At 35.9% G+C, this 72,089-nt stretch overlaps 2 protein-coding genes across 3 annotated transcripts; both read left to right on the forward strand.

Annotated features, from left to right (window-relative positions):
• Positions 1-9,901: 9,901 nt before the first annotated feature.
• Positions 9,902-10,987, forward strand: LOC140862771 (protein FAR1-RELATED SEQUENCE 5-like). The gene has a single exon (XM_073265806.1). It carries the CDS (start codon positions 9,902-9,904, stop codon positions 10,985-10,987), a length of 1,086 nt encoding a protein of 361 aa, XP_073121907.1.
• A 4,321-nt stretch (positions 10,988-15,308) lies between these two features.
• On the forward strand, positions 15,309-39,946 carry LOC140878035 (histone H3-lysine(4) N-trimethyltransferase ATX1-like). Of its 2 annotated transcripts, XM_073281636.1 has the most exons (25): positions 15,309-16,188; positions 16,308-16,359; positions 16,566-16,640; positions 16,735-16,954; positions 19,660-19,783; positions 19,925-20,029; positions 21,208-21,413; positions 21,777-21,869; positions 21,986-22,083; positions 22,735-22,902; positions 23,767-23,904; positions 25,035-25,082; positions 25,981-26,098; positions 26,202-26,267; positions 26,340-26,401; positions 33,113-33,169; positions 33,933-34,001; positions 34,170-34,365; positions 35,102-35,383; positions 36,332-36,393; positions 36,474-36,551; positions 37,929-38,024; positions 38,692-38,795; positions 38,873-39,019; positions 39,643-39,946. In XM_073281636.1, exons 1-24 carry the CDS (start codon positions 15,545-15,547, stop codon positions 39,012-39,014), a joined length of 3,303 nt encoding a protein of 1,100 aa, XP_073137737.1. In that variant the 5' UTR covers positions 15,309-15,544; the 3' UTR covers positions 39,015-39,019; positions 39,643-39,946. The 2 variants fall into 2 exon arrangements, with proteins under 2 accessions (XP_073137737.1, XP_073137741.1); XM_073281640.1 differs by lacking the exon at positions 36,474-36,551.
• Positions 39,947-72,089: the final 32,143 nt, after the last annotated feature.

The following is a 72,089-nucleotide window of genomic DNA, read 5'->3' on the forward strand; positions in this document are numbered from 1 at the left end:
TAAGGATCGCTCGAGATTGAGACTAGCATTTGCGATGCCGAGTACCACGTTTCATTGGTATGGAACATAGAGATGTTCAAAATATGCAAATGGATATTCATATGATGAATGATCGAACTACCCTATCCGGACTTTCCAAGTGGTTATCACTTATCGAGTGGATAAAGTCCGCGGTTTTGGTTGTACACCATTAGCCCTTATTACTTGAAACATCATTGAGACTCTATATGCTAGTACTGTGCTTTGACTCGTTTACCGACTCTATTAGGGTCATCAGGTGTCGGGATTGGGTACAGTTACGACACATATAGGAGTCGATGCTTTGTTGTCAAGGATTCACCGCACACTTGCGAGTGTGGATATCCTATGCAATCTGAGGAGATATTAGTGTGACGAATCTCTGGCCAGAGTACATGATGTGTTTTAGGTTACTTGGTGTTCCTAGTAACACATGCGATGTCACTATTTGATCTCCAAGATGTAATGCATAGTTATCGAATCTCGAACGACTCTCGATTTACCAATGGTTGTTGATTCGATCGGGATATATGGATGAAGGGACCGTACTGTACGCTAACCAAAATCTATTGGTTCTTGCAGGCACTATCAGTGATACCTAGGGAATCATGGGGCGATGTTGCTAGGCGCTCTTACCATGATTCGTTGGGTAAGTCGGAAATTGTTGTTCCGAGTCATAAGGAGTTGTGAGCTCACGGCTAGCTGTATTTCTGAACCATTGAGGGTCACACAAGTAATGAATTTCTAATCCCCGTTGAGATAATTAAATTTAAAGAATTAAATTTATTAAATAAAGAAGTGGGACTTCTTATTTAAGAGTAGAGGGGGTAAGATTTCCTAAAATTACATAATGATGGACATTTTTGGAAATCACTGAATTCGGATTCAGAAAATTTATCTTGACTTTAAAAGATTCAGAAATGGTTTCTGTGCATATTGGTGAAATTGGTTTATCAATCTGAGTCACGATGAATTTTATATTAATTTCTGAACATGCGGGCTTTGCTTGTCAGGATTGAACTTATGACTAATGGGCCCTAAGCTGTTAGCAGTCTACAATATAAATAAGTTATTGCAGTGCAGAAATTACACAACACAAGGTCATAATTTCGAAAACCTAGAGAGCTTTCTCTCAAGTAATTTCGGCCGCCCCCTTTTCTTCTACTATGTTCGAAAATCAGTCTGTGAATTTTTGAATTTGCAGTCTGATTTAACAGATCAAATCTGTTATTTCTCTTCGTAGAAACTTCTGATAGACTTTCTAGTGCAGTCTATCAGAGGGATTAAACTTCTGTTCGTGGACCTGATTGAAGAAACGTTTGTTCATCAGTTCCTGGGATATACAACAAGAGCAGTTTAATCTGTTGGTGTCCATAATCTCGTTTCGAGATTTTAAGGTAAAATTTACATTGTTTAAATTTTATGTTATCAATTTTAATCGTGGGAATTTGATACCCATATGGAATCGTTCCATATAAAAATTTAAAACTTCCGCTGCAACGGGTATCACTTTCTTTTTCGATCCGGAGAACGACCGTGTTCCAACAGTGGTATCAGAGTCAGGTTGTTCTCGGATTTTACGATTAAAATATTGTTCAATTGTACAAGCCTCGATTTTTCAAAAAAATAAAACGAAAAAAAAAAAATTAGGTTTCCAGGGGGCTGCCCGCTGCCCGAAAAGGCAGCGGGCGGCCGCTGCCCTGCGCGCAGAGTGTCTGCGCGCAGCTGGGCCGCGCCCAGCGGTCCAGCGAAGGGCTGGCCCCCGGCCCGATTGTCGGGGACTGCCCGGGATCGTCCTGGGCAGCCCAGAAAAATTAAAATTTTATTTTTTTTTTGAAATTTTGAATTTCAGCCCGTTAATTGTTATCGGGCCCAGTTTTTGGCCCGATTGAAAATTGTTTTAGTTGGTCCACGAGGAAATGGGTCAAAATTGTTTGAGCCCAAAATTTTTAAGAAAAATAATTTTTGGATAAATTTTGAATTTTGGAAATTTATAAATTTAATCCAATAAATTAAATCTTTAATTATTAATTTTGGTATAATTGATAATAAAATATGATTTTATGTATAAAATTGGATTTTATATGTAAAATATGATTTTATGGATAAACTAGATAAAATATGATTTTATATATAAAATAAGATTTTATGTATGAAATATGATTTTATCTATTTAAATTTTATTGCAATTGCATGATATCCAATAAATTAATTTTTGAATTAAATATTATTGGATAAGGATGATCGATTGCCATGACCAATGTTATAGGTGTATGTTAGGTTGTTTACATTTGGTTTTAATTATTGTTGTTGGATTTATTAATGGGCCTGGTTTATGGCCCAATATGAATTGTCATATGTAATAAAAGTGGGTCTGGTTTATGGCCCGTTCCCACCCCTTAAATATGTATCCCCTGCTTGTCATCGAAATTTATTGTAAATTTTAGACTTAGTGGAAGATGAAGATTTGAAGACTAAGGTGGGCCCAGCAGACAATAAAGACCGAAGAAATGTAAATTGGAAGCTCAATGTAATAGGATTGCATTGCATACTTGCATATTACCTAGGATTGGACTTAGACTCGTGATTGGCAACCACGGGTCGATTAGTAATGGAATCGATCATACTAAAATAATATATGATATTATTGTTGTATGCATGTTTAGACTAAATTGTATGAATCCCACAAGCATACAAATTTTAAATGATGAGACAAATTTTTGAAATTAAAATCCCTTATTGTAAGTATGATTTAAAATTGATATCAAGATAAACAAAAGGGCATTTAAATATTGTTTAAATGTTCCTACCTTCCATCAACGATCAATGTATGAGATGCTACCCGCGGATACGGTCCGGCTCATATTATTGGGGGGACCCGTTCGTCGGAAAGTTGTACATTGGATCGACATATGTTGTAAGTTGGATGGAACTCCCATGGGATTGGCTCATATTATTGGGGATCCACATGGCGACCATCCATCACAACTTAATATTGATGGGTCATCTTGACGTGTCACAATAAACAGCGTCATATTATTGGGCCCTTATTGGACATGAGGTAAAAACATGGAGGTTGCTTTGGAAGCAATTGGGCTCTACCATTTGAAAATTATGGTTGGCTGATATTATTCGGGACTATAGTTTGTCAATTGGACTCCATGTTCCCACTAAAGAAAATGTTTTTCGTTTTCACTAGAGGGTAGTGAAATCGTTAAAATAGTGGGAGTGAGATTCATAAAATAAATTTCGTCTTATTTTATGTCTTAGTAAATTAATTAAACAATCACTGATTATTGTCTGTTTATTTTCAGTATTTCATTAAGATGAATTCGCTCAATCCACTATTCTCTATTCTCGAACAAAACAAACTGACTAGCGCAAACTATACGGAATGGTTTCGTAAGTTGAAGATTGTCTTGACCTCGAAGAAGATGTTCTACGTGTTAAAAAAATCTCCTCCGAAGGAAGCACCAGCTGATATAAGTCCGGAAGAGTTGGCCAAACTTGATAAATGGTGGGACCATGATATCAAGGCCAAATGTTATATGCAAGCTTCGATGTCTGATGAACTCCAGAGGCAATTTGAGGATACCGTGAATGCTGCTGACATTCACGCACAACTCAAGGAACTTTTTGGGGCTCAATCGAGAGCTGAAAGGTTCGCTACTGTAAAAGAGTTAATGACGTGTCGCATGCATGAAGGGACTTTGGTCCGTGATCATGGGGTACGCGTGATTTGGCTCATTCAGAAGTTGGTAACGCTTGAATTGGTATTGGAGCATGAACTCAATGTGGACTTATTACTTCTCTCTCTTCCTTCATCGTTTGACGGTTTTGTGGTGAATTTCAATATGAACAAGATAGAGGCCTCTCTTGAAGAGATGGTCAATATTCTTGTAACTTATGAAGCCACTTTAAAGAAGGATAAACCGGTTCTCTTGGTGGGCTCCTCTTCTTCTGCTAAGAAGGGGCCAAGTACAAAGGGTAAGAAACGTTCTGCCCCATCCAAGAAAACCGGACCCGAGAAGAAGAACAAGACAAAGGCTTCAAACGTGGAAAAATTCAAGGATGTTTGCCATCACTGCAAGAAACCCGGTCATTGGAAACGTAACTGCAAGGAATATCTCGAGCAGTTGCGAAATGCGAAGGGTATGTTTTATATTGAAATAAATGTTTCACTTAATACTACTTCTTGGGTATTGGATACCGGATGTGGATCTCACATTTGCAATGATTTGCAGGTGATGACAAGAAGTCGCAAGCTTAGGATGGGTGAGACCCAGCTGAGGCTCGGAAATGGTTCTCGAATTGAAGCCAAAGCTGTGGGAGACATTTGTTTAATTTTGCAGAATGATTTTAAGTTATTTTTGAGAGATGTTTTATATGTGCCAGATTTGGTTAAAAACATTATTTCTATTTCTATGCTTGATAGAGATGGTTTTTCTTGCAATTTTATGAATGGGATTTGCAATATTGACAAGAATGAATGTTTAATTGGATGTGGACAACTTGAAAACGATCTATATAACTTAAAATTAAAAGACATTCCAATTAATTATGTTGATAAACCGGTAACAACAAATAAAAGAAAAATTGATAATCAAAACCCGGCAAACCTTTGGCATGCTAGGCTAGGTCATATTTCCTCAAGGAGAATGAACAAGCTAGTGGGAGAGGGCATGTTTGATATGTCTGATATTAACTCTCTACCTACTTGTGAGTCCTGCCTGAAAGGAAAAATGACTAAATCTCCTTTAAAAGGAAAACCTGAGCGTAGTCAAAATCTATTGGATTTGATCCATACAGATGTTTGCGGACCATTTAGTATTGGTACAAAATTTGGTCACACCTACTTCATTACCTTTACTGATGATTATTCTAGGTATGGGTACTTATATTTTATGAAATATAAATCTGAATCATTTGAAAAGTTCAAAGAATTCAAGGCTGAAGTAGAAAACAAACTAGGTAAGAGTATTAAAGCACTTTCATCTGATCGAGGTGGAGAATACTTAAGTACCGAGTTCTTTGATTATCTAAATAGAATGAGATTCTCTCTCAGTGGACACCTCCTATGACAGCTCAGCTGAATGGTGTTTCGGACCGTCGCAATCGAACCTTGTTGGACATGGTTCGATCTATGATGAGCTTCACTGAGCTCCCACCTTCGTTTTGGGGCTATGCTCTTGAAACAGCGGTATTGTTGTTGAACAACGTCCACACTAAAGCAGTGGACAAAACACCATACGAGTTATGGAATGGCAAAGCTCCTAAGTATTCATACTTGAGGATTTGGGGATGTCCTGCTTACGTGAAGCAGACAGTGGAAGATAAGTTGGATAGTCAATCCACCTTATGTTATTTTGTAGGGTATCCGAAGAATTCAATCGGATATTATTTCTATCATCCTACTGAAACAAAAGTGTTTGTTTCAAGGAATGCCACCTTCTTGGAGAAAGAGTTCTTATTGGATAAGAAAGGCAAGATGATGGAACTCGAAGAAATTCGAGAAGAACCCGAGATACAAAATAACAATCCTATACCTCAAGAATCATCACAAGACACGCCTATTACTAGAAGATCCGAGAGGACTTATAGGCCTCCTATTATTTATGATCTTCTTCTTGAAGGGGATCAAAGTGAACCCGACATTGGATGTGATCCAAGAAACTTCAAGGAAGCAATTTCTGATGCGGATTCGAATTTATGTCTTGAAGCTATGCAGTCGGAAATAGATTCGATGCATACAAACCAAGTTTGGTCTTTAGTAGATCCTCCCGATGGAATTATTCCAATAAGGTGTAAATGGATCTACAAGAGAAAACTTGGGCCTGATGGAAAGGTACTGATCTACAAGGCACGATTGGTGGCAAAAGGTTATACTCAAAGACAATGAGTTGACTATGATGAAACTTTTTCACCAGTCGCAATGTTCAAGTCCATAAGAATCCTTATTGTCATTGCTGCATGGTATGACTATGAGATATGACAAATGGATGTGAAGACTGCATTTCTTAATGGAAACATTAAGGAAGATATCTATATGATGCAGCCTGTGGGATACACATCCATGGGAAGCGAGCATAAGGTATGCAAGCTTCAGAGATCAATTTATGGTCTCAAACAAGCATCAAGAAGTTGGAACCAGAAATTTGATGAAACAATAAAGGATTTTGATTTCATCAAAAACCCGGAGGAACCGTGCGCGTACAAGAAAGTAGTTAAGGATGCTGTGACATTCTTAGTACTTTATGGTGATGACATCTTACTCATTGGGAATGATGTAGGAATGTTGCAGTCAACAAAGATATGGTTGTCAGGTAGATTCTCGATGAAGGATTTGGGTGAGGCGTCCTATATTCTAGGGATACAGATCTATAGAGATAGATCTAAGAGAATGATAGGACTTACTCAAGCTACCTACATCGACACTATATTGAAAAGGTTTTCAATGGATGAGTCCAAGAGAGGACATCTACCTATGTGTCATGGAGTCTCTCTATCCAAGTCTATGTGTCCCAAGACTGACGAAGAGATAGAGAAAATGACACACATACCATATGCGTCAGCCATAGGGAGTATCATGTATGAGATGATATCTACCAGACCGGATGTGGCATTTGCTCTAAGTGTCACGAGCAGATATCAAGCCAATCCCGGTCAAATGCATTGGAAAGCCGTAAAGGATATTCTTAAGTACTTGAGAAGAACTAAGAATGTATTCATGATTTATGGAGGAAGAGAACTGAAATTGGAAGGCTATACCGACTCTAGCTTCCAAAGTGACGTGGATGACTCGAAGTCAACCTCTGGATTTGTGTTCATGCTCAATGGCGGTGCTGTCTCTTGGAAGAGTTCCAAGCAGGACACCACAGCGGATTCCACCACTGAGGCAGAATACATTGCGACATCAGCTGCTGCTAAAGAGGCCGTTTGGATGAGGAATTTCGTCCAAGAGTTGGGCGTTATTCCTGAAGCTATTGGTCCAGTCCCGGTGTACTGTTACAACACGGGTGCCGTTGCTCAGGCAAAGGAACCAATGTCTCATCAAAGATCCAAACACGTACTGAGGAAATACCACATCATCCGGGAGATCGTGGAAAGAGGAGACATCACTGTCGAGAGAGTGGCCTCTGCAGACAATATCGCTGATCCACTTACTAAGCCCTTGTCAGGACCATTATTTGACAAACATCGCGAAGCAATGGGATTACATAGTATGACTAGTTGGCTTTAGGGCAAGTGGGAGATTGAAAGAGTGGGTGCCCGGTGAGCCAACTTGTGGCTAAGGGCTTTTATGACTCTATGTATAAACAATCTTTTGTTTAATATAATTTACACTTTTATAATGGCATTTACTTTATCTTTTATCATATTATTATGTTGTGACATACTATAAGTTGTTTAGATAAAGACCTTGAATATACTATAGTGTATGTAAGATGTGATAGCACATGGGGATGGCTATCATGAAACACATCTTATAGTCACTGTATATTCTAAACAATTCCTAGTCGATTGAGCCGTCCGTTAATAAGGATAAGGATCGCTCGAGATTGAGACTAGCATTTGCGATGTCGAGTACCACGTTTCATTGGTATGGAACATAGAGATGTTCAAAGCATGCAAATGGATATTCATATGATGAATGATCGAACTACCCTATCCGGACTTTCCAAGTGGTTATCACTTATCGAGTGGATAAAGTCCGCGGTTTTGGTTGTACACCATTAGTCCTTATTACTTGAAACATCATTGAGACTCTATATGCTAGTACTGTGCTTTGACTCGTTTACCGACTCTATTAGGGTCATCAGGTGTCGGGATTGGGTACAGTTACGACACATATAGGAGTCGATGCTTTGTTGTCAAGGATTCACCGCACACTTGCGAGTGTGGATATCCTATGCAATTTGAGGAGATATTAGTGTGACGAATCTCTGGCCAGAGTACATGATGTGTTTTAGGTTACTTGGTGTTCCTAGTAACACATGCGATGTCACTATTTGATCTCCAAGATGTAATGCATAGTTATCGAATCTCGAACGACTCTCGATTTACCAATGGTTGTTGATTCGATCGGGATATATGGATGAAAGGACCGTACTGTACGTTAACCTAAATCTATTGGTTCTTGCAGGCACTATCAGTGATACCTAGGGAATCATGGGGCGATGTTGCTAGGCGCTCTTACCATGATTCGTTGGATAAGTCGGAAATTGTTGTTCCGAGTCACAAGGAGTTGTGAGCCCACGGCTAGCTGTATCCCTGAACCATTGAGGGTCACACAAGTAATGAATTTCTAATCCCCGTTGAGATAATTAAATTTAAAGAGTTAAATTTAGTAAATAAAGAAGTGGGACTTCTTATTTAAGAGTAGATGGAGTAAGATTTCCTAAAATGACATAGTGATGGACATTTTTGGAAATCACTGAATTCGGATTCAGAAAATTTATCTTGACTTTAAAAGATGCAGAAATGGTTTCTGTGCACATTGGTGAAATTGGTTTATCAATCTGAGTCACGATGAATTTTATATTAATTTCTGAACATGCGGGTTTTGCTTGTGAGGCTTGAACTTATGACTAATGGGCCCTAAGCTGTTAGCAGCCCACATTATAAATAAGTTATTGCAGTGCAGAAATTACACAATACAAGGTCATAATTTCGAAAACCTATAGAGCTTTCTCTCAAGGAATTTCGGCCGCCCCCTTTTCTTCTACTGTGTTCGAAAATCAGTCTGTGAATTTTTGAATTTGCAGTCTGATTTAACAGATCAAATCTGTTATTTCTCTTCGTAGAAACTTCTGATAGACTTTCTAGTGCAGTCTATCAGAGGGATTAAACTTCTGTTCATGGACCTGATTGAAGAAACGTTCGTTCATCAGTTCCTGGGATATATAACAAGAGCAGTTTAATCTGTTGGTGTCCATAATCTCGTTTCGAGATTTTAAGGTAAAATTTACATTGTTTAAATTTTATGTTATCAATTTTAATCGTAGGAATTTGATACCCATATGGAATCATTCTATATAAAAATTTAAAACTTCCGCTGCAACGGGTATCACTTTCTTTTTCGATCCGGAGAACGACCGTGTTCCAACAGGTACAATCATGAACGATATCGAAGATGCTTATTTATTGTATTGTCAATATGCACATGCCAAAGGTTTTAGTGTGAGAAAGGGTGATCAACGATGTTTTTCTCATACTAATGAACTTCAATCAAAGGAATTTAATTGTTCATGTGAAGGTTCAAAAGATGAAAAAAGTTCTAGTAAAAAAATTCCAGTTTATCAAAAACTGGTCACTAGAACTAAATGTAAAGCCAAACTGAAGATTACGAGGGAGAGAGGGGGTGAATGGCGTGTGAGTAGATTTTTCACAGAACATAACCATGATATGTTTGCACCTGATCAAACTTACTTGTTAAGATCGTCACGTAATATATCATATGCAAAAAAGTCTACTCTAGAGGCTATGGTAAATGCTGGAATATCTGTCTCTAATGTCGTTTCTTTTATGGAAAATAAAGCATGTGGATCTGAAAATTTAGGTTTTATTCGAAAGGATGCATATGACCATATGAGCCGTTTGAAAAAACATACCAAAGTTGAGAACGGAGATGCCACTGCACTTGTTCAATATTTTATAAATAAGGCGAATTAGGAGAATTATTTTTACTGGAATGTGCAGTTGGATGATGATGATAGGGTGATGAATTTTTTCTTCAGAGACTATAGATGTGCAGTTGATTATGAATATTTTGGCGATGTTTTGTCGATTGATACAACATATAGAACAAATAAGTATAATCTGATATGTGCTCCATTTGTTGGACTAAATCACCACATGCAGAATATTTTTTGGCTTGACATTTATGTCTGATGAAACTGAAAGTTCTTTTGAATGGATGTTTAGAACATTTCTTGATTCCATGAATGGAAAACAACCTGAAACTATTTTTTCAGACCAATGTCAAGCTATGATGAATGCTATTAATACAGTTTTTCCACATTCACATCATCGTTTATGTAAATGGCATATCAATCAAAATGTTCTCTCACACTTTGGTAGTTTAAATGGTGATTCAGCTTTTAAAAAATTGTGGCATAAATGTATGACTTATTGTGAATCTAAAGATAAATTTGAGACCACGTGGAAATCTATGATTGATGGATATAATTTGGATGGTCATAAATGGTTGAATGGGATGTACAGAATTAAGGAAAAATGGGCTAATGTTTTTAGCAATGAAAGGTTTAGTGCGGGACTTTTGGCCACTTCAAGGAGTGAGGTGACAAATATGGTTTTGAAAAAGTCAGGTAATAAAATGAGTTCTCTTTATGAATTTGTGATCAATTATGCAAAGATTCAAGATAATTGGCGGGTAAAGGAAAAGCCCGAGGATACTCGTTGTCGTCATGGAAATCCTGCACAAATTTTGAAAAATCATCCATTGTTGGCTTATGCTGCTGAAATTTATACAGTTACTATTTACCAGTTATTTGAAATGGAATTGGTTAATTCTTTGAATTGCAAATTTGTCAAACCGCCGTCTTGTTTTGGTAATGATTGGAATTGGATTGAGATTAAGGTCAAATCTCATGACGAAAACTCCAGAGTTAGGAATGTGGTGTTCAACAAGCAGAATCATGAAATAAAGTGTAGTTGCCATAAGTTTGAGACAATGGGGATTTTGTGTAAGCATGCTTTGATGGTCTATAGCTGCATGAATGTTACTGTTTTACCCGATGGTTATATTTTGAAAAGATGGATGAAGAATGTAAGAAATAGAGTCAACTTTAATATTCAAGAAAGAGATGGTGGTGGTGGTGGTGGTGATGTATCTGAGATCGTGTTTGTCAATCAAATAATGAGATCAGTATATGATCTAACTCAACTGAGCAAACCTCATGATGATGCGAGAAAATTGTTATATAGATTGGTTCACGACAAAAGATGAAATCTCCAAGCTTCTCCCAAATTCGAGTGTAGTCGATGAGACACCGTGTGATGATTTTCGAAGTGAAGAAGTATGCATACGTAATCCACTTACTGCTAAAACAAAAGGTATTACAAATGCAAATATTACACGACATTGGGATGCTAAAAGCAAAAAAGGGAAAGCGAAAGGAAAAGAAAAAACTCAAATTTCAAGTAAGTTTTAATTTATTCAATCTTTATATTCATATACTCATTATATATCTGTTGTAATTCTAATTTTTTAATTTTTTTGGACTTGGTAAATGCAAAAAGAACCAAAAGAAAGGGACAAAGTTCACAAGATGCCACCACCGCACAAAAAATGAACTATATACCATCACAACAACACTCAAATTTCAGATTACCACAATATTCGTTTGCTTCTCCTCAATTTCCATCTTTATTTGAGCACAATCGAATGGTATCTTATTATATTTTTATTTTGAAAATGGAAGATCAATTTGGCACAATCGACATTTATATCTCTTTTGTTTTTTTAATTTTAAACGCAGGAAAGTAATACAAACTTCTATGCAAGTGATCTGATGAATTTATTCCCGTATCAGTTTGGGGGTCCTCATTCCTCACTAGTAAGAAAAAATATTACAGAAACTTATTTATAATGATTTGGTGTACTGCAGGGGTGGGTTTTATTTTATTTTATTTTTTTGTCTCTCTTGATTTACTCATTATTTCTCATGTTGTACTTACGATTCAATCTCTTTGTTTGCTTATTCGTGCTATATCATTTTGCTTTCTTGTTCGTACAGAGTTGTGTGCTAATGCATTATAAATGTTATTGGCCGTTGAACACTATTTTTCAATTGATTTTCAAATTGTTGCACTTGTAAAACATTGCAGTCCTGAATGCCAATCAAGGTTTATTAAATTTGTTATTGTGTAGGGGTATGATCATGATAAGTGAAGGAGGAGCAGCAACTCATTCTTCATCTTCAGCGAAGTCATTGCCGGGTATTCACATTTTGGAGCAGGAGCTACTCTTCTCATCTTCGGCTGCATATGATGCTAGCTTTCGTGGATACACTTATGCATCTTGCTATATTTTAAATTTTTATTTTTCTAGATATTATGGTGCTTGATGTTCTCGTTGGAACAATCATTTTGTGCACTTTCCATCAAGACATGTTTTCTTTCATTCTCTTATGGCAATATTTTTTTTTCGACTTTTTTTTGTGTGCAGCTTTCTGTATTAATTTACTTGTAATGAATGACCTTTTATTTATTTTGTAAATTTAGATTAAATATAGCTTCAATCTACAATTAAAATATTGAATAAGAACTGATTTTACTTGTTAAAAAGATCTGTTCATTTATAATTAGTATACTGTAAAATCTGTAATAGAGGATTGCGTATGCTTGTTTTCAAGTGTAAAAGAAGCATAAAGAAAAAAGGAAAAAGAAAATATTTGCACCATTATGTTTTCTTTCTACTGAAAAGAGGATATGCTTTCCTTGTTTTTTAAAATATATATATATATATATATATATATATATATTTGCACCATTATTGAATCAGATTTCATATTCTTGAACTTTACAAGGCAAAAGAAAGAAAGAAAAATCTTCAGCAAAAGCATATATCGTGATATAAACAATATTATAACCACGAAAATAATTATATATAAACAGTAAACAAATACAAACCACGAAAACAATTATATATAAACAGTAAACAAATACAATAAAGTACAATATATATATATATATATATATTTATACAATAAAGTACAATATATTCATATATATCATACTCCAGTACATCATCACCTAAAGTTTTCAAATAAACTAAATGCACTAATCGGTCTAGCATTATATTTTTTAACTAATACTAACCATTGTCACTCAATCTCATCTTTTGTACATTCTATTTTATCTCATCCATTTTCTCCACAATCTGACACTTCATTTTGTAACTTGGACATTGCATCTTCCAATTCAACTATTTTGAAGCTTTCCAAGATTTTTTTTGTGTGCTTGAACTGGAAGTTGATCACAAACTTTCCTCGTCACCAGCCTTGAATGAAGTATTTGGACATGGCTTCTTCACATATTCATAAAAATCTTCGCTTCCATCCTACTTGAGAATTTCTGGTCTAACGCACTGCGTTTCTACCCAAATCAGTCCAAACACCAGGACTTTCTCCTTTGGAAAGGATAACATAATAACAAAAATAACTTAAGATTGAGTGACGCACTGTATAACTAACTAAGAGTGTTTCCAAAGTATGTTTTCCTGCTCAGAAATATCAACTCCTCTAGGTAGATCACAATTGATCGTTGGTGTTATCATCCTGTACCAGTAAAAGTTGCAAGACAATTTAGTTTTGTTTCACATGTTCTTTTATGCAAATTCATTGGCTGCAACTAAGATTGCAAGAAAAATCGATAGACAAAACTCAAATGAAAAAGCAAAAACACAAAACAAACAGCATTAGAAAATATCAACCTTTTGAATTGACATAAATCGAGGATTGTGTATTGTTAGAGTATTTAATTTCCCATCTTTTCGCTGATAAATGATGGCGAATCCATAAACTTATCGAACATCATTCTGCTGTATAATCGAGGGTTGCATATCAACATTTAAACAATTTGGTTTAACAAATTTAGACGTAAAAACAAAACATGTACACAGAGAAATCATGGGGATTTGAGAAATCGTTGAAGAAATATTTCGACCTAGTGCCGTGCGCGGTATATGGCTGCCCGATCACCGCTGTCGTGAGGAGAAATTTGAGCCTTAAGGTTTTAACAATCGTACTAACAAATTACCCGCCAACAAAAATCCCAGGCCAAGTTACCACTCTAAGTATATGCTGTTTTTTCAATGATTATATATAAACATCAAGCATTGAATAACCAATGTGCATATCAAAACTTTACCTGCAGGGGGAGTCGGGGGCGGAGGAAGGAGTCCAAGTCCATTTGGGTCCAAATCTGCGTTAGAGCAGTGAGAGACGGAGTTGATTTAAATGATACACATATTTTGAATTGAAAAATTAGCACAGTATGTTCTTAATTCATTTTTTTTTGAGTAATTTGAGAATTGGAACTTATGTAAAATTGTTAATTTTCAGAGTTTGAAAACCTAGCTCTAGCTCAAGTATATCATAGATATAAATATAAGAGTGTCAAAATATGCTAAAAGAGTTTGTGCCCTACAAGAAGAAAATCCTGGCTTTTCGATGATGGTTTTGAGATTACCTTTGAGTCAGAGTGACGAGATAGAGGCGAGAGTCAAAGTCGAGAACCCAGATCTGAATCGGAAACGAAATCGGAGACAGGGGCCAAGGTGGAGTCGCAGTCGGAGTGGGGTGGAGATATGGTCGGCCACCGCATTCACTGGAGGACATCTTGACCTTTGAGGAGAAATGGTACAAGTCTGTCAAATTTGAGATTCACGTCTATAAACCAAACCAAACCAAACCAAACCATGGTTAAGAATTAAGATTTCGGACTTTTTTTTTATTTTTATATATTATTAAAGGGTTTTTTTTTTAAAAACTTTATATGCAAATTTGGTGGGACACTTGTCAACCACTCAATGGATTCAGGCAATGCCCTCACCGGTAGGGTCGAACGAACCCCAAAAAGTATTGATCACACTCCACCTTCTATATATAATTTATCATTAGACAAATTTGCTCTTAAACTAACTTTCCTTGTATTTTAAATTTTTTATTTACTTTCAAAAAATACTCAAATACAATATTTTTGTATATCAACAACTAAAATAAAATATTTTTAAAAACTATCAAAAATTTTTAACATACCTAAATAGAATATAAAAACAATATTTTAATCTACAAATGTGATAATAGAAATATTTTATATCAAATTTTAATATGGCACAAAATATTGGTAAACCGTAAAATCATAAAAAAATATAAACTATTGAAATATAAAACATTTTAATTTACCAAAAACTTCTTAAAATTTAAAACCTCGAAAAATACAAATTATGTTACAATTTGTGATAAAAAATAATAATGTATGTGCATTATTTTTTATAATATTCAAAAAATCCTGCACCCTATGGTGCAGGTGATTATTAATATATATATATATATATATAAAGTTTTTTTATGGTGTCCAACACTATATGTCCACTTCATGTCCACTATGTACAAGTCAACTCATCTATTGTATCGATCAACTCATCTATTATACATGGTGGGCATGAAGTGGACATATAGTGTTGGACACTATAAAAGAATTATATATATATATATATATATATATATATGTGTGTGTGTGAACGGGAACCCTTGTTGCCGCATGTTGCCAACGTTGAGACACTGACAGAGAGGACAGACTCACACACACATGTACTATATATATTCGCCATCGCCCAGTGGTGACAAACGGCGGGAAATCTGATTATTTCCCCTCTCAAAAACCCTAATAAAAAATTCCCTTTTAATCTTCCTCACGGCAATCAAAAGAAAGAGGTGCAAGATTTCAAAAATTGAAGCAAATCGTGAATTCATTCAGACTAAAAACTTCCCAATCTCCCATGGTTGCAGCATTCCCGACTTCGAATTTGTCCCCCATCGCTGCTGAGGAGAAGCACGGCGTGAAATTGATTGCTCCGCCGTTGGAAGAGCACGATGAGGATGAGTTCCAGAGGGGTAACGCTCCTCTCAAGTACATGACCCTTTGCGAGGTGTACTCCGCGACCTCGCCTTGTGTCACCGCTTCTGGATTGAAGAAAGTTAAGGCTGCCGCCCGTAAGCCATCACATCAGGAAATGGAAGGCGGTGATCAAGTGCGTATGGTGGTGATTAAACCAGCCGTAACTCGGGTTTACTCACGGCAGAAGAAAAGGAAGGAGATGTCGTATTTAGAAATGGAATCGAGTGAGGGCGGTTTAAGTGGGACACCGGAGGTAGAGGAAGGAGGTGGGAAGAGTGTTTCAAAGCGGAGGAAAGTTGGAAGCAGCACGGAGTTGAGGAAATTGGGGGTTGATTGCGAGGAGTTGGGTAAATTAGACTTTTCTCGTAATGTTGATAAAGTTAAACGTCCAAGTGTTGAGAAATATACTAATCCTGATTCCAGTGTCTTTGATCGGAAGAGTAGAAAGGGGAAAAATGATCCAGATGTTTTTTCCAAGAGCGTTTTGAAGAAATCAGGAGGTGTTAAGACAAAAAAATGGGTTTGGTACTGTAAATTACTTCTTTTTTTTTTTTTTTTATTTTTTTAGATCATTCCCAGGTTTACTATCTGAGAACATTCTGTCAGGTTTGGCATCTAAATTGGGTTTTCCATGTGGTTTGCAGGCTCAGCTTTGAGGGCATTGATCCTAAGAAATTTATAGGGTTACAATGCAAGGTATGGACTTTAATTGAATTGAAAGGGGGCATGGGAATTTTTGTGCATATATGATGTTGTTGCATTAATAAATTTATCCATCATGACCTGTATCCAATTTCTTACTGTGATTGGAGGTCATGGGCTAATCATATCAACAATGGAAAAATTAACAGTTTTTGTGAATTTTACATGCACTCGTGCCCACATGACTTTAAATGGAACAGGTGTACTGGCCACTTGATGCACGTTGGTATTCTGGCTGCGTGCTTGGTTATAATTTGGAGGCTGGGCGACATCATGTATTGTTCTTACACTTTTGATTAATTGAGATACACAATGCTGTGCTTTTTCATACAATGACATGAATCATGGACATTTTGGTGTGTGATGTAGGTGAAATATGAGGACGATGAGGAGGAGAATTTAATTTTGGCAAATGAACGAGTCAAGTTCTATGTCTCCCATGAGGGAATGCGAAGTTTAAAGTTGAGGTTCCTTGAGAATAGTTCAGAAACTGATGCTATTGATGTGAATGAGATGATGGTGTTGGCTGCGAGTTTGGATGATTGCCAGGAGGTTGACTGTGGGGATATAATTTGGGCTAAACTTACTGGTGCGCTTGCGCCCCTTTGATTTTTTTAAAAGTTAAAACATTGCATATCATTTATAGTATATGTTTCTACTGGATTACCCTTCATAATATAATGAATTTTATGTTACTTTGCGATGTTATATTTTTGAAAACAATTGCTATTGGAAGTTGCTTCTTTTTTGCCCATTTCTCATCCTGCCAAAAAGAGCTGCCATATGCCATTAGGTATTGTTCATGAATTCCCTTTGCTAGTAGGATAATAATGCATTTATTGCACCTCTGAGGATTATTGAAGAGATTCCTCTTTTTTGAGTGAGAGAATTTGCCTAAATAACCGGTACTGGTAATTAAGCTGAGTGATACAGATTTTGCTTTAGCGTCTTTTCAGTTAGTGGCTGAGTATGCAGATTTTGGACATTTGGCATTTGGCAATGATTAATGATACAGTAATTTTATGCAAATCAGCATTCATAATGGGGACAATCATTTCAAACATTATGCATAGGGTGCTGCAACAAGATGCATATACTTATTGCTGTTAAATTAATGATATCATCACACCACAATTACCGCAGTGGGAAAGCAAGAAGATGTTGCCATGTTCACAGTTTATCATCTCGTTATAGAAAATTATGATCCATGATAAAGTAAGTTCTTTCGTATGTTAAGTTCATGTTGGAGGCTACAAAATATTCATTTTTATAATATACTGTAGCTATGCTAGTGAAACAAACGGCTCGTGCAGAATGGATTTGTGCACATTGTTTACATTTAAGAACTTAAATTGCAGAAATGATCGATAAAGAAGAATTTTTTTGCTTATTCTTTTTTGATTGAGTACTAAGAAAGTGATCAACAAAATTTAATTTGGGTTAATGAACCATTGATAGTAGATCCTAAAACATTTCCTCGATTTTTTCGTGGCCTTACTTGATGTGCTTAGAAAAAAACTACTAAGAAAATGTTCAACAAAATTTAGTTTGGGTTCAATGAACCTAGGCATTGATGGTAGATCCCAAAACTTGTCCTCAGTTTTTTTTCGTGGCCATACTTGGAGGGGATTTAGTCTATGCAGGAAATTTAATATATAGAAGTCCTTTTCTTTCAATTGTAAAACTGATGTTTTGTAAAATTATATGATGAAATCGATATGCAAGTATTTTGGAGCACTGTTGCTTCAGTATGCATTTAATGCAAAACAAGCCCTTTGATACATGCCATGGAGTGCATAACAACTTTGATTTCTTTCGCTCCACTTGTTGGACATGCATCTATTTCCCCACCTTCATTTCCCAATATCAGATCTGACAATTAGAAATTGCAGTTCTAAATAACACAGATAGAATATAATATAATGAGTTTGGAGTTCATCATTGTATTAAATTATTTCTTCAAAGTTGTATTGGCTTTTTTTTGGTGTGTATACGATCAAGGAGTTTTAAGGTTCTTGTGCGGTGCATAGTCCACGAGTTACGAGCTCATGAAAGTCCATGTGGCCCCCCTTGGCCTTGCTTCATGCTGCAGATGGAACCTCGGTGTCTATTGTCATGATATTTTAATTGGTTCATTTTTTGAAGCTATTGTAATGATGATGAGTTAATGAACTTTCTATGACGAGAATTTTTAGAACGCGTTGGGCACTAGCACGCTTTTGTGGACCACTTGTTCACTGTTTGTATTCTAAATCAATTTACATTATTAATAATATTCTAGTTTCTTATAAAAAAAAAGAATTTTTAGAACGCGTTCTTGATAAACAGTATTGTAGAACAGTTAAATGTATTGATTCTTTGGTAATTACTTATTTTTGTATTGACTAGCGTACATAAAATTCTTAAGTTGCGGACGAGAGAAAAAAAATTAAGTCAGCTGGGTTTTATTTTCCTATTTCTTACCTGGAATGCAGATAGTGAACTATCATACTGGACAACAGTTGTAAAATATGTCACATTTAAATCTAAAACAACATATTGTCGCAATAACTACTTGTTAAGAAAAAGACAAACCCATCAACCAGTCCCTACCATTGAAATCAAACAATTGCATGTTTGATGAAGAATTTAGAAATTTATTTTAAAGGAAAGATTGCCTTCTACCCTCGTCCCATAAGCTTCGGAAACTTGTCTAAACATCTGGATTTTAAATACGTAACTGAGATTAGTTGGAATTAACAGTCTCCATTTAAAACCTGATACCGGTCCTTTGATCATAATTATTTGGTCTCCAGATTTGTTTAATGAGATTCCTAAAATTGATATTAAATGCCCGTTAACTTTCCTTTTTTTTTTTTTTTAATTTTTAATTTTCTCCCATTTATTGTCTGATGCCTGTTGTCTGATTCTTGCTTTTCTTTCTCTCATTTAATTACTCTTGAGAAAGTTCCACTACCATTTTTCAAAATTTAGCCATGATGTATTAAAGTAACATTTACATAAAAAGTGCTATTTGTTGCATAGAGTTTTGTTATTTTGGAAATAACTGGCTATCATTTAGGTTTACATGGTATTTGTTTTGTTGCTTGTAAATTTTGGAGGTTAGTCTGTTCGTTACCTCCTATGTACTAAATTCTTCCGAGTTAATGAACTGGTAGGGCCTCACCCCCCTCCTCATAAATTCAGTGGCTTTACCGAAAAAGGCACTTCTATTTTGACGCACAGAGTTTGACTTTTATCAAACAGTGCAAGAGCTAAAACCCATTTTCAGTTAAGTTATCAAATTTTATGTAGGCCATGCTGTTTGGCCAGCTATTGTTCTAGAAGAATCTCAAGTGCGTGCACGCAAAGGTTTAAACAATACATCTGGGGAAAAATCAGTCCTAGTGCAGTTCTTTGGCACCTATGATTTTGCCAGGTATCCTTTCTTTTAATGTTTTGAAGAAATTTTCCTACCCAAGACTATGAGGCAATTGTCGCAGTGATTATGCAGCTGGAAATCACGAGTATTTTTTTTGGGTAGTCTAATGGATTTTTGATTGCTTCTTATAACATTCAGGGTAACGAAGAAACAGGTCATCTCCTTTCTCAAGGGCCTTCTTTCTTCCTGCCATTTGAAGTGCAAGAAACCAGCTTTTGCTCGAGCATTGGAGGAGGCAAAAATGTGAGTGTTGTCAGTTTAAGTGCTTAAAGCTCATATCTTTGGAATTGTGAATGAACTAGCTTGCATTTGCATAACAGTATTCTGAGGTAAGGAAAAAGTGAGAATGCAGAACCTCATCATGTTTTTCTTGTCTTTTTTTTTTTCCAATCAAGAAATGTGAATTTATTTATCAAAAGAGTTAGGTTATCATACTCAGGGGGCATATCTGAGCGAGTCAACAAATACAAGTGGCAAAGAACACAAACGATACATAGTACATTGGTCGTATCCGGGCAGTCAAGTTAAAAAACTAAGCGGGGTTGACGATTTACATTTAAATTGTGGCAAGTCTTGATTTACTGTGTCGTCAATACCTTTCTCTAGAGTGCATTAAAATTGATCCACTTTTCCACAGTTCTTTTTCTTGAGTAAATAATTCAGGTGAACTTTGTACATATTTATTTATTTTTTGTCAGCTTGCTGTTACCCATTTTGAACATTGTGTTGACTGACACATTCCCTTCTAAAATCCAAATCTGAACATATGGATCATTCTTTTGATTTTTTTTTTCTTTTTACATTGCATGGTTTTTAATTGAAAACAAACTGTTTGACTGTTATTGTTTAATCGACTTTCTCTCATGTATTTCAGTCGTTGGTACAAATGCGATGAGAACCTTTTATAACCTGATCATACCAAATAAAACCATGGCTGGCTGTCCAGAGATGGTGTGAGTTATTGATTTGAATGGCCAAACACCTTTATGTCACGTGTTGATTGTCAAACCCATGTTTATAAATTTTAACTTCCCATGGTTTGAAAGGTTTGTTTTCAACATTTTTGTTGTATAGAATGGCAGTTTCTCTAATTAGGCTAGAAAAAAAGTATCGAGGAATTTTTTTTCTGAGGATTCTCCCATCTCTGAATGGGGAGATAATGCCTCATTGCCTTATCATATGGGTTTGGGATGAATTGCAGACTGACACCTTGGTTTCATGCATATAAGGACAATTAACGTGTTGTGTATTAAATATTTGCTTGTTTTGGGTCATATTAATGAATATGAATCATATGCTAAGCATAGAGGAATTTAAAAATTGTGTTAAAATTTTGTGGAGAAAAAAGTTTAACAAAATGGTGCATCTCTTATGATTGCTAATTCTTAACGATTATTAAGATATTGGATGCATTTTATTAGGTATCTTAGTAAACAGAAGCTCCCGAAAGAAATGCTACAGCTGCGAGATGGTGGTGAGGCTGATAATAATGATATTGGAAGTGGAGAGCAAGAATATACTGATTCAGGTGATGAAGAGTGCCTAAGCCATGAAGAAATATCAAGGAAGCTTGAAGACCTCAAGAGCTGCCAACTTGAATCTGGAGAGTTGCAAGTGATTAAACTTGGTAGGTCTTGATTAGTTAACATCTCTGAACATTCTATTGGTAAAAGGATTCTCTCTAAATGTTATTGGACTTGCTGTTTCTGTTTTGTAGTCTTAGAGTTTTACTTCTCCTATTTTGAGTGTTCCATATTGCCACTGCCTGATATTGCAAATACATAAGAGCCTGCAGTATAATGGGGCTTGATTTTGAAAAGGTGGCCCCAAAGGCTATGGACCTTTAACACTAACTATTACATCTATTTTGCATATTTGTGATAGCATCTATGGCGTCGTGATTCCTCATTTTTACTTTTGAAGGGAGTAGATATTCTCATATAATTCATGAACCAACTCTTAAGCACATTACTTGTGATTGGACATGCAGGAAAGATTGTCAAAGACACTGATAATTTCCAAAATGAGAGATTTATATGGCCTGAGGGGTATACTGCTATGAGGAAGTTTTCTTCAATAGCGGGTGATTTACTGCTGTTGATGTCTGTTTGGGTTGTAACTTAATCATCGATTTTCATGGTATCCTGTGTTATTATTGGCCTTATCCTTGTTCTGTATTTGGTTTTAATCTGTCTTCAGATCCACGTGTGCGCGCCTTATATAAGATGCAAGTACTAAGAGATGTCAACTCGAGGACCAGACCTCTATTTAGAGTTACAACAGATGATGGAGAAGAGGTATCAGGCAGTGATATTATTTATAAGACTATCAGTTTCTCCTTGTTCCATTCTTGTGCATTTACTTTTTATTCATTGTCTTTCTATGCATTCATTTACTTTTCATGTTCATTGTTAATTTTCATGGCCTTTTCACTTTACTTTTATTTTTTTGATGCTATTTCATGTGCCTTTACTATAGTGTTCTCAAGAATTGCCATGCCTGATGTTTAACTTCAGCTCTTGTGCTTTTGGATGTGAATCTAAATCGCTTGCTTCAAATTTGAGTTGTGATTTGTCCTTGTGAATGTAATCTCAACTCAAGTATGTGAATTATGTTATTGAGGCATCCTAGAGACTACTATGAAATGAATTAAAATTATATATATGCAATCTCATTGTGTTTTAATTTTCTTTCATCATTAAAAGTGTCTGTTTCAATTAAATGACAATATCCATGCTGCGGTTTGCATATATTTTTCTTCAACTTAAGCCAATTGATAAGGTTCTTTGTTGCTTTTTTACCTTTTATTATGGGGTTCCCTTACCATCTCTTTGATTTGTTTTGTTCTTGATTGATTCAATGTAAATTTTATTTGAACTTGTTTTACCTAGCTATATACACAATTAATACAGATCTATCTTTTTTTGTTGATTTATTTTTCCTTGCAGTTTAACGGATCAACTCCATCTGCTTCTTGGAATAAAATATATGAAAGGGTTAGGAAGGTGCGAACAAGCTTTTCTGATCACAACGCTGCTGTTGAAACTGAACAGGGTTTTAAATCCGGGTCATTTATGTTTGGTTTTTCACACCCAAAAGTTTCGAAACTCATCCAGGTAGGCATGTACAATCATGCTATCTATTACTTGAAGAATCTAGTCTTCTCTCCTAAGCATTTACCAAGTTAAATTGATCTGCACACTAGTTTTACCCCTAGGAATCGATATTTCATTGACCTTGGCACCTCGCTTTATGTTGTCCACGCATGTACGCGAAATGACCAATTTTTCAATTGGGCAATGCATGTAAAATTACAGTTCAACTACTTTTTGAGTGAGTTTGATTATGTAAAATTTTTAGAATGTAATATCCTGTGTAAGCCTTAAACAACTTCAAATTTCCCTTTTATCAAGATAATTTAGACCATATAGAAATTGAATCGAAATAAGAGCCTGATCCGGTGATCCCAATCAATATTTCATGACATATAAATGTGTTATTTTGACAATTCGGTTGGACCTTCTGCATTTTCCCTCAATAGACTACGTGGGAGAGCTATTTCTTTTTTCCCCACAAGTTAGGATTAGAATATTAGGAAAATATCTTGCTATTTATGTCAACTGTTCCTAAACATAACGGTCACAGTTGCATGTAAATTTCCGTCTTCTGGTGTATCTTATCCAGACTTCTGTATTTTCGTAATCGGCATTTATCTTAAAATCATCCGGAGCGAAATATATCAATGGCATGTGTCATACATACCGGGAAGGATGTGTGTATTCATGTATGTATTTGTTCTATATTTACTGTTACGTTAGGGCTACAGTTTGTTTGTTTTTGCCTTAAACCCTCATTGGTAATTTAGTGATTTCTTTGTTAAAAAAAAAATTTAGTGATTTCTTATTGCAGTGAAAGAATTGTTTGAGCCTGTGTTTCTGATGCCTATCATGGGTCGTAAATTTTCATTCTAATATTTGCAGGAAATGTCAAATTCCAGACAGAAATCAAGATCTTCTCAATCTGCATCTAAAAGAACCAAGGGCAGTTCTTCTGGTTACAGATCTGTTCACGTTGAATGGAGGGACCTTGATAAGTGCAATGTTTGCCATATGGATGAGGTAAATATTATTTTCTAGTTACGGGTTAGCTGTATTAATTAAATTCCGGTTTAACTTTTCCTCTTTTACTTCTGGAGCAAGAAGTTCTTCAGTGTGTTGCTTTCTCATTTTTCTTTGAAAATGACTCAAAGATATTTGTTCACTCTTTATATCATTTCTTTCTTGCTTAGCAAATGAATCACGAAAAGTATGCGGATCATTACTATGTTAGGAGGATGATTGATAAATGACGCTCACTCCTTTTATTACATTTCTTAAAACTTCGTTAAGTCATGTGCCTGGTAATAAGTTGGATTTTTTATCGACAAACCATCCACCATAATTAATGCGATGTTTTTATCAAGAGAGCAAATAGTGTTGAGCATTAAATGGTTGAATTATTTCAATCCTCGTTCTAGTTAACATCTCAAAACACCATTCCAAATTCATCAGCAGCTTTTGCAAATCAATGTCCTCAGACCCTAATGAATGAAATATAAAACAGCAGTCAATATTTCAAGAGTAAAGCAGAAACTATAAATGGTGGGTGCCAGTGGAAAAATTAGGAAAGAATAAGGGGACGCAATGGGGAAGGATTGGAAAGAGGAAAAAATGGCAGCTGGCTCTGTGGTGGTGATGATGGTGATTGGGTTGTCTTGAAGTGGTGGTGGAAGAAGTTGTGAGCTCTGCCGTGGTGTGGAACTGTGTTGGTGTCGAAAGTCAAATGGGACTTAATTTTTGGAAGGAGGCAGGATCTAAAGGGTGGGGATGGTGCTGGTAGCTGAGGAAAAGAGTTGCTGGAAGTGGTTTGGCAGTAGAACAGAACCCTTGACTATACTCCAGATCTGGGTTACCTTGAGCAGCCCTACTGCTTGGACTTTTCAGTGAAAATATGATGCTTTTCAGAAGATGGATCTTCTGTACAGGAAGATCCAGGAATTATAATAATGAGTAAAACATCGTTTTAGAGAATGTAAAAAGGATGGTATAATTGCATTCAAATTTAATCTTACCAGGCAGTTGGTTTAGGCTTTGTTACATTTCAATAATCCCATCACTGTATTTGTCTCTGAAACTATCTTCAGCCTCTCGAGGTATCAATTTTGCAGAGTTCTCACTGTCTCTGCTCATGCACATTTTTTTTACTTCAGGAGTACGAGAGTAATTTATTCCTTCAGTGTGACAAATGCAGAATGATGGTATGTCTGTGTTTTTACCTTTTATGTTTTCCTTTGTCTTTAAATTGAAATCTTCTACTTCTATTTATGCATCTCCTACCGTAGCTTCCTATCTTGGTTGTTTCCTTAAGTTAATGCTTGATACATAGGAATGGAATGAGCATTCCCAAAGCTATTCCAGAACACATGATCAGTATTAGGAATGTCTATTCCCAGATTAATGGGAATAGAATCTGGGAATATTCATTCCCTCCATTTCCTATGGGATTAACCAATCTATTCCTACTATTTATTTCAATTACAATTCATAAGATTGAAATCAAATTTTGAATGGTCATTCCATTCCCTTTTTACTTTTTATTATTATACCAATCATAAAATGGTATATAAATGACATTCATCTTCTATCCGATCCATTCCAAAGCTTTCCATTCCCATCTTATCCCATTCCTGACTACCATAAAGTTATGGCTGCATCCAGAATCCCATGCCGATTAGCTTTATATGTTAATCCTAAAAGTTTTTGCTGTAGCATGCTGCAGTTTATAGGTGACTTTATATGTGTTTTTTTAAAATATCCAGAATAAAGCTGCTGGATGATATTATGATCTGTATCCAGCAGTAAACTATCTGTAGCTGAAAGCAAAATAATTTACTTATTCATTGCTGTCTTATAGCATGAGCTTGTTGGCTGATTTTTTCTAGCACATTCGAAGGCCCCTTGAATTGAATCGGCAATGGCTTCTGCAATCTTTGAAGACTGCGATTTTTTCATTAGCGATTAAAATTTCCTGCTTCCATCTGTCTCACTGGCAATCTTTTTTGGTTATCTTTAAGATGAAATGATTGTCACTTTTCATTTTTATTAAATTTTTGCTTGATCCCTATTACCTGTAACATCAAGTAAATATTCATCCAGGTGCATGCTAGATGCTATGGTGAACTTGAGCCTACTGGTGGCGCTCTTTGGTTGTGCAACTTGTGTCGTCCTGGAGCTCCTGAACTTCCTCCTCCCTGCTGCTTGTGTCCTATTATAGGTTTTTAAAAATCCATCTGTTTATTTTCCTCCGTCAATTTCGTCTGTATGTCTATTTGGCGCATTACTGTTTGTTATAATAATGTGACTATGCCATGATTTAGGAGGTGCCATGAAGCCGACCACAGATGGGCAGTGGGCCCATCTGGCTTGTGCTATATGGATACCAGGTTTGTGTCTTCACTTTTTTTTCCCTTGTGCATAAAAGTATTGAAGTTAATAAATTAATTTGTTGTAACCAGAAACTTGTTTATCTGATATTAAGAAAATGGAGCCAATTGATGGTATTCACAGAATCCATAAGGTATCTTCTCTCCTTCCAGTATCCCTTGTGTTAAGTTCTGGCTTCTTCTCAATAAATATTATCATGATTAGCTACTTTTGAGGTGCTTTAATTCCTTTTTTACGAACTCTGCTGATTTACTCCTTACAAAAAGCTTCAAAATGCTAGGCAGTGTTCTTATTGTTTCAGTTTAGTTTTTTACTGAAAATTATATTACTGAATATTTTTACATTTTTATTTTCTTAATTTTGATAAGAAACACAAATATTATATAATTAAAATAGGAGTTGCGTACAAAAGTGGACCAGTGGTCCACAAATTCCTCTAAACTATTTCGAAAGATTAGCTAATTCAAGACTAAACTCCAATCTCTATACAAATCTGAAATCGCATACGATTGAAATTCTGTTAAATTATTTATCCAAGCTGCTACTGTCAACTTAATCTTATCCCATATCTCTCCAACCGAAGCTTCTTCGTCTTCGAAGATCCTCCTGTTTCTTTCCAGCCATACGATCCAGCAAACACAATGGATTATAGCTGCTTAGAGAATTTTCCCCCTTTTTCCTAGTGAGCACCCCAAATCTGCTGTGAACAAATCCTTGGTGGTCTTTGGTATCACCCACAACAAACCAAACTCCTTAAGCGCTAACCACCATAAGGAGCTTGTGAATGGACAATGAACCAGCATATGATCCTGACTCTCTCCTCCTTTCTTGCACAGCACACACCAATTAGGGTTCAGAAGACATTTCGGAAATCTCTTTTGGATCAGATCACAAGTCGGCACTTTATCCAACACCGCAATCCATGAGAAAGCCTTTACTTTAGAAGGAATCTGAGCTTTCCAGAGTGTATGAAAAAGATCAAATTTTGGAAACAAAGCTTCCGGAAAGAAAGACTCAAAGAAGGATTTCACTGAAAACTCTCCCGAGACATCCCACTCCCAACACCTAACATCCTCTACTCCCTCCACAATACTAACCCTGCCCAAAACCTCCATCAATCTGATTAAATCGCCCAGCTCCTCATCTCTAAGATCACGACAAAAATTAAAATTCCAAAAAAATGAGTCAATCAATGAAGATGAATCTCTAGAAAGAAAATGTGAAATGGGCTTATTATGAACTCTTGAAATCTGAAAAAGAAGAGGGAAAATGATCTTAAAAGAGGATTGCCCTATTCAACAGTCCTCCCAAAATCTAATTCTATCTCCCCCCTTAACCACTAACCTCACTGATTGAATGAAAGCCAAATAAATCCTAGAAATGAACTTCCACGGGCTCCTGAAAGTGTTATGCCTTGCCCATCCCGCGTCCCAACCGTTGTCATACATGCCGTATTTGCTAACTACAATCCTCTTCCACAGTGTGTTCCCCCCTTTGAGAAACGCCACCACCATTTTCTTAACAAAGCTTTATTCCGCAAGCCAATATTGCCAATTCCCAGACCTCCCCTGTTCTTTGGAATGTTAACCTTATCCCAAGCCACCAAGTGGCAGTGTTTATCCCCATTCCGGCCCGTCCCACAAAAAATCCCTCATTAACTTCTCCAGGGACTCAGCTACCCCCCTAGGGATTCTGAATAGCGACAAGTAATACACCGGAATGGCGTTCATGACTGCCGAAATCAGTGTAAGCCTACCTCCTCTAGATAGGAAAGCTTTCTTCCAACTCGCTAGCTTTTTCGACATTTTAAACAAAACCGGTTCCCAAAAAGAGGCCTTGATTGGATTACCTCCCAAAGGAACCCCCAAGTATTGAATTGGCCAAGACTCCACCCCGCACCCAAACTCCCTGGCCATCTCCTCCTCCACTTCAGCCTCATAGTTAATGCTCAACAAAGAACTCTTTTCCATATTGATCTTTAAACCAAACATGCCACTGAAAGAAATCAGAATGTCCTTCAAAAATCTCAATTGTCTTTCATTCTTCACAAAAAATAAAGAATCGTCAGCAAATTGGATATGAAAAACCTCTACCCTTTCTCTTCCTATTTCCCACCCTTGGATAAAGTTCATGACCTTTGCCTTGTCCATCAATCTAGCCAAAACATCAGCCACCAAATTAAAAAGAAAAGGAGATAAAGAATCACCTGCCTTAAGCCTTTTTCTCCTTTTATTTTGCCACAAGGCCTGCCGTTAATAATGATCGAGTAGTTAACGTTGCCTAGGCAACCCTTGATCCATCTTCTCCACCTGTCACCGAAGCCCTTCTTCATTAGTACAAAATCCAAAAATTGGAAGTCCACATTATCGTATGCTTTCTCAAAGTCTGCCTTGAAAACCCATCCTTTCTTCTTCTTCAATCTGAAGTCTTCTACCATCTCGTTGGCTATGAGACAACAGTCGAGGATCTGCCGTCCTTCAATGAAAGCTCTTTGTGAATCCGCAATCGTAGTAGTCATTACCTTCTTCAGACGTGAAGCCAACACTTTTGCCATTATCTTATACAGACTGGTTACCAAACTAATAGGCCTAAAGTCCTTTATGCGCTGTGAATCTTTCTTTTTTGGAATCAAACAAATATAGGTTTCGTTTGTCACTCCATTAACTATTCCTTTCTCATAAAACTCCTCAAAAACCTTCACTAAATCCCCTTTTATTACATGCCAACACTCCTGATAAACTTTTAGTGAAAAGCCATCAGCGCCCGGAGATTTCGATCCATCGCACTTAAACACTGCTTTTTTGATTTCTTGTTCCGAGAACGGAAGCTCAAGCTGTAACATTTCGTCTCGATCGATTGGACTCCATTCTATGCCCTCGATGCCAAAACCCCGGTTTCAAGAATTGCTGAATAACTTTCGATAGAATTCAATCACTTCCTCCTTGATAAGCTCACTGTCTGTGCAGAAATTTCCATCTTCCAGTTCCAATTTCTCAATCTTTGACCTACTCCTCTGCCTAAGCAACGAATGGAAGAATTTCGTGTTACAATCCCCTTCCTTCAGCCATTTAACTTTTGCTTTCTGATGTTCTTTTTGAGCATTTCTACATACTAGCTCCTCTATTTCACTCCTAATGGCTCTTCTCTCTATCACCATACTGTCAACCCATTGTCCCTCCCTCTCCTGTATATCCAACTCCTTAATCTGATTTTCCAGTTCCTTTCTTCTCGCATCAAGGTTCCCAAACTTTTTTGTGTTCCACTTTCTAATGTCCGATTTAATGTCCTTCAATTTTCTCATGAATTTATACTCCTCCCACCCGTGCAAATTTTTGCTTGTCCACCATTTAGAGAACTCATCTCTGAAGTTGTTATGTCTTAGCCACATGTTTTCAAACCTAAAAAGAGTTGGGCCCCACTCCCCCTGTGACGTGTCCAGTATCAAAGGATTATGATCTGATGTTATTCTCGGCAATATCAACTGTCTACTAAACTTGAACATCTCTTTCCATCCACCTGAGAATAAAAATCTATCCAGCCTACAACAAATAGGTGAAGCGTGCATATTGGACCATGTGAATTTTCCATTCAAAAGCGGTGGATCACACAACTCGAGCTCCGTGATCAAGGAATCAAAATTTCTCATGCTGCTGGTCATAGTACTGCTGTTCATCTTCTCACTCAAAGATCTCACCACATTAAAATCTCCTCCTAAACACCAATTAGGGCTACACAGAACCTTCAAACCTGCTAACTTATCCCAGAGATTTTGACGATCCTTTGGATTACATGGACCACATACCGCCGAAAACCACCAATGCAAACTTCTGCCCTTTTCTATCTTTATCGATACTGAGAATTCTCCGATCAAATTATCCGTCACTGATACCGACTTTGAATCCCATTCCAATAAAATTCCCCCCCGATCTGCCCAAAGCTGGCAACTCCAGCCACCCCACAAATCTAGACTTCCACAAACTAGCGATAAATCTCCTCTCCACCCTGACTTGCTTAGTTTCTTGGAATACCACTACATCCGGTTTTTCTCTATGAAGAATCGTCCGTATCAAACTCCTCCTGCTGCTGGACCCTCCCCCTCTAATATTCCAAGAGAATATCTTCATGAAACCACTCCAAGACCCGAAACTTTCTTACTCTCATACGATACTCTAGCTGCTGTAGAATCTCTTAAAGTGTTGGAACTCTTGTGATCCGTGCACACAGTTGCTGCTTTGTCTAAAGTTACTCTGCTAACTTCCAATCTAGCGAGGCTGTGAGGCAATCGTTGATTGCTACTTTCTGCCCCAGCAGATCACTGACCTCCTTTTCCCCTTGAGAAAGTGGAATGTTCCCAGCTCCCAAAACGTCTTTTACAATCTGATCAACCGGCTTTATATTCAACAGTGAGGTTGTACCCTCCCCCTACTGCTTCCTCACCCTCCCCGACAAAAGGAAAAGGAATGGACGAAAGAATATGGAATAGAGATTTGGAAGGAACGCTTACCGAATCCCCCTTTGGTTCAGGATAATCCTCATGGGCCGAAGGTTGAATAGAATACATACCTGCTGGAGATCCGAAGATGCCCCTGATGTCCTCCAAACCTACTTGAGTCTGAGAATTGTTGAGTGATCCCCATTCCTGATTACTATCTGTAACGAACGAATCAGAGACCTCTGAGATGCTATTTCCGCCGTATTCTTTAGCCGAGTCTTCCTCCATCCACTCTGAATCCTTATTGAGTAACCCTGTCATTTCCGGTCCCAGTGACTCTCCTTTCCTGCCTCCCTCCGCTATTACTGAATTACGTTGATCAACCACGATTTGTTTTCTCCTAGCATACACAATGTTGAACCGTGAAGCCGATTGTTCCTCTATTGCTGCGGCTTTGTCTTTGAGAACCAGCCCAATCTTCTCCACTCCTTCCTCCAAAGAAGACTGAATAACACCCTTCCTAAATTCTTCCAACCCCTTAGGGCTATACTTGTTAAGATTTTTGATGTGTTCACCTTTAACTGGTGGTTCAACCCCCTGTTCTCTCAAAACCTGACTGCTCTCCATTACCGGATTTTTGAGGTTGATCAGCCTGCTCTTTGATAGCTATGCTTCCCTTACACTGGAAGATATCGGTTTGTTAATCCACCCCCCCCCCCCCCCCCCCCCCCCCCAAAATCCAACTGTCGCCCTCGGGCCATCAGTCACAACTTGAGCATACGAGCGTTTTTCGAAGATGTCGTACGCTTCAACGTTAACAGAGTTCACTACAATGCGAACCACCAAGGGTCCGCGAATCGTTTCAATTTGCAGGAAGCTATTTATGAAACCTCCCTCCGGACCTACTACCTTGATTTTAGCAGCTGATAAGTCTTTAAGCATAGTGGTATCCGAACTGATATCCAGCAACCCGCCGCATTGCTCACCCACACTTCTAAGCAGCTCCTTAGACCATAAATCCCAAGGAAGACCTAATATGCTCACCCAACTGTTGCATCATGCGAATACTTCCTGTTCCCTGTTAATATCAGGTTTCCACTCTTCGAAGAACAATGTCACTCTTCTTTCGAAGAAACATTTCTTAATCTTCAGATAGAATGATGCTTCTTCATCGTTATTAGGCCACCACGCCGCTTTGTTAGCTTGGAATGGATAAATCTCGATCCTCCTCTTCACAACCTTTCCTAGGGTAGCCCGAACCGAAACCCAAGATATGTTAACCCTCTCCTTAGTAATAATAATTGCTTTCTTCCAATCCTTGACTTGGCACTGATGTAATTCTTCCTTAGCCTCCACTGACCAATTTTCCTTGTTGAGCGAAGCCTTATTTCCGTTCTGTTGAAACACCCGAGATCTTCTGCGGTCAGCAATAGGATCGAATCCTGGAGTCCTCCTGTGTCTTAGGAAGAAAGATATCTGATTGGCAAGACGTTTCCACCCCCACTCCTTGCGCCCACTAGGAATTATAATACGCTGCTTGATGCCTTTCTGAGAAATTTTGCTTACTTCCAGCGAACTACCTCTGCCGTGAACGATTCTATGTATGTAGATAACGTCCTCCTTATCTCTCCATTTGAAGAAAGCCGGGCAAGCTTCAGGCCTCTTAGCATAAACCCATATCTTAGACCATAACCAATGGGCTATGTTAAAGTTTACCTCCAGAAGATAACTAGCCTTCCTTGTTCTCTCTGTCAAGCACAACGAAGCTCCCCTCGAATCCATTCTACTTAGAAACAATTTCTGTTCTATCCTAACTTCTTCCACCATCTTAGAAATCGGCCGCTCATAATAAACCTCTCTGTCATGCCGAAACCCATCCCTCCTAGCCATCCTTGAAACCGATCCGACTCGACGCAGCTAAGAAGACGCCGAGCTGAAGCCCTGATACAAACAAAAACCCAAAGAAGAAAAGAAAAGAAGAAAAGAAAAACTATTGCGAGCGAGGAAAGGGAAAGCAAAGGGTAAAATAGAAACCAGCCTAACAACGACAAGACTGGCGAAGGGAGAAAAGAAAGGAAGAAGAAAATGAAGAGCACCGACGCGAGAGCTAGGCCTGCGCCGGTAGAAGCAAAGAAAAGTAGACGAAAAGAGAAGGCGAAATTTTGAATTTTGAAACCCTAGATCCTTGTAAAAAAATCACTCCCTATGAAGTAATCGGAACCCTAAACGGCCGGAAGTGGCCACCGTCGCCGTCTGCCACCGGAGTAAGCACCGCCGTGGCTGGGTCAGGCGTCGGCTACGCCATACCTAAGGGAGAGAATTGCGTAAAATATATCTTTCGATTTATGCGATAACATCTTTTATGTAAAAGCACAAATGATGGCTTACATTTTTATTTTCTTAATTCTGAAGGGACGCTGGAAGCTATTATGTAGCATTTGTGGTGTTCCGTATGGTGCATGTATTCAGGTAGATTATTCATGGTTCTTTCTGCTCTGTGCCTGGGTTTCACTCTCTTATTTTTCTTATGGTCTTGCCTTCTTTAGAGGTTTTGATGTCCCGTTATCTTTCTTTCTTTCTTTCTTTCTTTCTTTCTTTCAAGGTGTTGCTAGGATGTAGCTGCCATGTCTGTGATTGAAACACTAATGGACAAATTTTCTTCCACATTTAATTTTTTTATACTTCTGCATATTGTTCTTGTGGAAAATTTCTGTTCTCACGATTCATGAATATTTCCGTAACTCGTACGAAATCAACTTCCTTAGAGATTCTACAACTGAGAATAATTTTGATTTCTAATTTATTTCGTTTTGGGGTTTATGCTTAATATGTGTGTGGCGAGTTGCTAGTATTCTCCCAGTCTGTTTAATTTACATTGCCATTACACAATGATCTTCATACCATACCCCTATTATACTTCATGTTTCAGAGAAAATGAACTGGGAAAGATTACTTATCATAATTCTTAGTTTTCACTCCTCTAGTATGCTTTTGTTAGATATTATTCTTCAGGATCATCATAGAATGGACAATGACAGTTTGCGTTTTGTGCTTCACTGGTAAACAGATGGCCGTAGTTACAGGCATGGCCATTGCAATTTGGGCTATGTAACATTTATATTGCTCCAGATTTACATCATGCTATTTCAATTACGATGGCAACTTTCTGATGTAATGTTTGGTTTCTTTAGTTCAGTTTCATTGCGTCATCTTGTTTCCTCCCCTTTTGCAGTGTTCAAACAGTACTTGTCGTGTGGCATATCACCCTCTCTGTGCACGGGTTGCTGGCTTTTGTGTCGAGGTATTAAATGACTGGAGTTTGCCTACACTCGAGTACGGAGGAATAATGTTTATCCTCCGTTTGGAGTAGTGCTTTTTTCCTTCTATTAGTTTATTCACACTTACTGTTATATTGCCAACTGTCTGCTAATAATTCTTACATTCACGTGTACTTTTATATTATATGAAGCCTGAGGATGTTGATCGATTGCATTTCATTCCTTTTGACGAGGATGAGGAGGATCAGTGCATTCAATTATTTTCCTTCTGCAAGAAACATGGACCCTTGTCAAATGATCCTTTGCCCAACGAACGAATTGAACAGCAAGCCTGTGAACGCGGAGACTATACTCCACCTTCAAATCCGTCTGGCTGTGCCCGTACAGGTATGATGATCGATCATTTGCTTGTTTGATTTATTTTTTGCATTTTATACATGACACATTCAGAATCATCAGCGTCATTTGAAAATGCTACTTGTGTGCGTATTCATTTGGTGCTAGGTGATTGAGGAGGGTTGACTGTGAAAATGTGAATTATTGAATCCACTTAGTAACCTTTCAAATCTTTTCCAGGAGAAATAAACTTGCAATCTTTTATGCTCAGTTCTTTGTCTTGGATCTTTTCTCCTCAGTTCGTTGCCATGTTGATTCTCTTACTCAATGTAGAATTTTTACATGAGTGTAGTGGTTTGTCGTGAGGGATATGGATGATTCTTATTTAGAGGATTTTAATTTTAATAGGGTTTCTTTTGGTGGAAGAGCTTCCATTCATGTTCTCTAGTTAGAATTTTTTTTTATCCTTTCTAAGTTTCTTGTTGAGTGGTAGAGAAGAGCTTCTGTTTGTAAATAAGAGCACTTGTCCACGAATCTGTTCTATAACTCAAATCACTTGATGTTGTGAGTTGATGATGCACAACAGCTGATTTTACAAATAAGATTTAGATTGTGTAGTTTACCAAGTTTAAGAATGTTTTGTTATGAATTTTGATTGCCTCTTTCTCTGGAATTCTATTGCATCAAACATTGAGTTGCTAATGGATTGTTTGCTCTCGTTATTGTTCATCTGGATTGTTATATGCATGTAAATTATCATCCCATTATGGATTTTCTTTGCAAGTAGAGCCATACAGTTCTCTCAAAAGACGAGGGAGAAATGAACCTGAAGTTCTTGCCGCTGCTTCATCAAAGCGCTTGTATTTGGAGAACACCCCATACTTGGTCGGTGGATACAGCCCTCATATGCCATTTTGGAACAAATCCTCCAGTGCACTTGATGGCTCTAAATATTCTGTTGACCTTCAGAAGCTACAGATGCATCAACTTGACTCATCTAGCGAGATGCTTTTGGTGTCTGACAAGTACAAGTTCATGAGGGACACCTTCAGAAAGAGACTCGCATTTGGTAAGCTTTTCTGAAGATATTAAGGATAATTTTTCTTTTGCTGCTTGGTGGAGGAAAGGTCTCACTTGGATGCTTGTTATGCTGTCAATATTTTCTTCTGCTCCTTTCATCTCATTTTTCAAATCCTGGGAGTCTCCGGTCTGGCTTGCCTTCAATGAAGTTTAAACATAAACATTTGATTGCTAACGATAGCGCTTGTTTCTCTCCACTAAGTCGACCTTTCTAAATATAAATGCATGAGGTGGTAGAACAACCAGCATTTTTTGCTGCATTATTCATCTGGAACTTGTATCATGTTGTGCTTACGAAAAACATTTCTGGCTGCTAATGTCTCACCTACCACACTACTTGCTTTATCTTTTCATTATCTTTACAGCCTTTTCCTTTTTCATGGAACCATTCAATTCATTGGACTGTTGAACATGACCAGAAGTTCTTGGTTTTGTGTCTCACGGTCTGAGTTTCACATTCATTGGTCAATGTGTTTAATTCAATCACACCTGGATCTTTTCCGTTCGTTACTTCATTAAGCCATACCAGTTTGGGGTTTACGTGTGTTGTTTCTACGTGATTCAATACTTACTATTGGTTACTCATGTATTTCGTGGCATATCTTTCACAACCCTTAATTGAACAAATTTTTGGATAAGAACTGAATTATGTGCATGCAAATGTTTTGAATCATTATGTCCCTAACCTGATCACCAATCATTCTTCATAAATTATGTGTGGTACACAAAACTACTTCTGTGTTCACACACCTTATCGCAATCAGAACTTGAGTAAAGTGATAAATGGAGGAGGATGGATCTATTCAATTCATATTTTTTTCATTTCATTTGATTTGAGTTATTTGTTTGTAATCAATCAAAATTATTATTAACCTTTTTCTGGATTCGTGGAAATTTTAATTTTGATTGTTCACGTCTAAACTATTCTTGGTTTCAGGGAAATCTAGGATACATGGTTTTGGTGTCTTCACTAAATGTCCGCATAGGGCGGGAGACATGGTAAATTGCTTTGATCATCTTATATTGCATATTAATTCTGATAGTTTACATTATAAATATTTTACATTCTTTCATTGTAGATAGTTGAGTATACTGGGGAAATTATTCGACCTTCGGTGGCTGATAAAAGGGAGCTTTCAATTTATAATTCACTAGTTGTAAGTAACTCCATCTGTTTTGATGAAATTGTTTTTTGATATGATCACTGAAACTTAGGCGTTAAGTCGCATGCCAATAAGGTCTATGGATAGACTGGTGCCTAATCCAAAATATTCCATGGGTATGTCGTGGCTGAGACATACTTCAAAGTCCGAGGGATCCATGGTATTTTTCCACAAATAAAACTGGATTTGTGTTTTCTCAAATTGAAGTGAACAAAATGAATTTGTTTCCTTAATTCGCGATTGATTCATAATTTCTGAGATATTTTAGTCAAATAAGATGCAGAAACATGGCTAATCTAGGCATTGTACGGATATATTTAATTGATTATACTTGCTGATAACCTAATCTCGATATGCTGGACATAGTAACTCAGTCAGAATTACAAGTTCATTGTTCTTATTCCTTCTTTTCCCTGATTCACTGCTACATCACTTCTATTCGACTATTGATTTAGTGGATACCTGGTTTGATAACAACACTCACTCCCAATGAGATGAAATGCACGCACTACTCTTTTCCATCTTGATGCAACTGTTTAATGTATTTGCTTGTATACCTGATGTTATAAGATTCACCATCATGTCAAAGTGTGATGCGTCACATTATATCTTCTGCTTAAGTTATTATTAATTTTTTCTAAGTCAAACAAGTTGCTTTCTTCAAGTCAATTTCCTAAAGAGTGCTCCATCAGCCACTTAATATACCTCTAAAAAACTCCCATATGTGTTGATAGAAGGAAGAGATAATAGTGCTGCCTTCTAACAGACTGTCCTGGAAATGCACATTTATATGGCATATCTCATTTAGGGACATCAATCTGTATTTTCTGGTTTCGTTGGTTATAGAGCAATTCATTCTTTTAAAATTGATTTGTATTTCCAATTTTGTCTGTAGATCTCTCTTCTGTCCCTCCCCCCTCCTCTCTGCATGTGCTCCAGCTCATCTTATACAAAATGTTATTATTTAAATTATTTAATTAGTTCCATCATCCGCTGCCTGTGTATCACATTCCAACAGCAATTGACTCTTCCAGATGCATTTTCTGTTGAAATCGTGAACTCTTGTTTGATGTGTGCATTTGTTTTTGTCAGATGCATGCACATTACTGTCTTCAACACTTACATGTGTTAGAATGTCTAACAATTCAATTAAATGTGTAATAGACATTTATTACATTGTTTGGTTATTTGAATGACTATTTGAGTATTTGTTCACCAAGCTTAGTATTATGTGTAATGTGTATATCATCCTGGGTTTGTGTGTATCCATAATTTTTCACAGTGAGAAGATGAAATATATTTGCATCTGGAGTAAAAGTAGCTCACTAGATAGCATCTACTGCTTTTGAATCTTTAAACTCTTTCATGCAGGGTGCTGGGACTTACATGTTTCGTGTTGATGATGAACGGGTCGTGGATGCCACAAGGGCTGGAAGCATAGCACATTTGATTAATCACTCATGTGAAGTATGTATGGAGCTTATAACCACTGTTTGTTTTTTGAAGCAATGTTCTCTTTATTGTAGAAAGATCAAAGTGACGCTAAGACTAAGTTCTCTGGTTTGAATGGATTTTTGGGTTCTTAAAATCCTAATTTAAAATTTCCTAGGAAGTTTATGGTGCTTTATATGAAAATGTATCTCCTCCAACTTGTTTCAGTTGTGAAATATGCTTGTTTCAAAAAGATGCAATTTACCTGTTACTGGAGACACAAATTGCTGTTTGATTTTGTTGGATGCTATTATGAAGATCAATTGAATGTCTATTGGTTGTGTTCTATCTCCAATCCAAGCCTAAAGGTCTGGGAGATTGGTTAAATTGTTCTTCTCATGATTCATTTGTGCTGGTGGAAAATAAATCTCCATCTGGACTTGAAGTTGGGGACGTGATATTACCTACATTGTTTCATGCCTGCGAAGTTATGATTAGGTGTGCGGTAGTGCTGACTTTTGGTAATCTTGTGAAGTTATCGCCATAGCTATAAACTTGATTTGTGTTTTTGTGTTTTTTGTTGGAGGATTTTGCTCCCTCGTGGAGAAATAACTAAATGTTCAACAGCAATTGCTGTCACATCAGTCATCCTTTGGATTTTGTTCTAGTAATTTTGTCCTCAAAAGTTCGGTTTTTGTTTCAGCCGAATTGCTATTCAAGGACTATTAGTATCAATGGCAATGACCACATCATTATATTTGCCAAACGAGATATAAAACAGTGGGAAGAATTGACATATGATTACAGGTAATTCACCTTGTCATATAACTGTATTTTGTGTTTATTTCCAAAACATCAGTTAATGGGTTTCCTCCGATCTTCAGGTTTGCGTCAAAAGACCAACGGCTAGCTTGTTATTGCGGATTTCCTAGGTGCCGGGGTGTTGTGAATGATGCTGAATCCGTGGAACGAGAAAAAGGGATATATGTACCCCGTAGTGAACTGAAAGACTGGGAAGGTGAATGAAACAGGTCAGTCAGTCAGCCCACGATTCCCTCTAGTTTCTTTAATATTTATTTACTTTTTTATTCTTAAGTCATTACAATTATGAATATAGCCCATCAGTTTCTCTATCTCACCCTCTTGACCTTGCTCATTTCCTTTATTGAACTTGAAACATGATATGCAGTCAAGCACGTCAAACATGACCTTAAATTATTGTACCCTTTCTTTCTATAAAACCTGTAACTTGAGAGCATACTTCGACAATTTTAAGTTCTATTATTAGTGAAGCCTAGAAGGCCTTTGCTATACAGTCCAACATAGACAGGAGTCCTTGGATTTATAGATGCTATCGAGTTTTTGTAGAATTTAGAAGTGTCTATGCAAATCATTTGTTTCTGATATTGTTAGTTGGAGAGATACAAATGGTGCACACATTCTGTAGGACTAAATCATCCTTGCTATAGAGTCGAACTCGGATGTATCTTCTATATCAAAGATTAAATATGGATGCTGGAAATGAAAGGAACAAGAAAAGATGTAGGACCTTAAATATGTGCGCGTTAGACTAGGACTAGGAAATTAATTGTCAGGACTGTTATTATGTTTTCATCCACGAGATATTAATGACATTTTTATGTACTGTGTGCAGGACCTGTAGCGTATTTGGTACATGGGATAAGATCAAATTGTTTTTTGGAGCCTCCGTCTTCCGGCAACCTTGTTGGAGCCGGCATTTGATTGCAGAGAGAGCTCAACTATGTTTTTCTTTCTGCTCAACTCAACATTCTTAACATTATTATCAAGCAAATAAGGTTTGACTCAGTTCTTATGATATATAGGTGAAACTTTGGAACTATTTTTCTTTTTAAATTCGAAGTCTGTTGACATGCTGAATGTTCTGTAAATTGGTTTTCTGAGGTATTAAAAAAAGAAAGAAAAAAAAGAGAACCACAGTTTGGTAAAAGCTTCGTTGTGCTTTATTTTAATGGCGTAAATGTGGGATAATTTGATAGGATCGTGAATGTGTATAGAGGGGGATTTCAATTGAACCACTGTGCTTCCTTGGCTGTCGATGTTCAATCAAGAAGGTTTACACTAAAAGATTTTGATAATTACAAACACTTGTAACACCACGATTCAGTTAGGACTTATACATTGTCTCAATTGAAACTCTTGGTCGACCGGTCTATTACAATGCAACTGAATATATAAAAACGAGTTTACAACTCAAATATATTGTAACGTCCTCGACGCTATCAACATGCTCATTAATATAATAAAGGCGAAAAATAATTGATGCCGAAAATTTCTTCTATTTAAAAAAAAAAAAAAAAAACATGCGACAACTTGAATAATAAAATGACATGCGATCAAGTTCAAAACCTCAACCTTCAAAAGGTTCCAAAATTTCTAACATGCCAAAACGAAACTTTGGAATGTACTGAAACCAATTGTAACTCTTCATAACTCAAAAGACTATTTGAACGTATAAAGATGCAAAACTTCAAGTTCAATGCTAAAAAGAGGTTCTTGGATAGCTTGTGTAGTGACCCGCTTTGAATCACCTGCTAAACAGAGACTTGAGCATGCAATAAAAGATTAAACAGAAAACTATAATCAAAGTTACCGTGAAAATTCAAATCAGATACTAACTCGACAGAATACAACCGGAACAATTAACTGGAACCCAAATAAGATCAATATACAATCCTATCGAAATACAAATACCGTACACAAGCTTAATCTGGGAACCTCTGGTGACCCTTGCTACCAAACCCTGGTCACCAAAAACTATTGATCTCGCTCCTGGTCCACCTACAAACTTGTCCCGTTGAATGGGGTGTACGAGATAAAAGTAGGGATGTGAGCGCTAACGCCTCGTACGAAAAAATACGAGTATACAAACCTATAAATGCATGCACATGATGTGAACTTGATCAATCAAGGAAACTCATGCTCGGGATAGACGCCAATGAGTGTATAGTACCTCGCGGAAATACCTCTCTAGGCCCCTACTACATTCACAACTGGACGTGGATCTAAATGTCCCTGTAACACCGAAGACCGCTCGACCCATCGACCAACATGTTCTTTTGGTGTTCAACCGTCCATAAACAAAAGGCAGAGCGACCCCAGTAAAATGGCTATCTCGAAGGAGACACGACTCAACATGATATATGATCATGTGACATATGAACAGAATATACATGCATATCATGGCAGGTAAAATACAACACATAAGAATGCACACTCAACTGAATATCTCAGTCAGTACTTACGTACCTCAACTACTTGTCTAGCTGTACAATTATCTACAGTCCAAGCCCACAAGTCAAGTGAATGCCATATCAATATAACGTATCTAAAAGCCTTTACTAGCTACTCTCAATAGCTACTAAGAGTCTAGACTTATATCTACGTCCGTCATCAGCCCGCTGATGTCAAAGGCCCTGACCCAAGCACAGCTCCGCTACAGGTGTAGTGACCCGCCCGGATCACCTACTAACTAGCAGTCTTAAACATGCAATTAGCTTAATATATATATAAAATAGTGATTATTCAAAATTAACAGAGTTTATTGTGGAAACTAAAAAACCTATTAAATACAAGATAAACCAGCGGAATACAACCTGCATAAAAAACCCAAGTGCTTTTTACCCAAAATATATACAAATGAAACGGACTGTAGCAAGTAACTACTGGCGTCTCCAGAACCTACAACTAACCCTGTCTTGATCCACCCGCTCCATCCAGCCCGAAACCTACCCCGTAGAATGGGGTGTCCAAGATAATACCAAGGACATGAGCGACTAACGCCCAGTACATAAATATGAGTATACAAAACTTAATATGATGCATGCTGCATGTGAGACCTTGATTCTAATCATCTATTCTCGAATAAAACAATCGATAAGCATACAAGAACCAAGATGAAGCGCAATAATTTTTTTTTTTTAAAAAAAGGGTCCTAGCTCAATCGATAATTCCTTACCGATCGAGCGAGAAAAGTGCTACCTCGCAGGGTGAGGACTCCTCAATCGATCGGTAACTTTTCACCGATCGAGCGAGCCCAATTATGAACAAAACACCAGAACTTGCTCTTACTCAATCCTCTAACTCAAATTCAACCATACATCAAGAAGTATAAAAATACATGCTACAACATCATACAAACCTCATACACAATATTCGATACATCCAGATTCAACAAAGCTCGAGTTCTAGACGTGCTTTCAATACAAAAAAAGTTCGACATGCTAATATTTCCTAAAACGAAGTCCCACTTCTATCCCTCGATTTCGATGCTAACCAAGTCTCCTCTGACTCGATCCTGCCCCACCTGTTACCAAGTACACATACAAAACAAAACAACAGCCGGATAACTTCGGTGAGAATGATATTCTCAGTAAAATCAACATAACATGCAATAACAAATAATATATCAATAACATGATATAAAGACAACATATTCAATGTTAATACGAATGAAATGAATGTCTTTAAATCCGGGATATCAACTCTGATAATCGAAGGAATTTTTGCTATTCTTTTTGGGATCCCGAGGATGAGATCACGTAACGACTCACCGACTCTCCCGATCGAGGTGGTGTCACGTATCTCCATCCTTTAGACTTTGGTGCGACTATAAGGAGTATGCTGACTGTGACGTCCCGTATTTTAAAACATTTAATAAAAGAGTTGATGAAAAAGAGTGATAAAATTTTTTTTTACTTCAAATAATACAGGGAGTGCATCACACTAACACCAAAGGAGTTTAAAATATAAATTTATAATAATAAAACTCGTGACTGAACGTTCACGAAGTCAAATAAATACCGATGCAACCCTACAACAAATACCTTCTAAAATACGACACGTCAAAACCTAATACTAATATTTAAATGGGATAAGGTAATGTGAGTTACTATAAACAAACTACTACATCAAATACATTTAAAATAATCGAGAAACTTCCATAACAAATATCAAACTAAAATGAACATTTAAAAGACAAAACACTTGAAATCCTCAAAACTCATCTTTAAAAGACTGACAATGAAAATAATAAAATCATTACTTTTAAACATCGTACATAAAATATTGTAACAACATAACATAAATAAACATATGTAAATATTTTTTTTAAAAATACATCAGAGCTTTTGAACTATTGTGTCATGCAATGTCTTCGCCTCTTGGACTCTTCAGTCGTGCTACCAAAGCTTTTTAAATTAAAACTGCTAAATCATCTGCACCATTCAAGTATAGTGAGTCTAAATGACTCAACAAGATTAAAATATTCATGTCAATATCATTATAGCTTCAAAATAATTTAAACTTAATGACTTGAACATACGTAACATGATACCTTGAACTTGAAGAACTTTAACGTAAACATCTTGGAACTTTGAGCTTAAAATCTTGAACATGAACTTCAAAACTCATATAAGATGCAAGGAACTTAAACATGGATATCAACTTACTTAACTTTAAATCTTGAAAGTATACTTCATGCATTTCCTCAAAACTTTACAATTTCATTCTTAAATAAACATTTGCAGAAACATCTAATGAAAATCATGCAACTTGGACAAACATCAAACTGCAAACATAAACCGTGAACATAACATAGAAACATATCATTTTGAGGTGATGAATTATGTGAAATTGTGGCAACCTTCATAATGGACACATTCGTAGTTCCTGTTGACCAACAAACATTTCTTTCTTTTCGGAGGCCTCTCCGGAGCTCATCCCGGAGTACCTAACCCGTACATTGAGCCATATGGCATTATGTCTCATAACATTCGTTCATTCATTTTCGGAGGCCCCTCCGGAGTTCATCCCGGAGTACCTAAACTTTCATTCATGAACATAAAACTTTACTCAATAACTTCATGCATGTCATAGATGATAAAAATCATACTTTAATATTGAACATATGTTTCATGAATGAAACTTAGACATGTACATGCATCAGATAACGTAATCGATCCACGTAAGTCGTTCTTGGCTTAAAACTTGAAACTTTTTGCATAGAAACTCTTAAATATATCTTAGAAGCCTTAAAAGATCATAACCATGAATTTAGGACCCTAAAATAACATAAACAAATCATGAATTTCGAAGGCAAGGCGCGGCCGCTCCACTTCTAAGCGCGGGCACGCATGACCTGCGCAAATGGGTCTTCTTGCTCGCTCTGAAACTCTATTGTACATTCGGAATTTGGAAACGTGGTAAACATGAAAGATTTAGCCCTTGATCTGGTCTTGCTAATGCCGAAAACCTCACCTTAAATGTATATTTCAGTAAAACGTTATGCTTATTCTCCCGAGATATGTCAATGCCGGAAATTCAAACCACTCGACACACTTTGGGGTAATTTTGGCCAATCATTCAAAATGATTTTGACAAAACTCAAAACACAAAAGTTGTAGATAAATAAGTTATTTTTCAAATAGAATTGGCCTCATATCATTTGGATCACTACACTAATTTTTATCCTCAAAATCATAACAAGTATCGGTAATCTGGTGCCACCAAATACAACTTCAACACTTCAAACTTCAAACATAAACTTATTTTACCCAAAATCCTAACTACACAAATCATCAAAACTCATTTTCTTGTAATTGAACAAGGGTTAATTAGCTTCAAACACTAAGATTTTAAATGATTTTGCTTCAGAATCTTTAAACCGTAACTAACATCAAAATTGTTCAACTTCTTCAAAATCTCAAAAATTCATTATCTCTCAATTAAACATCAATTTCTCATCTTTAAAACTTTCAATAACATCATAATCTTCAAAAGAATCATTATTTTCTACACATCTATCAAAAACTTGTCAAGAACGACCACGCTTCACAATTTCAACAATTCATAACTTGATACTCATAATTTCATGCTTCTTCAAAATCATAAACCATTAAAACATGCACATCAACATACATTTTCATATTAAAATAATTATAATCTTGAATGGGTTTCAAAACCTTAAAATACTTGTTGAAAAACTTTCCTTAACCAAAGATTGAGTTGATCCGGAGTCTTGGCAACGAGCTAACCAAGAAAAGGAATGAGATTGGAAGTCAACTCACCTTAGACGTAAGAACCAATGGAACCACAAAGAAGAAAAGAGGAGGAAAAGAATAATAAAAACAAAGAAGAAGAAAATGAAAGAAGAAAGGGAAAGGAATTAACGTGAAAGAGGGGAGGGAACAAATGGATTAAGAATGGGGTAGAGAGTAGATAGGTGGGGTGAAGAGGAATTTATACCACGCGGGTGTTGTCTACATAAAACGTAGTCAGTCCAACACACCTCAAACTAGACTAATGAGATTTTCTCCTCCCGATGATTAAAATAAAATTATAGCAATATTATACTCAAAACACTCGTAGAATTATTTTCTACGATATTGTTCGTAGGCTAGACTTGTATTTGTAGTCTAGAATCAATTCTAATAAAATTATTTAATACAACAAATAAACACATATTTTAATACATGAAACATCAACTTTTAAATCATTTACACAACACATAAAATTATTTAATTGAGAGTAAACTTTAAATATTAAATAATAAATACAATAACATAAAATTCATTTAAAATTCCTTTAATAAATCATGAATGGATTTATGAATTTACTGGGTATTACAATCTATCCTGTTTAAAAAGAATTTCGTCCTCGAAATTTGATTGATCAATCTCTAAAATCATAATTTTCCTTAATTTAATCCATACAATCCCACGTTTACATGTCTAATTCCAATATCACTGCCTCATAAATCAACAATCTGCTGCGCACTCTGATAAACAAAATATTATATCGTCTTTATTTGCAATTCTAATCTTATCGGATCAAAACATATCTCTTCGAATCGACTACAAATCTGCTTTACGACATAATTCTGATCACCAAAATCTACAATATCCTCAGACACGTGATTCCTACTCAAACGCTAACTAAAGATCAAAGAAAACGTTAACAAAACGAATTTTTTTCTTCTCCTTTAACCTTATAAATACGATCACTCAAACTTATTTTTAATCACACTCAACTTATTCTTTCTCTCCCAAGTTATTTCTCCAAGATCTCGAAGAAGAAGAAGATGACATTTTTAATGTTATTCATTGAAACCATCTTGATTATCCTTCTCATATACCTTGTATTTACCGGTGAATATCCACCCAACGTTTTTTCTCTATTCTTACATATGCTTGTACTCATTGTTCTTCCATTATTTTGTATTGTCATAATAATAGAGCTTACTTAAACCCAATTAAATTCTCAAATTCATCCGTTAAAACTTAGCATTGAAAGTATTAATTTCGGAAATAAGCTTGTTCCAACAAACTTAACATTGCAATTTTCAAAAATAATTTCACATGTCAACAAATTTTCGTGTCACAGCTTAATCCTAAAGCATTTCTCTTATAGTCTAAAGAGACAATCACCAGGAACATTATTTGTCATCGAACATATTGTATAACACAAGAGTATTCCAACAATAAATTTATCATCATCTTACAATTCTCATGGTGAAAGTATAACATTCTCATAAAATAATCTTAACTGTAATGCCCTAGAAGAAAATTTTCATCAATAAATCATGTGCCCTCAGGAAATCTTTTAATCAAATTAATAGTATCCAAAATATACTGACTTAAATCTAAAAATGATCGCTTAGTTTAGTAAAATAAGATATTCCTATTAACCAAAATGAAAAATTAATAGCAATCTCACAAATAATTACTTCCTCAAGATATCTTAACCAATTCAGGTTCAATACCGTCACAAATCCAAAAATCCATCCAAAACACGAAAAATATTTCTGTTAAAAATTCAAGCATGATCATAACTGTAAGAGAGATCACAAATCAAAATTTGCAAACATAGAACTTACAGTCATGGAGGCAGGAGCATTCAAGTCCTTGACGAGATTGCATGCACGAACTATCTCCCAGAGCCAATTGCTCTGATACCAACTGTGACGTCTCGTATTTTAAAACATTTAATAAAAGAGTTGCGAAAAAAGAGTGATAAAATTTTTCTTTACATCAAATAATACAGGGAGTGCATCACACTAACTCCAAAGAAGTTTAAAATATAAATTTATAACAATAAAACTCGTGACTGAACGTTCACGAAGTCAAATAAATACCGATGCAACCCTACAACAAATACCTTCTAAAATACGACACGTCAAAACCTACTACTAATATTTAAATGGGATAAGGTAATGTGAGTTACTATAAACAAACTACTACATCAAATACATTTAAAAAAATCGAGGAACTTCCATAAAAAATATCAAACTAAAATGAACATTTAAAAGACAAAACACTTGAAATCCTCAAAACTCATCTTTAAAAGACTGACAATGAAAATAATAAAATCATTACTTTTAAACATCGTACATAAAATATTGTAACAACATAACATAAATAAACATAGGTAAATATTTTCTTTTTAAATACATCAGAGTTTTTGAACTATTGTGTCATGCAATCTCTTCACCTCTTGGACTCTTCAGCTGTGCTACCAAAGCTTTTTAAATCAAAACTGCTAAACCATCTGCACCATTCAAGTATAGTGAGTCTAAAGGACTCAGCAAGATTAAAATATTCATGTCAATATCATTATAGCTTCAAAATAATTTAAACTTAATGACTTGAACATACATAACATGATACCTTGAACTTGAAGAACTTTAACGTAAACATCTTGGAACTTTGAGATTAAAATCTTGAACATGAACTTCAAAACTCATAAAAGATACAAGGAACATAAACATGGATATCAACTTACTTAACTTTAAATCTTGAAAGTATACTTTATGCATTTCCTCAAAACTTTACAATTTCATCCTTAAATAAACATTTGCATTAACATCTAATGAAAATTATGCAACTTGGACAAACATCAAACTGTAAACATAAACCAAGAACATAACTTAGAAAACATATCATTTTGAGGTGATGAATTATGTGAAATTGTGGCAACCTTCATAATGGGCACATTCGTAGTTCCTGTTGACCAACAAGCATTTCTTTCTTTTCGGAGGCCTCTCCGGAGCTCATCCCGGAGTACCTAACCCGTAAATTGAGCCGTATTTGGAAAGGCCCATCCGGAGCCCAAACCGGAGTACCAGTCTCGTATTGCCACCACAAAGACACATAAAGCATCAAAATATTTTCGTGCATCAACATATCATATCTTCATGTTTCATCATAACATTATTCATTTATGCTTCATCATCTTATCATTTCATCATCTTATTATCGTATCGTTATAACATATCATTTCATTATGAAGCATCATCATATCATCGTAATTTCCTTCATAAACTTTCATTCATGAACATAAAACTTTACTCAATAACTTCATGCATGTCATAGATGATAAAAATCATACTTTCATATTGAACATATGTTTCATGAATGAAACTTAGACATGTACATGCATCACATAACGTAATCGATCCACGTAAGTCGTTTTTTTTGTTCTTGGCTTAAAACTTGAAACTTTTTGCATAGAAATATTAAATATATCTTAGAAGCCTTAAAAGATCATAACCATGAATTTAGGACCCTAAAATAACATAAACAAATCATGAATTTTGAAGGCAAGGCGCGGCCGCTCCACTTCTAGGCACGGGTGCGCATGACATGCGCAAATGGGTCTTCTTGCTCGCTCTAAAACTCTATTGTACATTCGGAATTTGGAAAAGTGGTAAACATGAAAGTTTTAGCCCTTGATCTGGGTTTCTAATTCTGAAGACCGCACCTTTATTGGATATTTCAGTAAAACGTTATGCTTATTCTTCCGAGATGTGTCAACGCCGGAAATTCAAACCACTCGACACACTTTGGGGAAATTTTGGCCAATCATTCAAAATGATTTTGACAAAACTCAAAACACAAAAGTTGTAGATAAATAAGTTGTTTTTCAAATAGAATTGGCCTCATATCATTTGGATTACTACACTAATTATTATTCTCAAAATCATAACAATTATTGGTAATCCGGTGTCACCGAACACAACTTCAACACTTCAAACTTCAAACATAAACTTATTTTACCCAAAATCCTAACTACACAAACCATCAAAACTCATTTTCTTGTAATTGAACAAGGGTTAACTAACTTCAAACACTAAGATTTTAAATGATTTTGCTTCAGAATCTTTAAACCGTAACTACCATCAAAATTGTTCAACTTCTTCAAAATCTCAAAAATTCATTTTCTTTCAATTAAACATCAATTTCTCATCTGTAAAACTTTTAATAACATCATAATCTTCTAAAGAATCATTATTCTCTACACATCTATCAAAAACTTGTCAAAAACGACCACACTTCACAATTTCAACAATTCATAACTTGATACTCGTAATTTCATGCTTCTTCAAAATCATAAACCATTAAAACATGCACATCAACATACATTTTCATATTAAAATAATTATAATCTTGAATGGGTTTCAAAACCTTAAAATACTTGTTGAAAAACTTGCCTTAACCGAAGATGGAGTTGATCCGGAGTCTTGGCAACGAGCTAACCAAGAAAAGGAATGAGATTGGAAGTCAACTCACCTTAGACGTAAGAACCAATGGAACCACAAAGAAGAAAAGAGGAGGAAAAGAATAATAAGAACAAAGAAGAAGAAAATGAAAGAAGAAAGGGAAAGAAATTAACGTGAAAGAGGGGAGGGAACAAATGGATTAAGAATGAGGTAGGGAGTAGATAGGTGGGGTGAAGAGGAATTAATACCACGCGGGTGTTGTCTACATAAAACTTAGTCAGTACAACACACCTCAAACTAGACTAATGAGATTTTCTCCTCCCGATGATTAAAAAAAAATCATAGCAATATTATACTCAAAACACTCGTAGAATTATTTTCTACGATATTTTTCGTAGGCTAGACTTGTATTTGTATTCTAGAATCAATTCTAATAAAATTATTTAATAAAACAAATAAACACATTTTTTAATACATGAAACATCAACTTTTAAATCATTTACACAACACATAAAACTATTTAATTGAGAGTAAACTTTAAATATTAAATAATAAAATACAATAACATAAAATTCATTTAAAATTCCTTTAATAAATCATGAATGGATTTATGAATTTTCTGGGTATTACAATCTACCCTCCTTAAAAAAGAATTTTGTCCTCGAAATTCGATTGATCAATCTCTAAAATCATAAGTTTTCCTCAATTTATCCATACAATACCACATTTACATGTCTAATTTTAATATCACTGCCTTATAAATCAACAATCTGCTGCGTACTCTGATAAACAAAATATTATATCGTCTTTATTTGCAATTCTAATCTTATCGGATCAAAACATATCTCTTCGAATCGACTACAAATCTGCTTTACGACTTAATTCTGATCACCAAAATCTACAATATCCTCAGACACGTGATTCCTACTCAAACGCTAACTAAAGGTCAAAGAAAACGTTAACAAAACACCTTGTTTTCTTCTCCTTTAACCTTATAAATACGATCACTCAAACTTATTTTTAATCACACTCAACTTATTCTTTCTCTCCCAAGTTATTTTTCCAAGATCTCGAAGAAGAAGAAGATGACATTTTTAATGTTATTCATTGAAACCTTCTTGATTATCCTTCTCATGTACCTTGTATTTATCGGTGAATATCCACCCAACGTTTTTTCTCTATTCTTACATATGCTTGTACTCATTGTTCTTCCTTTATTTTGTATTGTCATAATAATAGAGCTTATTTAAACCCAATTAAATTATCAAATTCATCCGCTAAAACTTAGCATTGAAAGTATTAATTTCGAAAATAAGCTTGTTCCAACAAACTTAACCTTGCAAATTTCAAAAATAATTTCACATGTCAACAAATTTTCGTGTCACAGTTTAATCCTAAAGCATTCCTCTTATAGTCTAAAGAGACAATCACCAGGAACATTATTTGTCATCGAACCTATTGTATACCACAAGAGTATTCCAACAATAAATTTATCATCATCTTACATTCCTCATGGTGAAAGTATAACATTCTCATAAAATAATCTTAACTGTAATGCCCAAGAAGAAAATTTTCATCAATAAATCATGTGCCCTCATGAAATCTTTTAATCCAATTAATAGTATCCAAAATATACCGACTTAAATCTAAAAATGATCGCTTAGTTTAGTAAAATAAGATATTCCTATTAACCCAAATGAAAAATTAATAGCAATCTCAATTGATTTTTTTGAACAACAAATAATTACTTTCCCAAGATATCTTAACCAATTCAGGTTCAATACGGTCACAAATCCAAAAATCCATTCAAAACACGAAAAAATTTTCTGTTAAAAATTCAAGCATGATCATAACTGTAAGGCCCTAAAATATTAAATTATTAATTATGGGATTTGAGAATTAAATTCCATATTATGAGCTAATATTGATTTGAGAAGTTATAGAAATGATAGATTTAATTTTCGATCCGAAAATATTTAATTTGAGAATTTACGAATTTTGAGAATTAAATTCCGAGAAATTCTTAAATTAAAATAATAAATATTCGATTTGAATATTTAGGGAATTTAAGATTTAAATTTCATGTTTTGGGAATTAAAGAAGATTAATTTTGAAGATGAAACCCGATAAGGGGTAGATTTGAAATTATCGAAGTTGCAAGGGCTAAAGTGCAAAAAGCCAGGATTATTTATTTAATCCGAATTTAATTTATTTTAATCCGAGTATATTTAATTTGGGAATATTTGGAGTTTTGATTTAAATTCTAATATTCTTAAATTATTTAGGATTGAAATTGAATTAAAAAGAGGGCCGAGGACTGAATTGCAATTAATGAAGACTTGAGGGGTTAAATTGCAAATATACAATACATATCTGATTTTAATCAGATTATCAGCATGTACACGTGCATATGTGTTAAGGAATTCAGAAATGAGAACAGGAGCCGAGCTTCTCTTCATTTTCTTTTTGGATTCTTGATTTTTGAAACCCCGTAACTTTTGATCCGCTCGTCCGATTTCAATTCCGAAAGATGTTCTGGAATCCTTGTGACGAGGGCTTTGATCTCATGTAAATATTATGATGTTTGAGTTAGGTTTCAAAATCAGTATTTGGCAGAATCAGTACGTTTGAGTTTATGATTATGTTCTTCAACGTATATGCGATTCTATATCGAAACCGAATTGACGAACAACTATCGTTTGTATTAGCTATGATTTCCAGTAGATGTTTTGAGTTGTATAGATTATGATCTTGCTGTATGATGATTCTGATGGGATTATATAGCTGATATAAGTGAATGATTGAATTGATTAGAAATGGTTTCGATATTTTGTCGGTTCCCGATTTTCAATCGCTACGCCGCCGGTTGATGTTTTGACATCATTTTGATAGCCTATAACTGAGTTGAGATAGTTGTTTAGATGGTATGAATGTTATGGCATTTTTAATTCTCGATTTCAGTTGAGTTTCGAAGGCTAACGATTCACGACTCCGAGTTGTACCGAATAAGAAGAAGTTGAAGTTTGAAATGATGTTGATTGAATTTATATTGATGATTTTGACTCGATTCTGAAATGATTGAATAGAATGAAGTTTGATATGCATGTTTTGATGCTATGTTTCAGAGTTTAATAGGAGACTATTGACTCAAGAACCTCAACTTGAAACCGAAGAAGAAGTGATCAAGATTGAAGTGAATTTGATTGAAGATTGATTGATGTTTGAATGATCAGATTCTTGTAGGAGTTGTTGTACTTCCTATCCAGATGTGAAACATGACAAACTCGAGAATGAAAGGTATAAGATGACATCGAGAGTCAGGGATTTGATACTCAAGAATGATACTTCTTGAGTTATCCCAAATAAATCACATACTTGTTTAAGTACTTGTTCTTGAGGTAGAACTTATGTTATTGTCGATCCATCACAGGTAGTGGATCTTTATTGCTTTCGATATGATGTGATAATATATTGAATTGATTCTATGCCAAGGTTGCGGTTAACCTTATTTTCTAGCCCGGAATGGCTACGATAGATGGATATCCATGTCAAGATCGGTTACGAATCTTGATGGAAATGAAGTGATAAGAATCAATTCTTGAGATAAGCTCGCTATATAAATTGAAGTCTTGATTTGAAATTTGAGTCGATATATGCGTTATTTTTACTCTATTCTTGAGTTGACATGTTTAGAGTAGATATGAATTTATTTAACGCATTTATATGTCGATTATACTGAGAATTATTTTTCACCGGAGTTTATCTGGATGTTGTTTTGTTTTGTATGTGTGCAACACAACAGATGGGGCAGGAGCTGGTCTGAGATGACATTGACAGCTTGGGAGCGAGATTTAGCACGTGAGGACTCAGGTTTATAGCTAAATTAATATGTATTAGAGTACATCAAACTTAGTAGAAGACTTGAGACTTGAAGCTCACTTATGACTTTGGTGTAGCTTGTGATTTAATGTCTTTTACGTTATCTGTTTGATGTAAGAATTGCATGATTATATGCTCAAGTCATTATATATGATTATAGGCATGTTCCTAGATATTGTAGCATGCTTTTGATCAATTTTTATTGAGAATATATGACTTGGTTCTAGTTTTGACAATAAAATGAATTCTGCAGTATTCTGAAGAAGAAGAGCTCGCTCGATCGGGTGAATATCACCGATTGAGCGAGGCCTGTTTTCTTGGGCAGAAAATAAGAAATTTCTTGCTCGCTCGATCGGCTGCTTTTGCCCGATCGAGCGAGGCCAAAAGTGATGCAGACCCGAGAGCATGATTTTTCTTGCTCGCTCGATCGGCTGATTTTGCCCGATCGAGCGAGGCTCCGGATTTTTTTTTTTTTAAAATTTTTTTTTCTGCTCTTGATTTATTATCTTTTAATTGTTTGATTAATTGTATAATTAATCATTAGTTGCCCTAAGACAAGATTAGCAACCCGAGGTCCCCACAACAGGTGGTATCAGAGAGTAGGTTCTGGACTGTGATAGAAGCTGAGCGGGGTAGAGTGAGTCACATGCATTTATAGTATTGCATGATTATGCAGTATTTGATTCGATGATTTAATAAAGTGCATGTGCTCTTGATCTACTTTTGAAATTGAATTGATTAATTTACTGATTTGTAAATTTTCGAATTCTTATCGATGTTATTATAAGAATTTCACCGGGTGATGTAAGCACCCAGAATTGAAGAGAACAGTGTTATTTGGGTGATGTAAGCACCCCAGACTGACATCATAGTATTGAAAGAGTGGGTGCCCGGTGAGCCAACTTGTGGCTAAGGGCTTTGATGACTCTTTGTTAAACATTCTTTTGTTTAATATAATTTACACTTTTATTAATGGCAATGACTTTATCTTTCTTCATATTGTTATATTGTGATATACTATTGTTGTTTTGATAAAGACCTTGAATATACTATAGTGTATGTAAGATGTGGTAGAACATGGAGATGTCTATCATGAAACACATCTTATAGTCACTGTGTATTCTAAACTGTTCCTAGTCGATTGAGCCGTCCGATAATAAGGATAAGGATCGCTCGAGTTTGAGACTAGCATTTGCGATGCAGAGTACCACGTTTCATTGGTAAGGAACATAGAGATGTTCGAAGCATGCAAATGGATATTCATACGATGAATGATCGAACTACCCTATCCGGACTTTCCAAGTGGTTATCACTTATCGAGTGGATAAAGTCCGCGGTTTTGGTTGTACACCATTAGTCCTTACTACTTGAAATATCATTGAGACTCTATATGCTAGTACTGTGCTTTGACTCGTTTACCGACTCTATTGGGGTCATCAGGTGTCGGGATTGGGTACAGTTACAACACATATAGGAGTCGATGCTTTGTTGTCAAGGATTCACCACATACTTGCGAGTGTGGATATCCTATGCGATCTGAGGAGATATTAGTGTGACGAATCTCTGGCCAGAGTACATGATGTGATTTAAGAAATGGTTTCTTAGTAGCACATGCGATGTCACTATTTGATCTTCAAGATGTATTGCATAGTTATCGAATCTCGAACGACTCTCGATATACCAATGGTTGTTGATTCGATCGGGATATATGGATGAAGGGACCGTACTGTACGCTAACCAAAATCTATTGGTTCTTGCAGGCACTATCAGTGATACCTAGGGAATCATGGGGCGATGTTGCTAGGCGCTCTTACCATGATTCGATGGGCAAGTCGGAAATTGTTGTTCCGAGTCACAAGGAGTTGTGAGCCCACGGCTAGATGTATCCCTGAACCATTGAGGGTCACACAGAGTAATGGATTTTTAATCCCCGTTGAGATAGTTAAATTTAAAGAGTTAAATTTAATAACAAAGAAGTTGGACTTCTTATTTAAGAGTAGAGGAGTAAGATTTCCTAAAATGACATAGGGATGGGCATTTTTGGAAATCACTGAATTCGGATTCAGAAAAATTTATCTTGACTTTAAAAGGTGCGGAAATGGTTTCTGTGCACATTGGTGAAATCGGTTTATCAATCGGAGTCACGATGAATTTTATATTAATTTCTGAACATGCGGGCTTTGCTTTTCGGGCTTAAACTTATGACTAATGGGCCCTAAGCTGTTAGCGGCCTACATTATAAATAAGTTATTGCAGTACAGAAATTACGCATAACAGGTCACAAAATAATTTTCGAAAAACCCTAATTTTATTAAGTGTGGCCGCCGCCCCCCTCCCCTCTGCTCGGGAAAATCCAGCCTGTGAATTTTGAATTACAGTCTGGTTTAACAGATCAAATTCGTTAATTCTCTTCGTAGAAACTTCTGATAGATTTTCTAGTGCAATCTATCAGAGGGATTAATTATCCGTTCGTGGACCTGATTGAAGAACAGTTCGTCCATTAGTTCCAGGGATATACAACAAGAGCAGAGCAATCTGTTGGTGTCCATAATCTCGATTCGAGATTGGAGGTAAAAATTTATAATTGTTATTTAATTTTTACACACACAATTTAATCGTTAAGTTTTGATACCCATTATGGAATCGTTCCATATAAAAATTTTAAACTTCCGCTGCACCGGGTATCAATTCTGATTGATCTGATCGCCGCGTTCTCCAACAGTGGTATCAGAGCCAGGTTTCTCAGATCAAGCGATTAAATTAATCGATTGTACAAAAATTTTTAAGCCTCGGTTTTTGAAACAAAATAAATATTTTAAAAATAAAAATTTTTTTTCCGGGCAAAACCCGGGCAGCGATTGGATCGCTGCCCGGGGGGGCAGCGCTCGGCGCTGCCCTAGGGGCAGCCCGGGAGTGTCCCGGGCGGCCCGCGGAAAAAATTAATTTTTTAATTTTAAAATTAAATTTTAATATGTTAAAATTCTATTTTTGGTCCGATCGAAAATTGTTTTTGATTAGTCCACGAGGCGTCGGATCGAATTGTTTGAGTCCGAAAATTTTAAAATTGATTTTTGGATAAATTTGAATTTTTTGAAAATTTAAATATTTTATCCGTTAAATTGAATTTTGAAATTAATTATTTTTGGTACAATTGATGATAAGATATGATCTTATGGATATATTGAGTAAAATATGATTTTATGTATAAAATTGGATTTTATAGATAAAATATGATTTTATTTGATAAAAAGATAAAATATGATTTTGTATGTAAAATAAGATTTTATATATGGAATATGATTTTATCCTTTTAAATTTAAATTGCCATTGCATGTTATCCAATAAATTAATTTTGAATTAAATGTTATTGGATAAGGATGATCGATTGCCATGACCAATTTTGTAGGTGTATGTTAGAAATTTACATTTGTTTTTATTGTTTTTGGATTTATTAATGGGTCTGGTTTATGACCCAATATGAATTGTCATATGTAATAAAAGTGGGCCTGGTTTATGGCCCGTTCCCACCCCTTAAAAATGTATCCCCTACTTGTCATTGTTATTTATTGTAAATACATTAGATTTAGTGGGAGATGAAGATTTGAAGATGGAGGTGGGCCCAGCAGACAATAAAGACAGAAGAAATGTAAATTGGAACTCAATGTAATAGGATTGCATTGCATACTGCATATTACCTAGGATTGGACTAAGACTCGTGATTGGCAACCACGGGTCGATTAGAAATGGAATCGATCATCCTATATAATATATGATATTATTGTTGTATGCATGTTTTAGACAAAATTGTGTGAATCCGACAAGCATACAAAATTTTAAAAATGATGAGACAAATTTTCAAAAATAAAATCCCTCATTTTAAATATGATTTAAAATTGATATCAAGATAAATAAAGGAAATTTAAAATTGTTTAAATGTTCCTACCTTCCATCAACGATCAATGTATGAGATGCTACCCGCGGATACGGTCCGGCTCATATTATTGGGGGGGCCCGTTCGTCGGAAAGCTGTACATTGGATCGACACATGTTGTAAGTTGAGTGGAACTCCCATGGGATCGGTTCATATTATTGGGGGATCCACATGGCGACCGTCCATCACAACTTAATATTGATGGGTCATCTTGACATGTCACAATAAACAGCGTCATATTATTGAGCCCTTATTGGACATGAGGTAAAAACGTGGAGGTTGCTTTGGAAGCAATTGGGCTCTACCTTTTGAAAATTATGGTTGGCTGATATTATTCGGGACCATAGTTTGTCAATTGGACTCCATGTTCTCACTAAGGAAAACAGTTTCCCGTTTCCACTAGAGGGTAGTGAAATCGTTAAAATAGTGGGAGTGAGATTCATAAAATAAATTTCTCCTATTTTATGTCTTAGTAAATTACTTAAACAATCACTGATATTTGTCTGTTTCTTTTCAGTATTTCATAAAGATGAATTCGCGTAATCCACTTTTCTCGATCCTCGAACAAAATAAATTGACTGGCGCAAACTATACGGAATGGTTCCGTAAGTTGAAGATTGTCTTGACTTCGGAGAAGATGCTCTACGTGTTAGAAAAATCTCCTCCGAAGGAAGCACCAGCTGAGATAAGTCCGGAAGAGTTAGCCAAACTTGATACATGGTGGGACCATGATATCAAGGCCAAATGCTATATGCAAGCCTCGATGTCTGATGAACTCCAGAGGCGATTTGAGGACACCGTGAATGCTGCTAACATTCACGTACAACTCAAGGAACTTTTTGGGGCTCAATCGAGGGCTTAAAGGTTCGCTACTGTAAAGGAACTAATGACGTGTCGCATGCGTGAAGGGACTTCGGTCCGTGATCATGGGGTACGAGTGATTTGGCTCATACAGAAGTTGGTAACCCTTGATTTGGTGTTGGAGCATGAACTCAACGTGGACTTACTACTTCTATCTCTTCCTTCTTCGTTTGACGGATTTGTGGTGAATTTCAATATGAACAAGATAGAGGCCTCCCTTGAAGAGATGGTCAATATGCTTGTGACATATGAATCCACTTTAAAGAAGGATAAACCGGCTTTCTTGGTGGGCTCCTCTTCTTCTACTAAGAAGGGGCCAAGTACAAAGGGTAAGAAACGTTCTGCCCCACCCAAGAAAATCGAACCCGAGAAGAAGTACAAGACAAAGGCTTCAAACATGGAAAAGTCCAAGGATGTTTGCCATTACTGCAAGAAGCTCGGTCATTGGAAGCGTAACTGCAAGGAATATCTAGAGCAGTTGCGAACTGCGAAGGGTATGTTCTATATTGAAATAAATGTTTCACTTAATACTACTTCTTGGGTATTGGATACCGGATGTGGATCTCACATTTGCAATGATTTGCAGGTGATGACAAGAAGTCGCAGGCTTAGAATGGGTGAGACCCAGCTGAGGCTCGGAAATGGTTCCAGAGTTGAAGCTAAAGCTGTGGGAGATATTTATTTAATTTTGCAGAACGGTTTTAAGTTACTTTTGAGAGATGTTTTATTTGTTCCAGATTTGATTAAAAACATTATTTCTGTTTCTATGCTTGATAGAGATGGTTATTCTTGCAATTTTGTGAATGGGATTTGCAATATTTACAAGAATGAATGTTTGATTGGAAATGGACAACTTGAAAATGATCTATATAACTTAAAACTAAAAGACGTTCCAATAAATTATGTTGATAAACCGGCAACAACAAACAAAAGGAAAATCGATAGTCAAAACCCGGCAAACCTTTGGCACGCTAGGCTAGGTCATATTTCCTCAAGGATGATGAACAAGCTAGTGGGAGAGGGCATGTTTGATATGTCTGATATTAACTCTCTACCTACTTGTGAATCCTGCCTGAAAGAAAAAATGACTAAATCTCCTTTTAAGGGAAAACCTGAGCGTAGTCAAAATCTGTTGGATTTGATCCATACAGATGTTGGTGGTCCATTTAGAGTTGGTACTCAATATGGCCACACCTACTTCATTACCTTTACTGATGATTATTCTAGGTATGGGTATTTATATTTAATGAAATATAAGTCTGAAGCGTTTGAAAAGTTCAAAGAATTCAAGGCTGAAGTAGAAAACAAGCTAGGTAAAAGTATTAAAGCACTTCGATCGGATCGAGGTGGAGAATACTTAAGTACCGAGTTTTTGGACTATCTGAAAGAGAATGGGATTCTCTCTCAGTGGTCTCCTCCTATGACACCACAGCTGAGCGTCATAATCGAACTTTGTTGGACATGGTTCGATCCATGATGAGCTTCATTGAGCTTCCACCTTTGTTTTGGGGATATGCGCTTGAAACGACGGTATTGTTGTTGAACAACGTCCACACTAAAGCAGTGGACAAAACACCATACGAGTTATGGAATGGCAAAGCTCCTAAGTATTCGTACTTGAGGATTTGGGGATGTCCTGCTTACGTAAAGCAGACAGTGGGAGATAAGTTGGATAGTCGATCCACCTTATGTTATTTTGTAGGGTATCCGAAGAATTCAATCGGATATTATTTCTATTATCCTGCTGAAACAAAGGTGTTTGTTTCAAGGAATGCCACCTTCTTGGAGAAGGAGTTCTTATTGGATAAGAAAGGCGAGATGATGGAACTCGAAGAAATTCGAGAAGAACCCGAAATACAAAATAACGATCCTATACCTCAAGAACCATTGATAGACACGCCTATACCTAGAAGATCCGAGAGGACTTCTAGACCTCCTATTCGATATGGTCTTCTTCTTGAAGGGGATCAAGATGAACCCGATGTTGGATGTGATCCAAGAAACTTCAAAAAAGCAATTTCTGATGCGGATTCAAATTTATGGCTTGAAGCTATGCAGTCGGAAATAGATTCGATGCATACAAACCAAGTTTGGTCTTTAGTAGATCCTCCCGATGGAATTGTTCCAATAGGGTGTAAATGGATCTACAAGAGAAAGCTTGGGCCTGATGGTAAGGTATTGACCTACAAGGCGCGATTGGTGGCGAAAGGTTATACTCAAAGACAAGGAGTTGACTATGATGAAACCTTTTCACCAGTTGCAATGTTCAAGTCCATAAGAATCCTTATTGCCATAGCTGCTTGGTATGACTATGAGATATGGCAAATGGATGTGAAGACTGCTTTTCTTAATGGAGACATTAAGGAAGAAATCTATATGACGCAGCCTGAGGGATACACATCCATGGGAAGCGAGCATAAGGTATGCAAGCTTCAGAGATCAATCTATGGTCTAAAACAAGCATCAAGAAGTTGGAACCAGAAATTTGATGAAACAATAAAGGATTTTGGTTTCATCAAGAACCCGGAGGAACCATGCGTGTACAAGAAAGTAGTTAAGGATGCTGTGACATTCTTAGTACTTTATGTTGATGACATCCTACTCATTGGGAATGACGTAGGGATGTTGCAGTCAACAAAGATATGGTTATCAGGTAGATTCTCGATGAAGGATTTGGGTGAGGCATCCTATATCCTAGGGATACAGATCTATAGAGATAGATCTAAGAGAATGATAGGACTCACTCAATCAACCTACATCGACACCATATTGAAACGGTTTTCAATGGATGGGTCCAAGAGAGGACATCTACCCATGTGTCATGGAGTTTCTCTATCCAAGTCTATGTGTCCCAAGACTGATGAAGAGATAGAGAAAATGACACATGTACCATATGCGTCAGCCATAGGTAGTATCATGTATGGGATGATATCTACCAGACCGGATGTAGCATTTGCTCTGAGTGTCACGAGCAGATATCAAGCTAATCCCGGTCAAATGCATTGGAAAGCCGTGAAGGACATTCTTAAGTACTTACGAAGGACTAAGAATATGTTCATGGTATATGGAGGAAGAGAACTAAAATTGGAAGGCTATACCGACTCTAGCTTCCAAAGTGACGTGGATGACTCGAAGTCAACCTTTGGATTTGTGTTCATGCTCAATGGCGGTGCTGTCTCTTGGAAGAGTTCCAAGCAGGACACCACAGCGGATTCCACCACTGAGGCAGAATACATTGCAGCATCAGCTGCTGCTAAAGAGGCCGTTTGGATGAGGAATTTCGTCCAAGAGTTGGGCGTTATTCCTGAAGTTGTTGGTCCAGTCCCGGTGTACTGTGACAACACGGGTGCCATTGCTCAGGCAAAGGAACCAAGGTCTCATCAAAGATCCAAACACGTACTGAGGAAATACCACATCATCCGGGAGATTGTGGAAAGAGGAGACATCACTATTGAAAGAGTGGCCTCTGCAGACAATATCGCTGATCCACTTACTAAGCCCTTGCCAGGACCATTATTTGACAAACATCGCGAAGAAATGGGTCTACGTAGTATGACTAGTTGGCTTTAGGGCAAGTGGGAGATTGAAAGAGTGGGTGCCCGGTGAGCCAACTTGTGGCTAAGAGCTTTGATGACTCTTTGTATAAACATTCTTTTGTTTAATATAATTTACACTTTTATTAATGGCAATGACTTTATCTTTCTTCATATTGTTATATTGTGATATACTATTGTTGTTTTGATAAAGACCTTGAATATACTATAGTGTATGTAAGATGTGGTAGAACATGGAGATGTATATCATGAAACACATCTTATAGTCACTGTGTATTCTAAACTGTTCCTAGTCGATTGAGCCGTCCGAGAATAAGGATAAGGATCGCTCGAGTTTGAGACTAGCATTTGCGATGCAGAGTACCACGTTTCATTGGTAAGGAACATAGAGATGTTCGAAGCATGCAAATGGATATTCATACGATGAATGATCGAACTACCCTATCCGGACTTTCCAAGTGGTTATCACTTATCGAGTGGATAAAGTCCGCGGTTTTGGTTGTACACCATTAGTCCTTACTACTTGAAACATCATTGAGACTCTATATGCTAGTACTGTGCTTTGACTCGTTTACCGACTCTATTGGGGTCATCAGGTGTCGGGATTGGGTACAGTTACAACACATATAGGAGTCGATGCTTTGTTGTCAAGGATTCACCACATACTTGCGAGTGTGGATATCCTATGCGATCTGAGGAGATATTAGTGTGACGAATCTCTGGCCAGAGTACATGATGTGATTTAAGAAATGGTTTCTTAGTAGCACATGCGATGTCACTATTTGATCTTCAAGATGTATTGCATAGTTATCGAATCTCGAACGACTCTCCATATACCAATGGTTGTTGATTCGATCGGGATATATGGATGAAGGGACCGTACTGTACGCTAACCAAAATCTATTGGTTCTTGCAGGCACTATCAGTGATACCTAGGGAATCATGGGGCGATGTTGCTAGGCGCTCTTACCATGATTCGATGGGCAAGTCGGAAATTGTTGTTCCGAGTCACAAGGAGTTGTGAGCCCACGGCTAGCTGTATCCCTGAACCATTGAGGGTCACACAGAGTAATGGATTTTTAATCCCCGTTGAGATAGTTAAATTTAAAGAGTTAAATTTAATGAACAAAGAAGTTGAACTTCTTATTTAAGAGTAGAGGAGTAAGATTTCCTAAAATGACATAGGGATGGGCATTTTTGGAAATCACTGAATTCGAATTCAAAAAAATTTATCTTGACTTTAAAAGGTGCGAAAATGGTTTCTGTGCACATTGGTGAAATCGGTTTATCAATCGGAGTCACGATGAATTTTATATTAATTTCTGAACATGCGGGCTTTGCTTGTCGGGCTTAAACTTATGACTAATGGGCCCTAAGCTGTTAGCGGCCTACATTATAAATAAGTTATTGCAGTACAGAAATTACGCATAACAGGTCACAAAATAATTTTCGAAAAACCCTAATTTTATTAAGTGTGGCCGCCGCCCCCCTCCCCTCTGCTCGGGAAAATCCAGCTTGTGAATTTTTAATTACAGTCTGGTTTAACGGATCAAATTCGTTAATTCTCTTCGTAGAAACTTCTGATAGATTTTCTAGTGCAATCTATCAGAGGGATTAATTATCCATTCGTGGACCTGATTGAAGAACAGTTCGTCCATCAGTTCCAGGGATATACAACAAGAGCAGAGCAATCTGTTGGTGTCCATAATCTCGATTCGAGATTGGAGGTAAAAATTTATAATTGTTATTTAATTTTTACACACACAATTTAATCGTTAAGTTTTGATACCCATTATGGAATCGTTCCATATAAAAATTTTAAACTTCCGCTGCACCGGGTATCAATTCTGATGGATCTGATCGCCGCGTTCTCCAACAAGTATGGCCAGATTGAACAGCATGGTATGGTCAGATTGAACAGAACTGTATTATTGCTCAGTTGAATGAAGTATCTCTGATTGAACAGAACAGAATAGGACATCAGCGAATGAATATATGTTGCTGCAGATAGAAGTTGACTTGAAGAATTTGATCAGTTGTTCGAATATCGGATTAGATTGATTGAATACCAACTTCGAAAACCTAGCAACCAGCTGGTGGATTCTGATGAAGAAATGATGAGAAGGCAGAGGTATATTGATTGTTGGTAAGTGCTTAGAACAAAATTTTGTTTATTATTATTTGCCACAACGGATAGAAATGATGAGAAAGAAAATATACCCTCTTGAAGCTGAATATTTTGAATTTTGAGGAATGCCTTATTAGAATTTGCAAGCCTACTATGATTCTTTGAATTGTGGATGATAATAATGAAGCTCAAGATTGAGTTGTTTAATTATGGCTTGAATTCAAAGATTATGTCTGAATAAATGTTGACGACTGAAACATGTTATGAAAGACATAGTCTTGTTTAATAAAATTGAAGCTGAATGATGAAGCAAAATGACTGAAATTGTAAAGATGCTACGGTGTGTGAGAGAAACACATATTTAGCTACAATTTCTATTCCAGAAGTATACAGGGGATCAGAATGAAATTGCACCTCAGAATGAAATTTCAGGTAACAGATTTATTTTGTTTTGACCTATTTATTATTGGTGCAATAGATTCATGATAGCTGAAAGCTTATTATATGATCACCTCTATATCAGAAAAGAGACTGTGTGAATTGAACTGAAGAATGGAACTATTGCTTCGATGAACTGAAACTGAATATGATTTTGTTCATATTGAAATATTTGTTTATGTTGCATGATAGATGATGATTCAATAATCGAATACATATTAGTAGAAGAATTGATGATAAGAAGCGATAAAATTAGATCAGCAAGAACATAATGTGCATATGAATATGACAATATGATATAGAATCTCGAATTGAGATTCTGTGATTTCGGTTTGATATATGATGTTTGATTACAGAAATATTCCGAAATCAGTATATTCGATGCACTAGATATGTTCAAGATCTAATTAGCATTGATAAGTATGCTAATGAATAGAGATTACAGATATATTCCAGTAAGCTTTTCGACGTTAGTTTAAGTTGTGAACTGGAATTTAATTGCGAATTGATGAGTTTATGAATTGAATACTGCTTTTGAGGTTTACAAAATAGATGATGATATGAAAATCAGTTACAGATGAGTCTTTATTTGATTCTACTGAAGTTATTACATCATAAAATCATAATTTTTGAAATTCGTGATATCGATTATGAGATTTTGATATTCGACCTCAATCGATTTGATTGACTCTTATTCTTTTATAGAGTCTGATTTGATCTACTCGTCTTGAGTTGAGATGCTAGTGAGTTGTTTTCACTTAGCATATTGTCATTCATATTATTGTTCTGTGGATGATCTTGACTTAAGTGAGTTTCCCTGATTATGAATTTCAAGAGTTACTGATTGCTTGATGTATACATTCAGTATATTATAATATTTTTGGCTCGTAACTGATAGAAATTTCAATTCAATTCTTGGTAAAAGTTTGGGTTGATGATATGATTTGTTACGAATTGAGAAATAGAACGAAGAAACGAGATGAATATCTGATTGATTGATCTTTGAATTTATGTGCTTGAGTATCGAGATAGATACTAAAACAGTCAGAATTGCTGTAATCCAAATTAAGTGAGAATTGATTTGGAAGGATTAAAACACATTGAGATGAGATCAAGTTATTAGAATTCAATTGAGAAATAGAAATGAAGAATGAAACAGGCATTCGATCAATTGATTTCAGATTTTTGTGTATTCTGGTTTGAAGATTCAGATGAATATATGACCAATTAGAATGATTTTTGACTGAAACCAATCCAGAACTGTTTAGAAGATGAAAGAAACACAGAAAGTAAACTGAAGTGATGAGAATTCAATACAGAATGCCATATAGAGATATGAATTGAAGCCTCAGATCAGAATGAATGAATTCTATAATGATTGATTATCTGGTTGTGCTTGATATATCCGAAAAGAAATAGCGGATTTGAAAATAATGCACACCAATGAATTTAAAAGTCATCCAATACTTGTTTTATCAGAAAAAAAGCAAATAGAGGTAACAGAATTAGTACGTTTTTGAAGTTAAACGTACAGAAAGTTTCTGATGAAGTTGAAAATCATTGATTAGATTAGTTCAATGACAGTTTAGGAACTCCATAATTGAAATGCGATTATGATTTGAAAGAATATTTTGCAAAACTACCATGATGAAACAGTATAGATGATGTAAATAGGTGGTAGTTATGAACAGATTGATTAAAATTACTGCATACAATGATCTGTCTGTGTAATCAAATCACTGAATCGTGATTAGATTTGTTGCAAGACGAACAGTAAGCCAAGAAATAATGTTTCAGATTGAAACATTGGGTTTAATATTACATTGTAATACAGATAATCAGAAGACATTGAGTACTTTTTGAGGTAAATGTACAACATATTATTGTTGAATTGAAAGAATAGTCAGAGAAGATGAATCGAAGTTAGAGAATGAATTTTATCTGTCATGATACCGATTATCAACAGTTCTGAATACTTTGAAATCTGTGAATACAACATATACTCTGATTAATAAATAGTCCAAATAGACTAATCATATTTGTAGAATACACTGTATGAGATGTGAATAACAACTATCTATTCAGATCTGTGAAGAAGAAAGAGATATGATGAAATTACAGGAATGATTAAAATCTGTTGTCAGGATTAAGACCTTAGATTTATTCGACAGAATGTGGCATCGATTGATTGACTGATGTTCTGAGAGTTGGTTATATGTGATTGCATTATACCATTTGTCGATTGATGGATTATCTGAGTTGATTTTCCAGATATTGAGACTATTCTCAGAACTTTAATACCTGATTCGGTATTACTTGTCTTGATGTGTCGCCACTTGATGATTATAATTCCCGGGATAGCTAGCTAATGAATCGATTTTGAGATAATGTTATGATGATATGATGAAAAGAAATCCGATTTCCTTGTGTTGAAATGATACTACTGAAGTATATGACATCAGGTCAGATATGATTTGTTGATAGCAGATCAGAGTTGATTTGAGACACACAAAGAATTTGAAGATGAATCTGTACGAAATGAAAACAAAGAAGGAGAAACAGAATTAGTAATTGAATGATAGATATAACTTTTGAAGCTGAAACTGAAACATCATTCAATTCAGAATTGAGACAGAGCAGAGTTGGTTTACAGATTCAGAATATGAATGAAAATACTAATTTTGAAGCGAAGAACTGAATGACAGCATAGACTTGATATATATATATATATATTCTATGCAGAGCATGGAAGAATATAGAGAAAGAAACAAGTCGTCACTGAAGCTGAATTTTACTAACTGAGATGTCAGATAGAATTGATGATTTGATTGAATAATTTATTCTTATCAGCTTGATATGATGGATCTGATTTGTTCCACGTATATAAGTGAAGAAAATATCAATTAGATTTTTCCTATGTACTTTAATCGGATGAGATAGATATTGAAGAGATTCTGAGTTAAGTCAAATATTTGACAGATCCTTGTTTACGGAGAAAAGCAACTCAGAGAGAATTCTTTTCAATTACTTAAAGTACAAGAGAATGGAAGCAGATTCGAAGAAAGAATCTGATAAGACATGAAGAGATGTGATACAAAGTTTAGAGTTATATGATTGAAGTGATAATAACTCCAGATAATTATTCAGTCTATCAGATTGAATAGTTCGATTGAATGTGATTTCGAGGACGAAATCATTTCTTAGAGGGGAGGAATTGTAAGGCCCGAAAATATTGAATTATTAATTATGGGATTTGAGAATTAAATTCCATATTATGGGCTAATATTGATTTCAAAAGTTATAGAAATGATAGATTTAATTTCCGAGCCGAAAATATTTAATTTGAGAATTTACGAATTTTGAGAATTAAATTCCGAGAATTCTTAAATTAAAAGAATAAATATTCGATTTGAATATTTAGGCAATTTAAGATTTAAATTTCATGTTTTGGGAATTAAAGAAGATTAATTTTGAAGATGAAACCCGATCAGGGGTTGATTTGAAATTATCGAAGTTGCAAGGGCTAAAGTGCAAAAGGTCGGGATTATTGATTTAATCCGAATTTAATTTATTTTAATCCGAGTATATTTAATTTGGGAATATTTGGAGTTTTGATTTAAATTCTAATATTCTTAAATTATTTAGGATTGAAATTGAATTAAAAAGAGGGCCGATGACTGAATTGCAATTAATGAAAACTTGAGGGGTTAAATTGCAAATATGCAATACATATCTGATTTTAATCAGATTATCAGCATGTACAAAAGCATATGTGTTAAGGAATTCAGAAATGAGAACAGGAGCCGAGCTTCTCTTCATTTTCTTTTTGGATTCTTGATTTTTGAAACCCCGTAACTTTTGATCCGCTCGTCCGATTTCAATTCCGAAAGATGTTCTGGAATCCTTGTGATGAGGGCTTCGATCTCGTGTAAGTATAATGATGTTTGAGTTAGGTTTCGAAATCAATATTTGGCAGAATCAGTACGTTTGAGTTTATGATTATGTTCTTCAACGTATATGCGATTCTATATCGAAACCGAATTGACGAACAACTATCGTTTGCATTAGCTATGATTTCCAGGAGATGTTTTGAGTTGTATAGATTATGATCTTGCTGGTATGATGATTCTGATGGGATTATATAGCTGATATAAGTGAATGATTGAATTGATTAGAAATGGTTTCGATATTTTTTCGGTTCCCGATTTTCAATCGCTACGCCGCCGGTTGATGTTTTGACATCGTTTTGATAGTCTATAACTGAGTTGAGATAGTTGTTTAGATGGTAATAATGTTATGGCATTTTTAATTCTTGATTTCAGTTGAGTTTTGAAGGCTAACGATGCACGACTCCGAGTTGTACCGAATAAGAAGAAGTTGAAGTTTGAAATGATGTTGATTGAATTTATATTGATGATTTTGATTCGATTCTGAAATGATTGAATAGAATGAAGTTTGATATGCATGTTTTGATGCTATGTTTCAGATTTTAATAGGAGACTATTGACTCAAGAACCTCAACTTGAAACCGAAGAAGAAGTGATCAAGATTGAAGTGAATTTGATTGAAGATTGATTGATGTTTGAATGATCAGATTCTTGTAGGAGTTGTTGCACTTCCTATCCAGATGTGGAACATGACAAACTCGAGAATGAAAGGTATAAGATGACATCGAGAGTCAAGGATTTGATACTCAAGAATGATACTTCTTGAGTTATCCCAAATAAATCACATACTTGTTTAAGTACTTGTTCTTGAGGTAGAACATATGTTGTTGTCGATCCATCACAGGTAGTGGATCTTTATTGCTTTAGATATGATGTGATAATATATTGAATTAATTCTATGCCAAGGTTGCGGTTAACCTTATTTTCTAGCTATATCCATGTCAAGATCGGTTACGAATCTTGATGGCAATGAAGTGATAAGAATCAATTCTTGAGATAAGCGCGCTATATAAATTGAAGTCTTGATTTGAAATTTGAGTCGATATATGCGTTATTTTTACTCTATTCTTGAGTTGACATGTTTAGAATAGATATGAATTTATTTAACACATTTATATGTCGATTATACTGGGAATGATTTCTCATCGGAGTTTATCCGGCTGTTGTTTTGTTTTGTATGTGTGCAACACAACAGATGGGGCAGGAGCTGGTCTGAGATGACATTGACAGCTTGGGAGCGAGATTTAGCACGTGAGGACTCAGGTTTATAGCTGAACGAATATGTATTAGAGTACATCAAACCTAGTAGAATACTTGAGACTTGAAGCTTACTTATGACTTTGGTGTACCTTGTGATTTAATGTCTTTTACGTTATCTGTTTGATGTAAGAATTACATGATTATATGCTCAAGTCATTATATATGATTATATGCATGTTCCTAGATATTGTAGCATGCTTTTGATCAATTTTTATTGAGAATATATGACTTGGTTCTAGTTTTGACAGTAAAATGAATTCTGCAGTATTCTGAAGAAAAAGAGCCCGCTCGATCGGGTGAATATCACCGATCGAGCGAGGCCTGTTTTCCTGGGCAGAAAATATGAAATTTCTTGCTCGCTCGATCGGCTGGTTTTGCCCGATCGAGCGAGGCCAAAAGTGATGCAGACCCGAGAGCATGATTTTTCTTGCTCGCTCGATCGGCTGATTTTGCCCGATCAAGCAAGGCTCCGGATTTAAAAAAAAAAAAAATTCTGCTCTTGATTTATTATCTTTTAATTGTTTGATTAATTGTATAATTAATCATTAGTTGCCCTAAGACGAGATTAGCAACCCGAGGTCCCCACAATAACTGTAAGAGAGATCACAAATCAAAATTTTCAAACATAGAACTTACAGTCATGGAGGCGGGAACATTCGAGTCCTTGATGAGATTGCATGCACGAACTATCTCCCAGAGCCAATTGCTCTGATACCAAATGTGATGTCTCGTATTTTAAAACATTTAATAAATGAGTTGCGGAAAAAGAGTGATAAAATTTTTTTTTACTTCAAATAATACAGGGAGGGCATCACACTAACTCCAAAGAAGTTTAAAATATAAATTTATAACAATAAAACTTGGACTGAACGTTCACGAAGTCAAATAAATACCGATGCATCCCTACAACAAATACCTTCTAAAATACGACACGTCAAAACCTACTACTAATATTTAAATGAGATAAGGTAATGTGAGTTACTATAAACAAACTACTACATCAAATACATTTAAAATAATCGAGAAACTTCCATAACAAATATCAAACTAAAATGAACATTTAAAAGACAAAACACTTGAAATCCTCAAAACTCATCTTTAAAAGACTGGCAATGAAAATAATAAAATCATTAATTTTAAACATCGTACATAAAATATCGTAACAACATAACATAAATAAACATAGGTAAATATTTTCTTTTTAAATACATCAGAGCTTTTGAACTATTGTGTCATGCAATGTCTTCACCTCTTGGACTCTTCAGCCATGCTACCAAAGCTTTTTAAATCAAAACTACTAAACCATCTGCACCATTCAAGTATAGTGAGACTAAAGGACTCAGCAAGATTAAAATATTCATGTTAATATCATTATAGCTTCAAAATAATTTAAACTTAATGACTTGAACATACATAACATGATACCTTGAACTTGAAGAACTTTAACTTAAACATCATGGAACTTTGAGCTTAAAATCTTGAACATGAACTTCAAAACTCATAAAAGATGCAAGGAACTTAAACATGGATATCAACTTACTTAACTTTAAATCTTGAAAGTATACTTCATGCATTTCCTCAAAACTTTACAATTTCATTCTTAAATAAACATTTGCACTAACATCTAATGAAAATCATGCAACGTGGACAAACATCAAACTGTAAACATAAACCATGAACATAACATAGAAACATATCATTTTGGGGTGATGATTTATGTGAAATTGTGACAACCTTCATAATGGGCACATTCGTAGTTCCTGTTGACCAACAAGCATTTCTTTCTTTTCGGAGGCCCCTCCGGAGCTCATCCCGGAGTACCTAACCCGTACTTTGAGCCATATGGCATTACACCTCATAACATTCATTCATTCATTTTCGGAGGCCCCTCCGGAGCTCATCCCGGAGTACCTAACCCGTACATTGAGCCGTATTTGGAAAGGCCTCTCCGGAGCCCAAACCGGAGTACCAGTCCCGTATTGCCACAACAAAGACACATAAAGCATCAAAATATTTTCGTGCATCAACATATCATATCTTCATGTTTCATCATAAAATTATTCATTCATGCTTCATCATCTTATCATTTCATCATCTTATCATCGTATCATCATAACATATCATTTCATTATGAAGCATCATCATATCATCGTAATTTCCTTCATAGACTTTCATTCATGAACATAAAACTTTACTCAATAACTTCATGCATGTCATAGATGATAAAAATCATACTTTCATATTGAACATAGGTTTCATGAATGAAACTTAGACATGTACATGCATCACATAACGTAATCGATTCACGTAAGTCGTTCTTTTCGTTCTTGGCTTAAAACTTGAAACTTTTTGCATATAAATCTTAAATATATCTTAGAAGTCTTAAAAGATCATAACCATGAATTTAGGACCCTAAAATAACATAAAAAAATCATGAATTTCGAAGGCAAGGCGCGGCCGCTCCACTTCTAGGCGCGGGCGCACATGACCTTCGCAAATGGGTCTTCTTGATCGCTCTGAAACTCTATTGTACATTCGGAATTTGGAAAAGTGGTAAACATTAAAGT

Source organism: Henckelia pumila, chromosome 1 (assembly GCF_033568475.1).
Source record: "Henckelia pumila isolate YLH828 chromosome 1, ASM3356847v2, whole genome shotgun sequence".
Lineage (NCBI taxonomy): Eukaryota > Viridiplantae > Streptophyta > Magnoliopsida > Lamiales > Gesneriaceae > Henckelia > Henckelia pumila.

Coding starts and splice junctions, on each gene's coding strand:
- LOC140862771 (XM_073265806.1), top strand. CDS start 9,902: ATGTCTGATGAAACTGAAAGTTCTTTTGAATGGATGTTTAGAACATTT.
- LOC140878035 (XM_073281636.1), top strand. CDS start 15,545: ATGGTTGCAGCATTCCCGACTTCGAATTTGTCCCCCATCGCTGCTGAG. Junction 34,002..34,169: donor TTGCTGGCTTTTGTGTCGAG/GTATTAAATGAC, acceptor TATTATATGAAG/CCTGAGGATGTTGATCGATT. Junction 38,796..38,872: donor GAATTGACATATGATTACAG/GTAATTCACCTT, acceptor TCCGATCTTCAG/GTTTGCGTCAAAAGACCAAC.